Source organism: Bradysia coprophila, unplaced genomic scaffold, assembly GCF_014529535.1.
Source record: "Bradysia coprophila strain Holo2 unplaced genomic scaffold, BU_Bcop_v1 contig_70, whole genome shotgun sequence".
Classification (NCBI taxonomy): Eukaryota; Metazoa; Arthropoda; class Insecta; order Diptera; family Sciaridae; genus Bradysia; species Bradysia coprophila.
Genome location: NW_023503941.1, coordinates 4,368,093 through 4,436,725, shown reverse-complemented (window position 1 = coordinate 4,436,725; position 68,633 = coordinate 4,368,093). Strand labels below are relative to the sequence as shown.

At 37.2% G+C, this 68,633-nt stretch overlaps 1 protein-coding gene and 1 long non-coding RNA gene across 3 annotated transcripts; both read right to left on the bottom strand.

Annotated features, from left to right (window-relative positions):
- Positions 1-24,687: 24,687 nt before the first annotated feature.
- Positions 24,688-26,448, bottom strand: LOC119083926. The gene is made up of 3 exons (XM_037193740.1): positions 25,333-26,448; positions 25,086-25,110; positions 24,688-25,037 (listed from the first exon to the last, which is right to left on the bottom strand). The coding sequence occupies exons 1-3, from the start codon at positions 26,446-26,448 to the stop codon at positions 24,688-24,690; spliced, it is 1,491 nt and encodes a 496-aa protein (XP_037049635.1).
- A 5,926-nt stretch (positions 26,449-32,374) lies between these two features.
- Positions 32,375-68,380, bottom strand: LOC119083811. Of its 2 annotated transcripts, none has more exons than XR_005088946.1 (4): positions 68,009-68,380; positions 67,502-67,949; positions 67,356-67,423; positions 32,375-34,050 (listed from the first exon to the last, which is right to left on the bottom strand). It is a non-coding gene; the product is annotated as an uncharacterized LOC119083811 (long non-coding RNA). The 2 variants fall into 2 exon arrangements; XR_005088945.1 differs by having other exon boundaries at positions 67,502-67,946.
- Positions 68,381-68,633: the final 253 nt, after the last annotated feature.

Genomic DNA, 68,633 nt, shown 5'->3' with positions numbered 1-68,633 from the left:
CTCAAGATCCAACACCAACGAATGCAAAAGAGATAGAGGCTTGGGAGGAAGCTGATGGTCAAGCTCGTGGATCAATTGGCTTAACGGTTGATGACGATCAATTGGTCCACATACGGAATAAGACGTCGGCAAAGGAAGTTTGGAAGGTGCTGTAGGATTACCACGATAAGAACACTCTTACGAATAAAGTACACCTGATGCGAATGATCTGTATGTTGTTGAGCAACCTGCTTCGGTAACTGTTACTTTGTGAGGTTGCTCTTATCTCAAAATTGTTCCCTCATGTAATGAATCATTTTCGCAGCATGCACTATAACCAACCTACTATTGTTTATTTAAAAAAAAAAATGTTTATTAAATTTTATAGTCGCTGACGAAATTAACACTTTCGAAAATCCAATTTTTTGTAAATGAAGCATTTATAAAGTCAGGTCGCGTCGTCAATGTGTCCAGGCATGACCCGATCACACTTAACATGCTTTTCATATCGACCACATTTTCAAATATTGTGTCCTTCTCTGTTGCAGCAATTTTGACATTCGAACTGAAAACTGCTGGATTGTTGAACAATTTTTCCAAAGTAGCCACCGCTATGCATTGGGGAACGGCAATAAATCGAAATGCGCTCTTCTCTGTGACAAGTGACATGCACTCAATGGAATGTGGCAGATGTTGAAAGGCATCATTGATCAGGTGATTGAGGCAGGCAATTGCTTCTACGCGATAATTTTCATCAATTAGATCTCGAGCATTTTTCACATGATTCTTCCAAACTTCTGCCGGATAGAAAGTACGTCCTGACATCAAATCTTCGTAGATGTCACGCAAAATATTTACTTTTTGTAAAAACGATCCACCTGAAATGGCAAGGTCTTCTAGACGGGCCTGGCACATTTTTTCCATACGAAATTCACCATTCAATTGAAACAATTTCATCAGTCCAATACCCACGATTCCGGCACTGTAGTAAGAATATTCGTTGTAATCTTTCAAGGTCTCGATTGATTGAGCGGAGTACTTTATCATTCCACCGGCCATTTCGTTTACTACGTCCCGGATAATTTTTTTAGTGTCTCCCGTGCATCGACGGAACAAGACGTTTAAAACTTTATCGAAATTTTCCACTAACTCAACACAAGATTGATTGCACTCAGGTCTGAAGCGAAAATCACAAACATCTGGGCGACTAGGCCGATCGTTTAAGAATGTGGTAAAGGTTTCTAATGCTGTCGCTTTCATTGATTCCTCCATTAGCTCATCCTCAATGGTATCCAAAGCTCTTAAAATTAAATAGAAGATGGAAACTGTTGTGCGCAATGGTTCCTCCAGGACTTCTGTTACAAAGGCGAAACTACGAGAAACACGATGAAATATATTGAAGCAAAATGTTTCGTCATCTGAAGCGGTGATTGAATTTCCTTTGTTTTCCATGTCGTCGATACCGGCTTTAGCAGATTACAATTGATTTTTTTTAAGTAGAGAAAAGCACGAGATTCACTAGTGCGCTAGAGTGTCTCAATTTTAAATGATGACTGTGCTGTGGACGTATGTAGCCTCAAGTTGCGCAATATACTCATTAATTTTGTATTTTTTTTTTATCTGAAAACCAGGTGTGTTGACACGGTTTACACCTGTCATTAAAATTTGGCATCTATTTTTTATCGAAAGCCGTGCGGTATTTTTTTTAGCGAACGTACAATTTTTCTCTTATCTTGCCCCTTATCTCGCGTGGGCGAGAACCCACTTTACCTCCCTAAAAACAGATGTCGACATTACCTATCTGTTTTTGGCACATTTACTCATAAACTTGAGGTAAAGTTTCGCCGCCGTGAAGTAAAGCTCCAATTACCATACGTTTAAGTAAAAGTGTTTACGTGCTGCTGGTCGGTAAATACAATTTTTAGCCCCGTACGAAGTACTGGGGGCTTATAAGATTAATATGCCGTTTGTAACACGTCGAATTGGAAGCAGACAGTAAGGGCAAAGCATTTGGTCATGTTCATAGATGACGAATCCGCAATAAAAAAAATGTCCGTCCGTCCGTCCGTCCGTCCGTCCGTCCGTCCGTCCGTCCGTCCATCCGTCCGTCCGTCCGTCCGTCCGTCCATCCGTCCGTCCGTCCGTCCGTCCGTCCGTCCGTCCGTCCGTCCGTCCGTCCGTCCGTCCGTCCGTCCGTCCGTCCGTCCGTCCGTGACCCCTCTAGCTGGAGCAAATCACAACCCTTTTTCAAAATTCTTTTTTTCCCCGATTGGTATCGACAAAAGTAAGGTCAAGTTCGAAAATGGGCATGGTAGGGTCGGCCCTTCCAGAGCTAGGGCCCTATAGGTGTTTTTCAGTCTTTCGACGATATCTACCGAAATACGCACGCAATAGCTACTTGTAATATATCAAATGAAAGGTATTGACGAGTAGAACAAAGTTGCTGAACATTGTTTTTGGGTAGGATGCAACCCGGGCTTGTTGCGAGGGCTCAAAGGTCGTTACGCGGCCCTAAGTGTTTTTTGCACATAAATCGAGTAAATCTCATCCGATTTTGCTAGATTTAGTTTTTTATGGAAGGTAATTGAATACCGAAAAGAACGTTGCGAAAAAAATTTCAAATTTGGGCCCTTGGACTAAGGCCGCTACTTGGCCCTAAGTGTTTTTTGAACATAAATCGAGTAAATCTCATCCGATTTTGCTATATTTAGCTTTTTATGGAAGGTAATTGAATACTGAAAAGAACGTGGCGAAAAACGTTTCAAATTTGCTCTCTTGGACTAAGGCCGCTACTCGGCCCTAAGTGTTTTTTGCACATAAATCGAGTAAATCTCATCCGATTTTTCTAGCTTTTGTTTCATTTGAGAGATAATGGAATGCCGAATAGAATTATAGCAAAACAAGGCATCAGAACAGTCGGAGCGTTTGCTGCGACTTAGCCCCGTACAACCCGTAATTCTATTTCGTTCGCAACCATTATACGTCCGTAGCCCTAATAAGCCCGGAACCCTAATACGTCTACAACCCTCTAATGCGTCTGTTACCAAAATGCAAGTCAAGTTGCGCATTGTCAAATTTACTGAAACTGTTCATTTTTTAAATTGCGCATAGCACAATTACGAAAGCCCGTACGAAGTACCTTTCAAATAAAACCAACAATTTACGACATTATTTTAGAAACCCAAAATTTTTTGCCAACTTTCCATTGGGTATTCAATTCAGAGACCTGCATTTCGAGGAAAAACATTTTCATGTCAGGCTCATATTTAAAGAATATGATCATAGGCCGCACAAATTCACTCTTCATGCCTAAGCCCTTATAAGCAGTGAGTGGATTCATTGAGACAACGTTGAAGCAGAATGAACATGGTTTTTTGTCTTGATCGTCGGTCGAATTCGGAATAACATATTCGAGATCCATGAGTAGCGATTGGGCATGGTTTTTTTAAGTTCAAAATAAGTTGTCAAATCTTGGGTATAAGTGATAATTTGGTCATATACGAAGGAATTCGTCATATGCATATCCTTCGAGGTAACATAAATCCTAAAGTTGATGTAGACGAGTGACCCGTATTCTAATTTTCATTGAAATGTCTACTGTCATTTTCTAACTAAATCAACCATCTCATCACTTGGAAAATATAATTTAATCTTTCAAAAAGTAACAATTTTGAAGAAAGACAATGTTAGATCCGACAGATTTTCCCGCTACTATGAGTGACGCCGTTTTAAAGAAATTATTAACTGCGAAATTAGTTGAGTTTTGTGCGAGAGATATGAGGCCTTTTGAGATAGTGGCTGGAGGAGGCTTCAGAGTTCTGATCCAGCATATCTGGTCATTGGGTGCATTTTATGGCAATAAAGACGTGGCCTGTATCTTACCTCATCCAACAACGATTTCAAGAAATGTTGAATCAATTAAAGAAAAAAAATTACAGCAATTAATGCCAGTCATGAAAAACGCGATAGAGAATAACGAATGTTCTGCTTCAACTGATATGTGGACGGAGACACATAAAAACAACTCGTTCTTAACGGTGACAACACATTTCTTCGACGAGAATTTAAAGCTAAAGAGGAAAGTACTTTTCACTTCAAAATTCAAAGCAAAAAAGAAATCGGGAAAAAACATCCTTGATGAGCTTAAAAACAAATTTAAGAAAATGAAACTAAATCCACGACTTTTACAAAAAATGATATTTGTTACGGACCAAGGCAGTAATATTGTTAAAGCTTTGAAATCGCCTTACAAGAGAAATAACTGCCGTGCCCACCTTTTAAATACAATTCTGAGAAATACTTTTGAAAGTGACGATATACCCCTAATTGTCACGAAAACTATTATCTGCTGCAAAAACATTGTCCGTCATTTGAAACAAAGTGGGAAATCGAATGAAATGAGTAAATGCGTAGTTCAGGATTGTGGTACGAGATGGAACTACAAGTTCGACATGATAAAATCAGTCGTTGACCAATATTCAGAAATCATTCCATTGTTAACTCTTAGTCAATCCATGAGCTGGTGTATCGATTTGAAATTAGCAGAAGAAATAATGCTATTTTTGAAGCCATTTAAAGAGGCTTGTAAATCAATGGAAGGAGACACGTACCCTACAGCAAACAAAATTCTTCTTTGGCACTGTGAACTGTCAGACCATTTAAATGAAGATAAATTTGAATGCGCTGCAATGAAACAGGTTGTTGCTGTTGCGAAGACTTTCTTCTTACGGAAGTATACGATAAATATGAAAGACAAAATTAATTGCTTCTTGGACCCACGATACAGAACATTAAAAATGATCAACGATGATGAACGCAAAGAAGTTTACGAAAGAGTTAAGTGTTTATTGCAAGATGACGTAGTACAGTCCTGTGAAACAAGTACTTCGAGGAGCAGATTCTCTTATCTTGAAGGCGATCTGAATGAAAACCATTCGAATGAATTTGAACTCTACATAAGAACTGCGGACTACTCAGAATACGATAATGAAACAGACCGAAAACACTTGGTTGAACTTTTCTGGAGCAAAAACAAGATTCACTTTCCCAAACTTTATAAGCTAGTACGAGAAAGATTACACGTTCCCGCGAGTAGCGGTTCCAGTGAACGTGTATTTAGCGATGCGGGACGAATATTGGAGCCTCGGCGAACTAATTTGGAATTTAATGTTTTAGATGATCTCTTATTCATCAGAGATAATTTTGAGTAGCTCCACTTAAGCAAATAAAATTCAATTTGCTTAACAGTAAAAAAGCAGTTTTTAATTTTTGTATGATTGACACACAAACACAGCTCAAGAGCATAACGACCTTCTTGATACGTCACCTCGTTCAACTCAACTTTACCATTTTCCAGTATGACACTCTTCTTAATTTAAATTTCAACTGGATTAGTAAGAATTACTGCAATGCCATTTTCACATTCAATATGGAGTTTGTTTAAATGATTGAAATAATCTGAAATTAGAAAACCACATTCCCTTGTTAGTCGAAAGTTAAAAATGATTGTTCACATAGTGAACTTCACTACGAAATTATCAAGGAAGACGAAAACAGTTTTCATTTATAAAAATCATTTACTGAATGTTGAAGTGACAATGAATTTTACCACCCTGTGAGTTTTTTGTTGTCCGGCGACAAGCATTTACTCTATACGTTGAGTAAATGGGTTAAAGAGTCGATTTTAAGACGACAGCTGGATGCAGCACTATTGTTGTTCTGTTTTGGCTCTGTACGATATTTCTATCTAGCATATGAGACAACAATAGGTGGAAACGCATTAGACCTGTCAAAACAGAACACTCCGACATCACTCACTAATGGTGTGTGGTGTATCTGTTGTGTTCGTGTTGCAAATGTAAATATAATATCAAATTACGTGTTACTAGTTGTTAATAAAGTTTTGTCAACTATATGTTATCGGTAAACTTGCTGCCAGCGTCATAAAACCTCGTGTTACCAGCACAGTAAGTAAAATGAACAAATTGAAGTATTCATATAAGGCTGATTTTGCCTAGTTCCTTGTTTCATTTACGAAAAATGTTTTCACTGAAGGTGTCAATACAGCCTAACACACTAACAGCCAATTCAACATAAAGCAAAAACGGATCACGGTTTTCAATTATTGTTTATCGTCGTGTTGTTATTATTGCACGTTTTGTACAGCACGTCAAATTTTGCGTTCTTTTATTGTGTGCCTTGTTTTAGTTTACAAATTCTATATCTAGTATGGCAGAGTTTAAACTTGGAACCGTTTTTCGTAATCTTTGTAACAGGCAGATTCTATGAAATATTGACATCGTTACAAGACAACATTCTTACCTGTTTACAGAAAAGCAACGACCAACAGATCTCATACGACGAGCCAAACGAAAATGTTAGAAGAATTTCTAACCAGCCTTGAAATGGTATGTGGTTCGGACAGCGAAGAAGAATTTTTAACCAGCCTTGAAAATGGTCATTTTGTGGTGTAAATTCTACTTAAATTTACGATTAGTTTTAGTGTTTGTCAAATTGTTTTAAATAAACAACGTTACACACTCGCTGGCTCCTTAGTTTTTCTTGATCGCTGAAACAATGTAAACGGAGGTTTTAATGCTAGAAATTGGTAGTAACGGTACGGTTCCAGTCTAAAACTCTGATGAATAAATAGTAGAATTCTAATGTAATCTGTATCATAAAAACAACATTCTGAAGCTCTTCCACATAATCAAAATTTGAATTTTCTCATTAGTAACAGGGTTATCGAACTATGTATAATCGAAACTAAGTAGACCCTATTCTCTGACTTGCAATTTTCTTTAAGTTTTTCTCGCAGAGTACTGTATCGGATCGTCCTCTAGTTTTCTTAGCAGTTATGGAAAATAATCAGGGAAATAGACGGAAATACGAAGAAAAACGATTGAACAAGGAAGTGCAAGTAGGAGAAATTTTAACCAGCCTTGAAAATGGTGTGTTCGAGACTTACCAATTTGATGGACAGTCAGAAGCGTGGGATGACTTCCTGAAAATACGAAATAGCTCTTCGAAAGACCACATCGAATTTGTTCAATGTATTCAATGTAAAGGATTGCTATCGTTTAAAGGAGACAGTGGAACTTCGCACTTGTTACGACATAAGTGCCCCACGATAAGGAACGAAAGAAGCAGTGTAACTAAGTTTCGAAGCCTACCGTTTGACAAGATAGGGCCAACAAGAAAAATAGTTGCAACTAACCTTATCCAGTTTTGCACAAGTGAGATGGTTTTATGTGAGTCTATATGTGACTCTGAGAACTTTTTAAACATGGCTCAGTCGTTTGTGTCACTGGGACATAAGAACGGAAGCATTGACTTACGAACCGTATTTCCAAGTTCGAGTCAAGCCAATCGAATGATGAGCAAAATTAAAACAGGCAAAGAACAAGATCTCTGCAAAGTATTTCAAAACTCAATCCAACGTCAATGGTGCTCCTTAACTAATGAGATTCAGAACTTTGAAGTGTCAACTCACCCTCACCGTATCAGCAAGGTCGTTGTTATAAGCCTTCAACATTTCGAAGACGAAATGAAAGGATTAGAGAAGAAATTCTGCTTCTCGTTATTATTGAACTCGAATGAGACTCAAGAAAGTATTCGTGAGAAATTATTTAAACAATTTAACAACATTGGTGCTGATAAGAACGACTTGTTGAATTTGAAAATCGTTACACCGAATAATGAATTATTTGCGAATGTATTGGCTTCACCGTTCCAACGAAACAATTGCGTTGGTGAAGCTATAACGAAAATATTAAATGCGTGTCTTACCTCCTATACCTCCAGCACGGATGAACGTGATACATTAACGAATTGTCGGGGAATAGTCAAGCACGTAAATTCAATGGAAAATTGCAAACTAAAATTAATTGAAGAAGACAACACATGGAAGAGCACGATACTAATGCTTCGATCAATAATCGAACATTCCGAAAATATTTCAAAAATATTGGATGACGAAGAAGATGATTCCCAATTGATGTTCAATAAGCGAAAGGTGGACCAAATTCTAACGTTCTTGGAGCCTTTCGTGGAAGCATTCGATGACCTAACATCAACAACTCATACAACGGCAAATAAGATACTGTTATGGCACGCTGTTTTAATGGATCACCTAACAAATATCGAGCATTGCAGCCTTGAAATGGAACGGATCGTAAAAATTGCAAGAGAAAATTTTGGCACCAGATTTTGTCCCACTTTAGACAACAAAATCGACTGTTTTCTGGATCCTAGATATAAAGCGTTAAAAATGTTGGATGATGCAGACCGCAATCATATAATTACTGAAGTTCGTATGTTGTTGGATGGATTGAAGGTGTCAGACGATACCTTTGGGGATGAGCAATCTAGTTATGCTCCACCAACGAAGAAAAATAGAACTACCAATTTCGAAGGCGCTGTCAAGGAGAAAGAAATAAATAAAAAAACAAGCAGATTTTCAAGATTCGAAGCAAACAATGATGAATTTGAAAAAATGGACGAGGTTGCTATCTACTTAAAGCTGCCAGCAATGACCAGCTCCAATTTTGCAAAAGAGATTGAAGTAATGAGCAAATTTTGGAAGCAGCAAAAGAATAAATTGCCTAAACTATTTCAACTTGCATCCACTCGACTTCATGTTCCTGCTTGTAGTGGAAGCATTGCCGCGAAACCAACCCGATTAATGCAAAGCCTTAAGTCTGAGACGCTTACCGATTATCTTTTTGTTGGCCATAACTTTCACACAGGTTCGACACCACCGTTTTATTCTTAATTTTCTTTCACAATTGCGACACTTTAGTTGGTATACGGATGTCTTAATTTTGTAAGCGATCAACGCAGAACTAGATTTTTTCACATTTTTTTTTCAATACTTGACTCAATCAAAAATCTGTACATTATTCACACTGAACACAATAACCAAAAAGAGCTACAGAGCAATGTAAGAGTTCATCCAGTGATTGTTTTAAAATTGAAACAATTGCTGAACTTATCGTTCTCTCCTACTACACAGGGTGATTCTAATGTTGTGACTCGTAAGTCAACCCAATGTTTTTTTTTCGAATTTCTTTTAATTTTACTTCATACCAAATGCTTCACAAAATTAGCTTTTTTGCATTTCACACTTTTGAAACTTCAAATCTTTTTGTTTCAGATTCAATAACGGAATAAGAAAAATTGAAATCTTATGTGTCAATGGTCTCTAGAAGCTTATATTTGTTTGGAATAGAGAAACAATTTGTTTTGTTATAAATTATTGCGTTAAAATATGAATGAAAAATAAATATTTGATGTCTGTCAACGCCTGTCTAAAGAAATCATTTCCAATTAACAGCAAATCGTTAAGTAACATTGCAAGCTGATATTAAAAGCGCATTCCTTATTTCTTACGCGCGACCATGATTTTCTTACAAAATTTCTTAAATTTGTTGGGTAGGTCACAGATCGGTACCTCAAAAGGATCAGAACAAAGGCTATCACTTATACCCAAGTTTCGTAAAATTCAAATATCTTGGAACTTTAAAAAAACCATGCCCAATCGCTACTCATGGGTCTCGAATATGTTACACCGAATTCGATCGACAATCAAGACAAAAAACCATGTTCCTTTTGCTTCAACGATGTCTCAATGAATCCACTCACTGCATATAAGGGCTTAGACATGAAGAGTGAATTTTTGCGGCCTATGATCATATTCTTTAAATATGAGCCTGACATGAAAATGCTTTTCCTCGAAATGCAGGTCTCTGATTCAATTACCTCTCAAATGAAACAAAAACTATCAAAATCGGTTGAGATTTACTCGATTTATGTGCAAAAAGCACTTAGGGCCGAGTAGCGGCCTTAGTGCAAGGGCCCAAATTTGAAACTTTTTTGCCATCATTCTATTCGTCATTCAATTATCTATCAAATGAAACAAAAACTAGCAAAATCGGATGAGATTTACTCGATTTATGTGCAAAAAACACTTAGGGCCGAGTAGCGGCCTTAGTCCAAGGGCCCAAATTTGAAACTTTTTTTGCCACGTTCTTTTCGGTATTCAATTAGACTCCATAAAAAACTAAATCTAGCAAAATCGGATGAGACTTACTCGATTTATGTGCAAAAAACACGTAGGGCCGAGTAGCGGCCTTAGTCCAAGGGCCCAAATTTGAAACTTTTTTCGCCATCATTCTATTCGGCATTCAATTATCTCTCAAATGAAACAAAAACTAGCAAAATCGGATGAGATTTACTCGATTTATGTGCAAAAAACACTTAGGGCCGAGTAGCGGCCTTAGTCCAAGGGCCCTAATTTGAAACTTTTTTCGTCACGTTCTTTTCGGTATTCAATTACCTTCCATAAAAAACTAAAACTAGCAAAATCAGATGAGATTTACTCGATTTATGTGCAAAAAACACCTAGGGCCGAGTAACGACCTTTGAGCCCTCCCAACAAGCCCACGTTGCATCTTACCCAAAAACAATGTTCAGCAACTTTGTTCTACTCGTCAATACCTTTCATTTGATATATCACAAGCAGCTATTGCGTGCGCATTTCGGTAGATATCGTCGAAAGACTGAAAAACACCTATAGGGCCCTAGCTCTGGAAGGGCCGACCCTACCATGCCCATTTTCGAACTTGACCTTACTTTTGTCGATACCAATCGAGGAAAAAAAGAATTTTTAAAAAAGGTTGTGATTTACTCTAGCTAGAGGGGTCACGGACGGACGGACGGACGGACGGACGGACGGACGGACATTTTTTTTATTGCGGATTTGTCATCTATGAACATAACCAAATGCTTTGCCCTTACTGGCTGCTTCCAATTCGACATGTTACAAACGGCATATTAATCTTATAAGCCCCCAGTACTTCGTACGGGGCTAAAAAAGTTTTAAATTTGGGTCCTTGGACTAAGGCCGCTACTCGGCCCTAAGTGTTTTTTGCACATAAATTGAGAAAATCTTATCCGAATTTGCTAATTTTTGTTTTATTTGAGAGGTAATTGAATACCCAATGGAAAGTTGGCAAAAAATTTTGGGTTTCTAAAATAATGTCGTAAATTGTTGGTTTTATTTGAGAGGTACTTCGTACGGGCTTTCGTAATTGCGCTATGCGCAATTTTAAAAATGAACACTTTCAGTAAATTTGAGCATGCCCAACTTGACTTGCATTTTGGTAACAGACGCATTAGAGGGTTGTAGACGTATTAGGGGTCCGGGCGTATTACGGCTACGTTCGTATTATGGTTACGGACGAAATAGGATTACAGGTCGTACGGGGCTAAGTCGCAGCAAACGCTCCGACTGTTCTGATGCCTTGTTTGCTTATAAATCGAGTAAATCTCATCCGATTTTGCTAGATTTAGTTTTTTATGGAAGATAATTGAATACCGAAAAGAACGTGGCGAAAAAAGTTTCAAATTTGGGCCCTTGGACTAAGGCCGCTACTCGGCCCTAAGTGTTTTTTGCACATAAATCGAGTAAATATCATCTGATTTTGGTAGATTTAGCTTTTTATGGAAGGTAATTGAATACCGAAAAGAACGTGTCGAAAAAAGTTTCAAATTTGGGCCCTTGGACTAAGGCCGCTACTCGGCCCTAAGTGTTTTTTGCACATAAATCGAGTAAATCTCATCCGATTTTGCTAGTTTTTGTTTCATTTGAGAGATAATTGAATGCCGAATAGAATGGTGGCAAAAAAAGTTTTAAATTTAGGATTACGGGTCGTATGGGGCTAGGTCGCAGCAAACGCTCCGACTGTTCTGATGCCTTGTTTTAGTACATTTTTCACATTTACCGACCAGAAGCACGTAAAGCACTGTACATCCGAGGTCCCAAATTTTTATTTTGACGAATGGGGACGTTATGGACCGACCCGACTGGAAACCTCGGACGTAATGTACTAAAAACTTATGAGACTTAGGGGGGAAGAGATTTTAGTGCATAAATTTAACATGTAACACCACTGTATCATGCCCCATCCATATCACCTTACCAGACATTTTCATCGAATGATGTTATAGTTTTTCAATGGTATCGACAAAGTCAATTGAATGAATATTTAACAGTTTTTAAATGTCGAAATGCTGATAGCAACACGTTATCATTTACAGGCATTACTTTACACGTAAAACTAAAATTTGACTTTTAAATAACAAAAATTGAAAAATGATTATTCAAAAGTTCGAGGTGTATTTTGTAACATGATGATATATACACGAGGTACACGATCGTACATTCAAAAATTTAGCGTCTACCAAAGAATCAATTCAGTCCATTTCGATTGTCAATTATTAAACTTTTAATTAAAATTCAAAATTTCATAATTGCTCATCAATTTTAATTTTGCCACATATTTCGTCAACCATAATGGCAATTAGCTAGTCAGTTAAGGGACCTGACCCACCCAAATGGTGGGGCCTAGTTTCTTTATTTTTTGGTCGGAACTTGGATTATCATATCGTCTAAATGGATTGTTTCTCATTTTCAGCATTTTGTGCCTTATTTAATTTTAATTTAATCGAAATGCAACCATAAATTACTAAATTAAAATAAAAAAGCCATCTTCAGCAGCATCCAACTTATTTTTTTATCCGTAACGCAAATACCAAGTGTTCTCTTCCTATTTTGTGATATAAGTTAAAATCTCCGGCGCCGGCAAATGGCCAAAATATTATAATGAGACTATTTGCAGGTGCCGGCAAATAACCAAAACATCATGATGAGACTATTTGCAGGCGTCTTACCTTTTTATTTAATGTAAATCAACCGCAAACAGTCTATACGCATGGTATTCGCAGGTAATTCATGGTTTTAAAATATTGCCAAAGGTCTTACTTAAATTAACGAAAATGCTAATAGCACTTTGTGCGAATAGTCACTTTATAATACTTTGGCTATTCGCACATTGTACGAATAGCCAAGAAGAGACTATTCGCACATTGTGCGAATAGCCAAATTATTATATAGTGACTATTCGCACAATGTGCAAATTGCCTTTTCTTTGCTATTCGCACACTGTAAGGTAAAAACATGAATCCAAATATTATTTTAAGGGCAGTAATCGTTCAGAAACTGAAAATATATGGAGAGATGATGATATAAATGACCAGAAGATGATCGTGTCAAAAAAATTACGTAATGGTAGCTTTCGAAACCAAATATTATTAATGTATTTCTCCAGACTTTATATCAGAATATAAATTAGACCAAATAATCAGCCTCTATAAACCTTTTATAAATCGTATGGCTGAGGTGTTTGTTTTGTTCCTACTTCATCCCTTTACATATCCTGTGAGGGGGGAGTTTAGTCTGATACAACTAAATTCATCCTTCTACTAACTATTAAGGGAGGATTTTGGCTTATTCCCGCTGAACTCATCCTTCTACAAACTGTGTAAGGAAAGAGTTTGGTTTGTTCCAACTAAATTCATACGTCTACAACTGTAAGGAAAGAGTTTGGTTTGTTCTTACTGAATTCATCCTTCTACAAACTGTGTAAGGAAAGAGTTTGGTTTGTTCCTACTGAATTCATCCTTCTACAATTTGTGTGAGCAAGGAGTTTGGTTTGTTCCAACTAAATTCATACGTCTACAACTGTAAGGAAAGAGTTTGGTTCGCCACAAATTAATTCATCCTTCTGCAAACTGTATAAAGAAGGAGTTTGGTATGTATCTACTGAAATCGTACTTTTACAAATTGTGTGAGGAAGATTTCTGTCTGATCAACTGAGTTCATCCTTCTACAATTTCAATCATGAAGAAGGTGTTCGGTTTTTTAGCCCCGTACGAAGTACGAAGGGGCTTATAGGATTACGATGTCGTGTGTAATTGATGGAATTCGAAGCAGACGGTAAGGGCAAAGTGTTTGCCTATGTTCATAGATAACGAATCCGCAATAAAAATTTTGTCCGTCCGTCCGTCTGTCACGTCGATATCTTGAGTAAATCAAATCCCGGCAAAAACTCTTTCAGAGCAAAGTTGGACGCAGTCTACAGTCTATATGTGTGATAACTTCTAAAACAAGTGATATCGCTAGAGGTGACGCTGTCAGCGTCGTTACGCAAAATTAAATTTCACAGCCAATTAATTGAAATTAGCTGATCTAGTTTTCCAAACCATTCGCCAATTTTTTTTTTCAGAAAAAATTTTAACCAACAGAATTTTGACTGAAATATTTTCAACAAAAAATTCTGCGTCGCATGTGGCAGATTAAATGTTCTCGTAGGTTTGTCCGTGAGCATCTGCCACTTTGCGACGCAGAATTTTTTGTTGAAAATTTTTCAGTCAAAATTCTGTTGGTTAAAATTTTTTCTGAAAAAAAAAAATTGGCGAATGGTTTGGAAAACTAGATCAGCTAATTTCAATTAATTGGCTGTGAAATTTAATTTTGCGTAACGACGCTGACAGCGTCACCTCTAGCGATATCACTTGTTTTAGAAGTTATCACACATATAGACTGTAGACTGCGTCCAACTTTGCTCTGAAAGAGTTTTTGCCGGGATATCAGTCGTTTTAGAAGTTAAGTCGGAAGTTGACGAAAATTAGAGGTGTGTGCCGGTTTTAAAATAGTCGGCGGCGGTGCGCCGACTGGTAAGGGATCGGCGGCGGCTAAATTATTTCAGAACGGCACATTGACTTAGTGTCAAACTTCGAAAGAACTCAGCTGATAACATTGTGATGCTGAGTTGCATAAAGTTGTTTTAGTAACACGCTAATACGTACCAATGATGAAATGGTCCATAATTGTGAACAAAAATAGTGTTGATAATCAAGGCTCCACATTTTTATACACTTTAGGATATGCAAAAATTTCAAAAGTCTTTTTGTTACGCTAATTTTGCACATCTTTGATTTGAAATGTTTCAAGTATGTGCACGTTGTCAAAATTCGCAATAGTAAAGTCTACCTCTACACAGTAATCTTTGCATAAAATGCGTAATGTGCAGTGCCGCATCTAGTATACTCATACTCAGTGCTCCGGACCATTCTAACCTAGCGCACTTACGATCTATATCCATAGGATACCAATATTAGTTGTAAGACGCCGCTTTTAGATTTTACATTTTTAGCCAAACGTGGCCAACGTTTTGTCGTTAAGTTTGTATCATTGAGAAGGTGTCATTGATTCCGAATTGTAATGTAAGCTGTGTAGTGACCGCTATGTTGACTATTCCCTGAAAATTTGACGAAATTCGAAAATTTGACGAATTTTAAAATTTAACGAAAATCGAAAATTTGAAGAAAATCGAAAATTTGACGAAATTTGAATATTTGACGAAATTTGACGAAATTCGAAAATTTGACGAAATTTGACGAAGTTCAAAAATTTGACGAAATTTGACGAAATTCGAAAATTTGACGAAATTTGACGAAAATCGAAAATTTGACGAAATTCGAAAATTTGACGAAATTTGACGAAATTCGAAAATTTGACGAAATTCGAAAATTTGTCGAAATTTGACGAAATTCGAAAATTTGTCGAAATCTGACGAAATTCGAAAATTTGACGAAATTCGAAAATTTGACGAAATTTGAAAATTTGACGAAATTCGAAAATTTGACGAAATTTGACGAAGTTCAAAAATTTGACGAAATTTGACGAAATTTGACGAAGTTCAAAAATTTGACGAAATTCGAAAATTTGACGAAATTTGACGAAATTCGAAAATTTGACGAAATTTGGCGAAATTCGAAAATTTGACGAAATTTGGCGAAATTCGAAAATTTGGCGAAATTCGAAAATTTGACGAAATTCGAAAATTTGACGAAATTCGAAAATTTGACGAAATTTGAAAATTTGACGAAATTCGAAAATTTGACGAAATTTGAAAATTTGACGAAAATCGAAAATTTGACGAAAATCGAAAATTTGACGAAAATTAAAAAATTTGACGAAATTCGAAAATTTGACGAAATTTAACGAAAATCGAAAATTTGACGAAATTCGAAAATTTGACGAAGAAAGTAATTCTCTATCTGCCACCATTCAAGAAATATCTCCAAAACCCCAATTGACCCACCCATTTCCAACTTTCGACATTTTTCGCAAATGCCCTTCTTTTCTACTCGTAAAACTCTGAGACTTTGCCGAAGAAAGTAACTCTCTATCTGCCACCATTCAAGAAATATCTCCAAAACCCCAATTGACCCACCCATTTCCAACTTTCGACATTTTTCGCAAATGCCCTTCTTTTCTACTCGTAAAATTCTGAGACTTTGCCGAAGAAAGTAAATCTCTATCTCTCATAAGCCAAAAAATATTAGTCCTTTCATCCTACGCTCGAGTAGCTCAAAATTTGGTCACTCTGACCACTCTAGCTCAACCAAATCTGCACCAATTTTTCTAATTATTTTTTTGTTCGATTCGTGTGGCGAATACCTTTCATTTGATGGGTCACACGCCCCTGCAGGTTTCAATACAGCTGAGCTACAGCTGAAAACGCGTTCCCGACCCTCGAAAACCACACTCAGAAACCACTTCGAGGCCAATAAAACAAAATTCTGGTTTTTCCTGGGGTAGTGGCGTATCACATTTTCATTTTTATGCCCACCCTGAGGTTCCAGCAAAATTTCATGGAGATTGGCTGACTAGTTTCCGAGATCGACCGTCGATAGATAGATAGACAGATAGACAGATAGACAGATAGACAGATAGACAGATAGATAGATAGAAACATACAGAGTAAGTTGAAGGATTTTGATTGTTTGGAAAACGTTAATTTGGTGCATTTTCTATCAAAATGACCAACTTGAAAACGATGTATCTCCGGCAATTTTAAAGTTACATAGTCGAGTGATAGCTCGTTTTGCTCGTATTTAAAGCGCGAATAAGATAGAATAGGATTTGTGGTGATACAGGCCAAAGGAAAGAAACTTAAATTCTCGCCTATATATAGTTGCCGCGTCTCAAAAAATTTTCTTCGTTCTTTTTTTGGAAGTTAGACTGCGTCAAGTCCTCCGCTAACGCTCCGGACATGATCCGATTTCAAAAATTTTTTCCCTGAAAGATAGTCGAAATAGTGAGGCTAGGTTCGAAGATGGGCGATTTTGGGTCGACCCTTCCGGAGCTGGGGCCCAATAAGTGCCTAACTGTTTTTCGACGATATCTCCAGACATTTAAGCACTACACTTGTAAGTGATACGTCAAATGAAAGGTATTTACAATACCGATCGACAAAAAAAAAGTTTATGAAAATTGGATGACCGACTCCGTGAGTTAGATCCCTTGGTGTGAACTAGGTACAGGGCGGCAAGCCGTTTTTGCTTGTAGGTTGGCCAAATTTGAACGTATTTAGATGGATTTTGCTTTATTAGATAGGTATTGACCGTACCAATCAGGGAAAAAAAGTTTATGAAATTCGATTCACCGGAGCGTGAGCTAGGTCTCTTGGAGTGAGCTTATATGTGGCTACTCGGCCGTACAGTGAAGGTGGTGTTTTTTGGTAATATCTCGAGTAAACTTTGACCGAATTTCAAATTTTTTTTTGTTTGAAAGGTACTAACGAATGTAAAGCAGCCGTACTACTTTCCACCTCCTAACAAAATGGCCGTCGGCCGCCATTTTGGATTTTTGTAAAATCAATGTAAATCGGTGAAAATGATACTTACTTAATTTTAGGTCAATTCGAAATTTGTGTTACATTTGAAAGGAACGTCGTACGGGGCTTCGTAATTGCGCTATGCGCAATTTTTAAGACGTACACATTTCATAAGAATTTTACTTTACCGACGTTTACGGGCGCAGTAGGCTTACGGTAAGAGTAGGGCGACGGACGAACTAGGGTCACGTACGCAATAGATGTACGGGTTTGTACGGGGCTCAGTCGCAGCAAACGCTCCGACTGTTCTGACGGCTCGTTTTTACTGAATTTTACTTGCGAATAGCCAAAGTGCGAATAGCACATACCTTAAATTAAAAACCTAATCAACTAAAATTCCAACTTCTAAACGCGTGTATAAATACCGAAGTTCGAAAATTTAAATCTTTACAGATGGAATTTATTCCTTTTACAAAATGTCACGTGAGAAACAATTTACAATGACGGTATAGATAAGGTATGGCCAGGCCTCTCACTCTAAATTTGGACTCCTTATTAAGGAATTAAGGAGGTTTTAGCACAAAAATAAGGAGAAATAAGGAAATTGTTTATTGGAATTAAGGAAAAATGAGGAGAAATTTTTCGATAAAAATCGAAATTATTCTAAGATACAGCAATTAACATCGGAAGTCCGCCTCAACTTTATTTTGACGTATCGTTTTTGTAAAGTTGTATCGTAAAATTCACTTTTATCACGATGAAAATTTGAATATTTTGGACGAGCGTAAGGCTTGAATTAGATTCTTAGCAAAGCTTAGCTTAGCTTTACCAATTATCACTGTAAGTGCGCTTCAAAATTCAGAATAAAACGAATCACTATTTATTTTGACGTATGTACCTATCGTTTTTGTAGGGTGGCTGTTTTCAATCAGTTTTCGATGCGATTTTTTTTTTTAAATTTGAGACGTACTTACGGCGGAAATTCTAACTTGACTCCACCCTCAAGTTTAAAAACTTGCTGGATTAGATTTTGATCTCGTTAACTGCAAAAGCTGTTCTTTCCCGTTCGAATTTCTAAATAATAAATTGGTGAAAGTATAAACGTATAAATTTGAAAGAAGTAAGTGTAAATGAGGCTAAAACCTTGAATTGTTTGTAATAAGGACGCATGTCTGAGACAATGTTAAGGGTGATTTATATATTAAATCAAATAGTTCTACTCGAGACTCTCGGAGCCGGAAGGTGGTGTGGAACCACAAAAATATAATGTTAAACCAGTCGTGTTGATCATGAGCTACGACACCACCTTTTTATTAGAGTTCTTTTTGTTAAATAATAAAAATTGTCATTTTTGCCGCGCATCGAATTTTTCTTCTTAATTTTGATTGCCGTCGATGAAATTTGCGAAAAATAAGGAAAATAAGGATTTTTTAATAAAATAAGGAGGAATAAGGAGGTTTTTAAAAAAATAAGGAAATAAGGAGGTGTGACAGGCCTGGGTATGGCTGATCGGCTTATTTATCCCGAACGCACTCACTTTATGTCAAAATAATCACGGGTGTCCTCAACAAAGATAAAGTTTTATGAAAATGTACACACAAAATGACTTGGGATCAAAGCCACTTTACTTACACTTCACCCAGATCCTTCCCCATTGTCGACTGACATTATGCATCAGCTCGGAGAGGGAGTTTGGGTTTATCTTTGCATCGACACATAAAAAATGGTATGCACCTATGTCCAAATGTTTATTTTGACGAATTGGGTTATGATCCGCGCCTTCGGCTTAAAAACTGTTACGGAAACACAGTTTATTCCTTTTACAAACTGTTACGTGAGAGGCAGTTAACCAACATCGCAGTGATAACAAATAAAATTTTTGCTGGCGCGTATTATATAGCGTATTGAGTAGGCCTGTTCATTTTAGAGAAATAGTCTCAAATTCATCTGGCATAGTGTCTATCTGGTCCGGAAGGCTAAAATATTGGACCCGTATTTTTTTAGAATTTTAAAAAATAGTTTAGATCTGCGGAGCGAAGCATTTGTTCAAATGTACGAATGCGTTGGTTAGAAGAGTAAAAAAGATATACACCATCATTCTCCTCTCTTCTAACCAACGCTTTCGTACATTTGAATTTTGAATTTGAATTTTGGCGCGGCGCCAAACAAATATCATATTTTCGACATATCACATATTTCTGCCTGCAAATGGTGTAGCTATAATATTTCGACTATTCGCAGGCGCCTGCAAATAATATAATACGAATATCCTATTACAGATAAAAGTTACAATGTAACAACGTGTAGTGTAGCTAGAAGCTGAAAATATTAACAAACGAACAAGTTGTAAAACGGTAGAACAACCGTGTTACAACGAAAAAGTTAGACAATATTGAACTTTTAATTGTGACTTATAAGTTACACGATGGTTTTACAACCGTTTCACAACTTTAACCAACTCGTTGTACAACCGTCATACAACCAATTCGTTAATAGAATTCCACAACTTTTGCAACTGGACAAAAACCGTCCTACAACCGTTGCTACAACGTTGTGGTAACGTTGCGACAACTAATTGGTTAGTTTTGGTTAGCTCCGAATTATTTACAACCGCGGTGTAATAACGGTTGTACAATCGAATTTTAACCGTTGAATGCTACTTGGGTAAAGAGCTTGCCGATGTGAAATCCGAACACAAGGCAACCAAAGAACAGTTGGAATTTCATTTATTGGAATTGGCAAAGTTAAAAAATGAACTGCAGCAGCAAAAAGCAGACGCTGAGATTAATGATCGTAAGGAAACTGATGAAGCTGAAACGGAGAACAATACCGAAAATGTGTCACAATTGGCATACTACCCTATGACACCATCGAAGATTTGGAAACTTTTACAAATGAGCTGAAATTACTGAAGACTTACAATCCCTTGGTATGTCGCTATTTGTTGTACTTGAAGCAATACTTTATTCATAGTCATGAGCTTAGGCTTGAAAGATGCCGTTGTAGAGCTCCGGCTATCGAAATCATCTTTTCGTTTTACTTGAAATGAGATTCTACTGATTGAAGCCGATCCACTCAATTCAACTGTTGTGTCTGACTTTTTGTTGATATTTTTAGAAAGACCGTCTCACGTTTATTGGAGGTAGCGGAATACCGGAATCCGTTACTGCTGTATTAAATGCTATTATGACATCAAATCTTCAAGGATAGATTTCCCTGGCAAGGGAACTACGAAACCCTCATTAGAGGTAAGTTTTAAGCCTAATTCATGATGTCGTCTGATTCAACAACAAAGAATACACACAAGTCAATGGAAATTAAATCATCGGTAAAATTTTTCGCATTCGATCTTCCTCCGATAACGTTTAACCTAATTCAGTCGATCGATTGTTGAATTAGTTTTAAAACTTAAAAATTCACTGTAACAAGTTTAAATCTCAAAATCTCAATAAAAAATCAACCAAAAGATTGTTCGTGGACGGAATTTTAAATGTGTCGAAAGTACTCACAATCTCCGAAGAAGATATGGAAGATGATGTAACGAGCCAGTCGTTGTCCAACAAGTCGGAAGATATTGATGATGTAACGAGCCAGTCGTTGACCGTTGTCCAATCAGTCGGTGTCCAACCAGTCGGAAGATATGGAGGAGATTTCAGATGACACAAACGACGAAGATAGGGAGGAGACTTCAGACGACACAGACGACGAAGATAGGGATGAGATGACAATGACAAGGATTTTCCTCAACTTACCGATGAGCAAGAAAAGCTGATTAAGCAGGCTATGGATGGAAGTCCAGACACTTGAAGTTACAACTGAAACATAGCTAACGCCGACCCGTACGAAACACCTATTCGTATCAAAAGCCTTTAATGTGAAACTCTTCATTTCTCTTACTTCATTTTCTTCTCTGCTGAAAAACTATTCGCCCTTTAAAATCACTTACATTATCCACTCTTTGCCTTGTTATCATATACAATTAAATTGCCGGAGGCAATATAGACAGCCCCGTACGAAGTCAAATTTCATAAATTCCTATTTAAACAGCTATATACCGCTATATTTACCTATATTTTCCTATTATATAGCTCTATATGCCTGTATATAGCTCAATATAGCTGTATATAGGTATATATAGATGTCCATATATGGAATCCCTGAAACCCCTCACACTTAACACATTATTTCCATGTTAACAGAAACTCTCTTAGTACCATTTTCCCCAAGATATATCACTTTTAATAAAATCCAATATGGCCGCCGGCAGCCATTTTGTTAGGAGACCGGAAATAGTACCGACGCTTTACATTCGTTAATACCTTTCAAACAAAAAAAAATTCATGAAATTCGGTCAAAATTTACTCGAGATATGGTCAAAATACACCACGTTCACTGTACTTCCGAGTAGCCAGATAAGAGCTCACTCCAAGAGACCTAGCTCACGCTCCGGAGAACATAATTTCATAAAAAAAAATTCCCTGATTGGTACGGTCAATACCTGCCCTGTGCCTGTTCCACACCAAGGGGTCTAACTCACGAGTCGGTCATCCGATTTCCATAAACTTTTTTTTTGTCGATCGGTATTGTAAATACCTTTTATTTGACGTATCAGTTACAAGTGTAACGTTTAAATGTCCGGAGATATCTTCGAAAAACCGTAAAGCACTTATTGGGCCACAGCTCGGGAGGGGTCGATCCAAAATCACTCATCTTCGAACTTAGCCTGTCTTTTGACATTACCAAACGGGAAAAAAAAGAATTTTTTTAAAATCGGATGCGTTTTACTCAAGTTATCGTGCAGACAGACAGACGGACAGACAGACGGACATTTTTTTTTCGCGGATTTGGCATCTCTAGACAACCACAATAGGTTTCCCCTTACTCAGGGAGTCCAATTCGACGTGTTACAAACGTATGCGTAAACCTATAAGACCCCAGTACTTCGTACGGGTCTAACAATCGAAGCAACCCACAACATTAGTACATTTTCTACCTTGGTGTATATTTCGAGAATAACTTCGTATGTACAATTGTATATAACGAGCGCCAGCGAGTGTATATACAATTGTACATAAGAAGTGATTCGAGAAATATACACCAAGGTAGAACAATGTTTTATCTCCTGCAAGCTGATATTTCATACATTAGCGAAATAACCACAAAAATTTGGATTTAAAATTAATTAATTAAGCATGTTGTTTTAAAACGCATTCACAACAAAAAAAAACATCATACAGAGAATCCTTTATTTACTTACTCACACACATATACTATCCACCTCAACATTTCCTTCAAATTACATCATTCCGACTACTCTGATTATTTGATCGATGTAGAAGTTACGAACGAACCACTACCGACACCAATTGCATCGCGTTATGTGATTTGTTGGCGTAGTGGTCAGCATGTTTGGTTGATATACTGCTGGTCCCGTGTTCGCTTCCGCCGTTCGGCGATTTTTTTTTTTCAAATATGAAGATGGAAAGTAAATTTACCCTAGGTGGGTTATGTGTGAATTATCCAATCGTATAGGCTGTGGTTATGTATGTGTTTGTGTTTATATGCAGAAACGCGTAATGTATGAAATATCAGCTTGCAGGAGATAAAAACCATTACTGATGTGCTAACTTTTCTTGTGTTATAACAAGTATTTATTTTGAAGTTTTGTTATGGTTATGGTTTGTTTGGTCGTCTGACTCCAACATTTTTGATCATTTTTTCTTATCGCTTAGCATGAAATTGGAGAAAAACAACCAAAAAGTTAAAATTTATGTTTTGTTCCTTTCTCAAGAAGAACAACCAAATATTGTTCAATTTTTTTTTCTATGTCAAATAAAACAATAGAAAACTAAGAACAAACAAAAATATGGGATTTTTCCATTTGGAATGAATGGATGAATGGAATAGAAAGAACCAACAATTTCTTTTTTTTTTAATTTAGATTTTTATTGTTTTTTACAGGCTTTACCATTTCAAATGTCTCACTAACTCTCATTTTTTTCAAAGAATGTCATTGTGAAATCGCAATGACACAATGAAATTCTCAGAAACATTTGACAGTGAGACGTTTGCAATGTTAAGGACTGTAAGTTGTGCGAATAAAAGGAAAACATGAAATAAGAATCACATTTTTGAAAAAAAAAATACATTTTTAACGAATGCTATTCACCTTCTCCTCAAAAAACTCTGGGACTTTGTCAAAGGAACCAACATTTGCTACAGTTTGTTCATTTCATTTTTACACAGTTTCTAAAGATTGTCGATATGTCAGAGTTTTTAATGTACCCAGTCAATTAAGTTCTTCCCAAATTGCGCTAGGGTGGGTCGATTTTAACAACTTGAAAATCCACACCTAGTGGCATGTGTAGCTTGCCAAAACTAGTCAAACTGCATCATTACTTTCTCTTTTCCGAATACTTTTGAGTACCGCACAATAGATTGAATGGGTCTGTCAGGCTTCTTTGAAATTTTCATAGAAATTTTTTTTGAAAAAGCTTTGCAAAGCCTTGTAGAGGCTGAAATAGACTGAAACAAACAAAATCAACTTAATTTGAAAAAATCGGTGCAGTCGAAGTGAAAAAATGTACATTTTCTATATAATATTGGGGGTCTGTGAACTTTAAACCACCATATATACACAATAAACTTCCTCAAATTTGATTAAATCTTTCTGTTAGAGATAGAATAGGTATAAACGACAATGATGTATATTGTCGGAATGTCTCAGATTGATTATTACCGGAGTAATAGTTGCAGAGGTCTATTAGCAAAAAACTTTCATGTTAAAAACGTCATTTTTCGAAGTAGTAGATTATGATGTTAGAACGAAATATGTTCCTTCGAATCTACTGCTACTACAACGCTACATAAATGCATTTCAGATTAGTTCAGATTCTATTCACTGACAGTTATTCCCAATTCAGTTTCAGTTGTCGCAAGGAAATCTATAGAAATTTCCGTTGTTGGCTCAGGAAGTTCAGTTAAACGTAATTGTCGGTCACCACTATTTCTGACACATTTACAGCGAGCAATATCAAAAGGTTTTTCGCTATCGTCATATGTTTCTTTTCTTTTTCTTGTGTCTTTTTCCAAATTAGAAGAACCTCATGTACAACATCAGGAACAAAAAACTCCAATTTTTTTTTTTTTTTTTTTTTAATTTTATATTACAAGTTTAACATATTTATAAATAGAAAACTTCTTCCAATGGTTTATTCGGGGAAATTGTGCCCATAATACAAGCGGCGTTGTGTCTTTGTATTTCCATTGACATTCTCTGTATTAGAAAGAATTTTGATCTTTTGTCTCCAGTCAACTCTTGTAGTTTATGGCCGATTTTGTGTACGAAATTTAATGCTTCTTCACTCCACGGGCCCATAGTTTCAACAGCGAAGGCTAATAGAATATAATTGTTAGAAGACAAAAGTTCTGAATAATGTTTGTGCTTCTGAGACGCTGCATAATCTGCAAGTTGTCTAGCCTTTGTAGATGTTTTTGATAAATATGAGTCTGCGAAAGTATCGACACAGGTTGCATCCCAAACGAGTGGTTTTCCTTTCAACCATGGAGTCAGTGTAACACCATCCGGTCTTTTTCCGTCATTTCTTGACAAACCCCTTGGTTCTAAGTTAGCGGGAATATGCAATGATGATAATGATCTGTGGATGATATCATTCATTATGATATGCCGTTCATATTTTGCAATACATTTTGAGCAGCTCAATCCATGTAAACCATTAGGCAACACCAGAGAACCGCATATGCATGTGTGTGTTGAACAAATATTGCAGCCTAAACGTAAGCCAATGCAAATTCGGATTGTATTGTTGTCCATGACTGTTCCAATGTTTGATGATGGTATTGAATGTAACCAGGCATTTGATTCTTTACATTGCAAAGCTTTGAAACGTGCTATGTCCGTTTTCCATGTAAACTTGAAGTTCTCATTCATTATCCGTTGAACGTTAATTAAGTCCCAATTCTTTTGCAAATGCTTGATAGAAGGTGCTTGAAGATCATTTAAACTTTTCCATTTTTCCAAAGCTTCATCTAAATGAACAATAAAAGTCGTATCTTGAAAATTGAGAATATGAGAGACGTGACTTTTAACTCCAAATGAAGAGCTAAGGAAAGCTGGCAAAGAAATGTCTTGTAGTTTCCTTATACCAAGGCCCCCAAAATTTATAGGCAATGTGGCTTGAGTCCATTGTTGGTCATTCATATCAATATTTAGGATTGTTTCCAGAAGGTCCTTAATTTCGTCATCGAAAGATGATATGAAATCTTCGAATTTCCATGCTGGTGACGTTCTGAGCAAATATGTAAGTTTCGGAACGGCAAAACAGTTTTTTAAAAGAAATAAAGCCGTATGAGAATTAAGAAGTTTCAAACGCTCGAACATAACCTTCAACTTGCTCAAAACTTTTTCAGAAAACTTAATGAAGCCTTCTTCGAAAAGGGGTGCGCCAAGTAGATTCAGGTCCTCCTTTGTTGTTACGCAAATTTCTGGACAGATGGTATTAAATTTTGAAACAATTTCTTCATCGATTTTTTCTGAAAGGAAAAACAATTCACATTTGGATGGATTAATATGAAGACCGAGCTTTTCAGATTCGTTGATTATCGTTTTAAAATCGTTCAACACTATATCCGGATCGTCACAAACAGTTCCGTCGTCTAGATACCACACGTTCAATTCGCTTTTTAAATTTTGAATCAATTTGTGAAAAAACTCCAACAGTTCGCTTTTGTTTTCATCATCAAATTTATTGTTGTAACCGAGGTTGTAACCCAGACATACTCTCCTTATGATGTCAAGTTTTGTTGGCAGGCTTTCTTCACTTAAAACGCTTGACTTGATAAAGCCAAATCGGCCTTCAGATGATAACGCTCCCCGAGACGTTAATTGCTCGCTTTGTTCCCATTCTGTTTCGTGGTCGGACATGATTTTCGATGTTTGCTCAACTTGTGTAAGAGATCTTTGGAAATATCAAACTAATCTGAAATGCATTTATGTAGCGTTGTAGTAGCAGTAGATTCGAAGGAACATATTTCGTTCTAACATCATAATCTACTACTTCGAAAAATGACGTTTTTAACATGAAAGTTTTTTGCTAATAGACCTCTGGAACTATTACTCCGGTAATAATCAATCTGAGACATTCCGACAATATACATCATTGTCGTTTATACCTATTCTATCTCTAACAGAAAGATTTAATCAAATTTGAGGAAGTTTATTGTGTATATGGTGGTTTAAAGTTCACAGACCCCCAATATTATACAGAAAATGTACATTTTTTCACTTCGACTGCACCGATTTTTTCAAATTAAGTTGATTTTGTTTGTTTCAGTCTATTTCAGCCTCTACAAGGCTTTGCAAAGCTTTTTCAAAAAAAATTTCTATGAAAATTTCAAAGAAGCCTGACAGACCCATTCAATCTATTGTGCGGTACTCAAAAGTATTCGGAAAAGAGAAAGTAATGATGCAGTTTGACTAGTTTTGGCAAGCTACACATGCCACTAGGTGTGGATTTTCAAGTTGTTAAAATCGACCCACCCTATTGCGCAATTTGGGAAGAACTTAATTGACTGGGTACATTAAAAACTCTGACATATCTAAAACTGTGTAAAAATGACATGAACAAACTGTATATTTTATTTTCATTATGTAAAAGAACCTCACATGAATGTAAGTCCCATACATTTGCTGAATATGGGGTAACACAGCTATATTTTTTCTTCTAAAATATAAAGTCTTTACCTTTAATATAAATCAATCAGCTATATTATGAGTAATAGAGTACTCATGACTGTACTCATGTACTGATAATATGCGTTCCTAGTTCATATTATGGGCATATATGGCTTATATTATATGTACATTATCCTCATATTATAATTTAACAATTATGGACTTAGTTGCCATAATTTTATGGATCTCTTACCTTTATTATAAGGATTACAGTCATAATATCCGGCACACAGCAATTGTCGAAAAAAACTTTTTTTTTCAGTTTTCGATGGATTTGGGATGAGAGATGATTCCTCTGGCACTTCCTAACTTTAATCGGATTTTTTGTTGGATTTGAGCTGTTGTCGACATGAGCTGATATCCGCCGAAAACCCCTAAAAGCTGAAAGTGTGACGCAAGTCCTTGTTCCTACTTACAAAATAACTGATATCGCTGAGGGTGACGGATTCTGCAAAACTTTTATCAACAAAAAATGGACCCAAAAAATTTAAGAAAGAAAATTGTATAAAAATTGCGTGACAAGTGGCAGATGTTGAGGAAACTAACAGTAGTAACTAACAAGGAAAATAATTAAAATAGAGAAAAATACTTCCGTGTAATTGAACTATTGGGACCGTTTTTATTGTGCTACGAAATATTGAGGACGGTTCTCAAAAGTCATGTCATAATTGTCCTGAATGATCTGCCACTTTGTGACGCAATTTTTTTCCTAAAATTTTCTTTCTTAAATATTTTTTGTCAATTTTTCGTTGATAAAACTTCACGGTGAGCTTGAATTTTTTTTTATTCGACCTCTCGTGGACATGAAATGTTTTTAGTGGTTTTTGTAGAGGGCGGCACCACGAGTAAGAATAACATAACAAGAAAATATTTCGATGGGAAAATTTTTAATTAGATCGATTTTTCGTTTTTCTGTGCCCTGCAGGAAGCTTCGAAAACTGTTTGGACCCTACTGGTGACTTGTTTGATCACAAAAATATAGTTACTGTTTAGCCTGAGGTCTAGGCTTTACAGCGATACCAATCATGACATTCATGACTACCAAGAAACATCTTTTATGATGGAAAGTCATTCTACTATGTCGATGTGAATTTTAAAGGCTGTATCATACGTGGATTACTTTTATTTTCTCTTAAAAAGTATTTTTAGTTAATTAACATAATTTAAGGGGTTAATAAAAGGTCAAAGGATGAGCTTGGATTTCATTCTGACAAAATCTTTGTTGGTACACCTGAACGACCACCCAAATTTCTTCGTATAAAGTGTCTCATTTTTTAGTGGAAACAACTAAAATGTTGCAGAATTAGCTTAGAATGACTATTGGAGAAACTACGAACGAAACACAAGAAAGGTTTGTTAATTTTTGACTCGAGATAATGCAGTTTACTCATCGGTGCAATTTACAAAGAAACCTATTTCGAGTTAAAAATCTTCTTTCGACCTTTTATTAACGCCTTAAATTATGTAAAATAACTAAAAATAATTTATAAGAGAAAATAAAAGTAATCCACGTATGATACAGCCTTTAAAATTCACATCGACATAGCAGAATGACTTTCCTTCATAAAAGATGTTTGTTGGTAGTCATGAATGTCATGATTGGTATCGCTGTAAAGCTTAGACCTCAGGCTAAACAGCAACTATATTTTTGTGATCAAACAAGTCACCAGTAGGGTCCAAACAGTTTTCGAAGCTTCCTGCAGGGCACAGAAAAACGAAAAATCGATCTAATTAAAAATTTTCCCATCGAAATATTTTCTTGTTATGTTATTCTTACTCGTGGTGCCGCCCTCTACAAAAACCACTAAAAACATTTCATGTCCACGAGAGGTCGAATAAAATTTTTTTCAAGCTCACCGTGACTTTTGCGTTGGGGCGCAGAATACATCACCCTTTCGGCATCAGTTGTATTGTAAGTAGAAAAAATGACTTGCGTCACACTTTCACCCTTTAGGGTTTTTTGGCGGATATTGGTTCTTTTGGATTCGACATCTTGAATATAGATAAACACATTGGCCTTACCGTCTCCTTGGAATTCCATCAATTACGCACGGCATCGTAATCCTATGACCCTATTTGTACTTCGTATGGGACTAGAAACCACAGGACGAATCAAAGCATTTCACTTTTCCACGTGTCTTAACGATTTGTTTTCAAACAAGCTTTTTAATGGCTTTCGCAATTTTTAATTTTATTCATCACATGTTCTTAAATACTACTCTTAATCTTAATGAATTTATATTTATTTAACAATAAATCACTGCCATACAATTATTACTGCCACGTACATATTCATTTTCAAAAACAATAGAAGCAAACCATTTTGCTTCGTATGTTTGTCTATTTCTTATTTACTTTTGACATTTCACCCATTTATTAAATGTCAATAGTTTACGAACGAGGCAAACATCCGAACGTTACGAAGCATAATGGGTACACAAGCAAAATTTCAATGTCAAAATTTTCCATATTGATTTGATGTAAAGTCTGATTTTGCGAATAGATCATTGTCAATGTCGTTTGAGCTGTCAAATAAGTTGTCATTTTCACAAAGCTAACCTCAAATCAAACAAAAAAAGTATTGGATGGTGAGACGCCACACAAATTTTCATACATTTCAAGGGGCGGCTCTGTGAACGACACATCTTTTGAGGTTAGTTTTGTGAAATTGACAACTCATTTGACACTTTTTGAGAGAAGAAACCGCTATTTGACACTGATCTATTGTATGCTCGCCTTAATGTTACAAGCAATGTTATAACGCTTTCGTTTACTAAATCTAAAATAAACTATGATTCTTGGACACCCTACACCCTAGCTTAAACTACTATTGCTGCAACACGTTGAACTTATATTAGACTTGATTTTAATTCGATTTGATACTTTCTAAGGTTAAAATTACTTCCTTAATAATTAGTTCACGTGTGACAAATTATCTTTTCATTAATTTACAATCTAATTCAATTTTTATTGCAATGAGTAACCCCACTATCAGAAAAAGGAGAATTATTTAGTTACACTATGGGCACTTGGAGCTCGTTCAGGAACTCTTCGTTAAGTTTCACTGGTGACGATTTTGACACTTCTTTCATATAAAATTTGTCAAAATCTTCACTTTGGGTAACGAATTTTTAGTTCCTGAACGAGCTCTTGAGCTGTAATGTATAGAGAGCGTCAGTTTTCTATAAAGAAATAGACCATTAGCAAATATCACGAGGCTATATGTTTTTGACGTATAGTGATGTTTGCTAATGGTGTTGCCAGCTTACACCTGAAGTGCCAATAAAATATGGGATGGTTCACTTGGATATGCAAAGAACAATTTAAAAATTTCCTCAAGAAATTGGTTAAACTTATAAAGAAGAAGACAGGCGAGAACAGATCGATTGATTTCATCTTGCAGCGATCACAAGGTACGAAAGTAAAAAAAAAATCAACCGTGTGCGAAGTTTGCAGAGCGTAGCCCAAGGCCAGGGCGGCAATGGCACAGGTAGAATGGTTTTACGTCGTGCCATGTGATACACACAACTTTTCATTACAATAACTACGAAAATTGTAATTTGAGCTTCCTAAACACGTTCCAACTGATGAAATTTACCGAAATAAGCTGAAATATGTAGGGGCGGCAGCCCGCTGGTAAAAGAAAAATTAATTAGTCATTTGTGTACCTGTTTTGGACGATTGATTTTGGCATTTTTGCGGATTGTACAAGCGAAAGTGCCTGAAATCAACCGTCCCAAACAGGTACACATGTGAATTTTCTTGCAAAGGGCAGAAAATTTGAAAAATTGCCCTCCACGGTTGGTTTGAAACGAGATTAAATAGGGACTGCCGACCACCAATATTTTTTTTTTCATATTTATAATGAGTGATGGACAAGAACATCACACAGGAAAAAATTAGCCCGAACCCCTGAGCCGTTTCTGAGAACCAGTGGATGCGCTACCACAAGCAGACAGACACAGCCTGATCACAAATTTTAATGGGGATCGGTAGAGGGAAAAATTCTAAGATATACTGTGTAAAAAATATTTCCTTCGATCATCTGCTCTCGGAGCAATAACTGTTGAAAGTCAAAATTTCACCATTTTCGAAGAGTGATATATCTTTGACAAAGTTACCGCGCCAGCCAGTGCAAATTGATTCTAGACGCGGTTAATAAGCTCTTTCAAATGGCGAAAAAAAAAATTGAAAATGTTCTTTTAAGTTACATTTTCAGAGAAGTTAATTTTTCCGCTACCCTCGGTGAAATTTGGCCACTTCTGTACCTTTCTGGTAGCCTTATTACAAACTTATTTGCCCATAATATTGTAGCCTGAGGAATAAGCTTTTCAACGATACCAAACATGCCATACTTGATCCACAACAAGTACTGTTGATGATTCAGTTTTCAATCGAAGTCAGTCTACTCGAAAATCTGGAGCCCTCGAAAACGAAATTATTCAAGATTTTTTTGAAAAGTAGTGGACTTTAATGACTCTCTGAGTCTGTACCATACATATTATTGAGTAAAAGACATTCAATTGTAATAATATCTTGAAATTTAATAATTTCGTTTTCGAGGGCTCCGGATTTTCGAGTAGACTGACTTCGATTGAAAACTGAATCATCATCAGTACTTGTTGTGGATCAAGTATGGCATGTTTGGTATCGTTGAAAAGCTTATTCCTCAAGCTTCAATATATGGGGCAAATAAGTTTGAAATAAGGCTACCAGAAAGGTACAGAAGTGGCCAAATTTCACCGAGGGTAGCGGAAAAATTAACTTCTCTGAAAATGTAACTTAAAAGAACATTTTCAATTTTTTTTTTCGCCATTTGAAAGAGCTTATTAACCGCGTCTAGAATCAATTTGCACTGGCTGGCGCGGTAACTTTGTCAAAGATATATCACTCTTCGAAAATGGTGAAATTTTGACTTTCAACAGTTATTGCTCCGAGAGCAGATGATCGAAGGAAATATTTTTTACACAGTATATCTTAGAATTTTTCCCTCTACCGATCCCCATTAAAATTTGTGATCAGGCTGTGTCTGTCTGCTTGTGGTAGCGCATCCACTGGTTCTCAGAAACGGCTCAGGGGTTCGGGCTAATTTTTTCCTGTGTGATGTTCTTGTCCATCACTCATTATAAATATGAAAAAAAAAATATTGGTGGTCGGCAGTCCCTATTTAATCTCGTTTCAAACCAACCGTGCCTCACTTTCGATCCGTAGCATAAAATAGTTATTTGTGTATCTGTTTTGGACCTTTGTTTTTAGGCAATTTCGCGAAATGCACATGTTGTTGCTGTCATTTACTTTCGCATCTTCGTTTGAGGCCTTTCGCACCTCTTGTGATGTCGTGGCTTATTGAGAGTTTAATTTTTAAACTTTCGCATCTCATTTTCGTAGTTAGTGTTATGAAAACAAAGATATTCCGTTTCGGTCACTAAATATCTAGAAAATCAGTGTTTATGTAAAACCAATATGCTAAACAAACAGTGTCACGAAAACGAAAGGTTAATACGATTGAGCCAATACCAGTTCTAAAAAGAGTTTAAAAACATAATAAAACGATTCGACACAATGTCAATCGGTGGAGATATCTGCACTACAAATGGCTGCGGACGAAATTTTTGACACCAAAAAATTGTAGCCGATACCACAGACAGTTTAGTCTAGTTTAGAAAAATTGACGTAAAATTTGAAACCATCAGATTTTGTTGAAATTAATAAGATCTTATTTGAACAAGAAGACATACAGTGTCAAGAATTTTAACAAATTCTTCTTTGTTCGTCGGCCGCTGCATCGATGGTTCCACTGTTTCTACTTGTACTGGAGGCATATTCTCCCCAACACGCATGCGCCAGTACATCTACTATGAGAGAAACTCGTTACTTAGGGCATGTTGCCCGTTCAGTAGTTGTATTTATACTGATTTCAAGGCTTATGTGACCAATTTTAATTTAAAGGAATACTTTGATGACTTTTTCCTACTGTTTTGACTAGAGTGAAATCACTCTCCATAATATTTTTGACACTCCCACCAGTTTCCGTAGGTAACGAGGAAACTTCAACCAAAAATATGCAAACTCAACGTCCTTTCAATTCGACTGTTTTTAAATCGACTCGACCAACCAATTGACCAAATCTTTGTTTACTTCTTCTTCTTGTTGTTGCTAATGACGCTTGCCAATTGACCAATTTGTTTCGAACTTCTTCTCTTTGCTGTTGCCAATGTCGTTTGCCAATTGACCAATTGTTTGTTAACTTCTCCTTCTTCTTCTTCTTTTTGCTATTGTCAAATGACGCATGCTAATTCACTAATTCTTTTTTAAATTCTTCTTCTGACTCTCCCACCTGTGGTAACCGAATTGATGAGGAAACCACACCACGATTCACTACTCTTTACTGATGTTTCTGGATTGTTACGACGACCATCGATTCGACCACCGAATGATCAACCAGTCTCTGCTAACTTCTTCTTCCTCTTATTGCTGGCTTTTTTTTTGCTGGACATTACGACGACCATCAATTTGTGATTTGACTCGACCAACCAGTCTTGCTGATTTCTTTTCTTCTGTGACCTTTTCTTCTTGCTGCTGCCAATTGACGTCCTTTGCTGGGTATTACGACGACCATCAATATCCAAGTTGACTCGACCAACCAGCCTTGTAACACCACGACCAATGTTACCATACTGCTAATTCTTCTTTGTGCTGCTGCCAATTGACGTTCTTTGCTGGGTATTACGACGACCATCAATATCCAAGTTGTTGTTAGAAAAGGTAATTTCGCTTATGAATTTGTAGATTCTTTTGAAAAGAGAAGCTTTTTTCAGTAAAATTAGATGTTGAAGCGGTTTCACATGCAAAGAAAATGTGGGATGACTTCGAAATTGAAAATTTAGTAGAATATTAAGATTTATATTTAATTCAATGATAGATGTTCTACTGTTAGCTGATATATTTTATAAGGAATCGTGTCCACTCCCTTTATAATATAGCGATATTGCCAGCCCTAAACCGGTTTATAATGAGGAACATAGCGACTATTTAAAAAAAATCCAATGTCATTCTTAGTTTAAGATTTGCCAATTAGTTTTAAGTCCGCTCTTTAGTCCTAAGGACAATATTTATAACGCAGTGGCATCATAAGTAATGTGATGAAAATGAAATAGTATGTTACAGTGCACCCTGCGAAAATGATTCATTACATGGGGGAACAATTTTGAAACTCGCAAACTCACGCGTGTGTGTTTAAGCGCCTCGGTTTGAAAACTGTTATTTTGACACGGGTAGTTACATACCTCGCCTTCGGCTCGGATATGCAAACTCTACCCTAGTCAAAATAACAGTTTTCAAACCTTGGCGCTTAAACACACGCTTGTGAGTTGCTCGTATCTCAAAATTGTTCCCCCATGTAATGAATCATTGCAGCAGGGTGCACTGTATTCTATTTTATTGCTTGCCCATGCGAAAATTGATTCTTACATATCAATTTCTATAAATAGCAACAAAAGCTGATTTAAAAACAACTAGATCTGTAGACAAAATCAACAAAACAAATAGAATTTTTTTCGGCACTATAAAACCAGTACACAGCCGAAATCGGCTCATACTTCTTCATAAAATATCCCGAAAATATTGGTATTGGTACAGCAGTACCAACCGTACCGAAAGTGATCGAAGTGATCACAAAAATGACATCACAACACAGCAGGTGCCATGTTGTCGTTGAATTGTTTTTCCGTTCCATGATAATACATTTTAAGCAATGATTTTGTTGTTTTTGTTATTTAGACGAAAAATTTTGCAGTGAAGTGAAATGAATTGTGTCTAAAATTAATCAATGTGTGAAGTGTTTTCGAATTCAAGTGAAAAATACGCAACTAAAAGTGCTCGCCATGTGTGTTCATAAAAAACAATAAAATTATTGCTAGAACAAATATGGCTGACGCTTTCAGTTTTGTGATTTTTCTTTGTAAGAATTGAAATTCTTTTGCCACACTGAACTCTCGCCACTGCAAAAACACAAAACATCAATAATTATTCTCGTTTTCATGTTAAAAAACATAAAATATTTCAGATGACGTATTCACCTTCATATGGCTGCACCCCACGAAAACTGATTTTACATGAATGACTCGAGCACCCCGCGAAAATAGAGATTCCCTGACGAAAGTGTCAAGCAAATATCCCTCAGAGAATCGACCATTTTCGTGGGGCGCAAATTGATATGTATGATTGATTCGCATGTGGCAAGCAATAACTTTATTTTTATACGTCTTATAATGTTCAGGGGCAAGAGCGGCAAGAAGAAGAATAAGAAAAAAGATGACTAGACAAACGCACTTATATCAAATGTTAAAAGAAAGAAAGTTAAATTGCTAATATTCTCGATAGTGCTACTAAAGACAAACATAAAAGAAATTTACTTAATCGTACAAAGAAAAAAAAAACAAATAAATATAAATTGTCAACATAAAACGAGTAAATACCTTTAAAAATAAAGAAAAAGATGACATGTTTAAATAAAAAAAATAAATAGTAAATCTGAAAATTCAAAATGCAAAAGAAAGCTATGACAATAAAGGATTAAAACCCATTAATGTGAATTTATAAATAAATAAAATCACCTTATGTATAAAAGGCATTGTTAACATCAAACGCAATTTTGAATTATATAAATTATACTCTTGTTATGAAACATGATAATTGAATAACGTATGGATTTACGTCCGCAAGTAAAGGTCATTTAAGAAAATTCATCAAAATTATGTAAAATGAAAAAAATTGTATAAAATTAATCATGATCCAAAGTAATAAAGTAACGAAATTAAGCTAAATGTTTGATTGATCATATAAAGTCAAAGGAAAACAAATGAGAAGAAAAAAAAAACAATGAAAGACCTAAATGATGTTGAATTTAGCTCACACAAATTAACGATACTTATAAATAATTATATTGAATTGCATAAACACTTGAATACAAATCTCCATTATATTCCCTCATTATAAAATAATAAGTTCAAAGAACATAGAGAGAAGGGATAATCGCTGAGTGAAACAAAGTGAAAAAAAAAATTCTACAAGATTCGATTCAAGAATTGTGACAAACCAACGAGAAATATCAGACTTATGACAAGTGCACGGAAAAAAAAAGAAATATTCAATACCAATTTAATGTAAAAAATTGGTATCGAATATATAAATATTTGTGGCGAATATATTAGATAAACATTTGTAGCAAATAATTAGCTATATTCGTTACAAATATATAAATATTTGTCCGAAATATATTTAATTATTTGCCACAAATATTTTTTTAATAATTCGTCATAAATAATTAAATATATTTGTAACAAATATTTATATATTTGTAACGAATATATTTTGAAATAATTTGTCACAAATAATTAAATATATTTGTCACAACTATAAATATATTTCTAGCAAACAATTCTTTCCAAATCTTTTTTTTCCGTGTGTCAAAAAGAAAAGAAAGAAAAAGGGTCAATGAAATTAATTTATGAAAAGATAATAATAAAGAAATAAGGGAAAAGAATCTGTTAAAGATCTAACTGATGTGGAAGGTAGTAAACATAAAGTTATATAAATAACAAATTTGAATTGTATAAGAAATTTCACACCGATGTATAATTTTGAACGAGAGAACTAATACGAAGAAAAAAGTAAAATTACAAACAGAAATGCATCTTCGTAACGAACATTACATGAAACCGAACTGCAAGTAAAAAAAGGAGAACATTGAAATTTACTTATGAAAAGAGAATACAAAACGAAACATAACAAAGGCCTCTTAAGTTACAGAATTTCTAAGTAATTAGTAAAGTTTAAAATATATATATAAATTATCAAACAAGATTAAGTTAGTTGACCACACTTCCCAAGTTAATATAACACATTCAATTCAGGGGCGCAATTTCGGCCACTTTTTATCAATTTTTTAGCAATAAATTAAGATTGGCTCACCCAGTTCATCACAACGAACCAACTAAGCATTTTTACCTATCAACAACAGTTAAACTGATAATTAACAGATACTCCGGCAATTCCTTTAAGGAGCGCATTTGGAGGGTGGAAATTCCCGATGAGACAGAGGCTGGAAGAGATAAAGTGAAAGCCTTACTCTTTGCTGAAAGAGATAAAGCGGTAAAACGTTTTTCTCTATTGAAGTTGAAAATTTAGGTAGCTATAGATTTTGGTGTAATAGATAAATCAGTTATTGACGAACAAATTGACTCTGAAACTGAAGAAATGCCTATGTCACAGGAAGAATTTTACGCTTTAGCGACAAAAGCGATTAGAAATTACTCTGGTGACACCTGTGGTACCCCTCATGCCGAATGGCAGTGAAAATATTCCACAATTTGGTGAATCGCTGAATTTCCAAATATTCGGAATCAAATATCATGGAAATATATCGTCCACGAAATCGCTATCGAGGTTGGACGGATGTGAAGTGCAAATGCACTCACATCAATTTGCTGATAATGCAAAATAGACGAATTGTGGAATATCAATCGTACCGAACGGTCGATTGCAATGAACATAAAAAAATCAGAATTATTTTGTACGTCGACTTGAAAGGTTTGGAGAATTAAGAGAAGTGTTTTTATCCATCGGCTGGAAAGGTCTAAGTAATTGAGAGAATTGTTATGAACAATAGTGTTCGAAAGGTGATTTCGCGTCGAGTGAAAGTATTGTGAATTGCATAGTGATATTGATCAATAAAAAATATATTTTGCCTAGTGCAATCAACCGTCTTCTCATTTTCATGAAATGAAGGATACGACAATGGCGCCCAACGTGTCAGTGGCAAAACTAGCCCAGGTAAGAGTCTAAAATGTTAAACGAAATTGAATGAAAGCAAATCGGGTGAGAGAATAAAGGTGTGTAATGTATGGTTCAACGCCGTTTCAAACGGAAGGGAGGTCAATAACCTCCGTTGAACAGAGTGATAAGTATGAGGTAAAATTGTGAGAAAATATACAAGAAATCTGAGTGTTGTATGACGAAATCAGCGCCGTTACAAACGGAAGGGAGGTCAATAACCTTCGCTGAAGAGTCTTGTACGAAATGTATGCGTTTATAGATTTTATGAGTGAAAGGTTGATGAATGAAATGGTGTCGAGTGAATGATGGAAAACGGCGTGAACGATGAACAAGCTTCAACAGAGTCTCAAGAAAACGGAGGAACAGATCGTAAATCTGAAGGAGCAATTAGAGCGACAGACGAAAGCCAACAGTGAAAGTACTAGGAAGCAGCGAGATTTAGCGGAAAATATAAAGGCGCAGTACTTGCACATAGCAGGACCAGTGATAACCAAAGCGAGAGAGCCAGTCTGGGACGAGTGGGCGATAGGGAATTCCATCGAAGAATTTGTGGACCAGATCTTGAGTGACTTGGTAAGTATATACGAAAAAAGACACACAAAAGCTAAAGAAGACCTAGCCCAGGCGGAGCTGAATCAAAAAAGGACAGAAAAACTGTATGAGGACATAACAAAAAGAACAGGTGAGGCGGATTTTGACATTCATAGATTATCAAGTGAACTCGACAGGGTACAGATCGATCAGAAGTCGCTATCGGAACAGTTGCACGAAAAAAGGGTCGAGAACTCGAATTTGGCGCATGAACTGTTGGATTGCGAGGAGAAAGCCGCTGAATATATTGGGCAAATCGAACGACAAAACGGTGTGGTAGCAAGGTTAGAGGCAGAAAAGAAGAGGCTGGAACAAGAAGTGACAGAATTGAGAGAAACCACAAAACAGCTGGCCCTCTCTGAGAAACAAGAAAGGGAACGAGCACAGCGGGGTCTGGCGCTTCTAAGAGAACAGGTTGGAGACGCTGATCAAACCATAAAAGAAGAGAGACAGGAAATCACAAGATTGAGGGTAAGAATTAACAAACTAGAGCAAGAATTGGCTGAGGAACAGAACGAGCTTAGAGTGTGCAATCGGAAGTTGGAAGGGCTGAGAGAAGACAGGGCAAACCAAAACCAAAACCGAGAATCATCTAGAACTCACCACGAAGCAATAAATAGAACGTTCTTTTTTGGAGATAGCAATACTTCTGGGAACTTCAGAACTGAAGAGAGCTCGGACGACGAACAAGACGAGGAGAGGCACGAAGCAACGGTTTCAGAATATAGTCGAGCGATGCACAAAGCAGGAATTTCGTCAAACAAGATGTCGAGACGAAACAGTGCAGCTTCCAGCGACAGCAGCGACCTGGAATTTCTCAATCAAAGATCATTAGAGGACATCATGCTCAAGGTAAATAGAATTGTTCCAATGTTTGAAGGAGATACGAATGAGTCAAAGAGCGTCAATTTGGTAAAATTGGATAAGTATTTAAAAGGGTGTGAGGTTATGAATAAAGGCGAGAGACCGGGTGAGGCTGAGGACTTATTGGAATGTTTGAAAATGCGTCTAAGTGGTGATGCGTATTACAATGTAAGTTTGTCAGGGTGCAAGTCTTTCGAGGAAATGAAAGAAGTGCTTATCGAGGAATACCGAAAGGACACGCCGTACGAGGACTATATACGAGATATCAGCGACTGCCAACAACAGCCAGGCGAGGATACGTTAACGTTCATTAAAAGAGCTGAGAAATTGTTCAAACTGGCTTCTTGCAAAATTAACACATCAGTAGCAGAGCCGTCCAGACGTAAATACGCATTGGAAACAGCACAAACGACGACAGTTAGAGCAATGAGTGATGGTCTGTTGAACATTCGATTGCGGGAATACCTTATGCCGATCGTACGAGGTAAGCCGAAGGTAAATGATCTGCTGAAGGAAATAATATTATATGAGAAAGGTATGGCCAGTATACACAGAACCAAAAGACCTACGGTGGATACCATCAATGTAATAACCGAGGCATCGGAAGATTTCAAAAACATGGTGGACGAAATGAGGAAAATGGTGCAAGACGTTAGGTTGGAACAACGGAAGCTATACACGACGATAGATCAACACGAAGACAAATTGAAAGCAAATCCATTCAGAGGTGAACAGGACAAACGTGAACAATCAGGAAATGGAAGCGAGGGTGGAAATGGACACAACAGGAAATCACAAGTGTCCTGTTACAGATGCAAACAAAAAGGTCACTTCAAATCAGAATGTCCAAATCCATTCCAACCATGGAGGCGAAACTCTGAAAGTGATAATAGCAGCGCGACTCCCATGTGCTTCACATGCAAGAAGTCGGAATATCACGACTATGATCTATGTGCCAAAAACCACCTGGAACAGAAATTGAAAGAGGTTACTGAAAGAATAAATAAGAAAGAGCAAAAGGAAAACTAATAGCCACGCTGCTTGGGCACTCGGTGGGTGGCAGATTGGAGAGATGCCTCGAAAATGACGACAAGGAATTGAAAATGGAAAACGAAATCAAAACCGGTAAGAACAAACAATATGATAACATGGTCATAATCCCCATGACTAAGTCTGGAACAGTGCAAATGAAATCAAATGCTAGCAAATCTGGTAAGTTAAAAATGCTGGGCGATTCTGGAGCAGGCAGGTCGGTCGTACGAATGGACGCCGTAAAGCAAAACGGAATAGAATCGAACAGAAAAACACTTTATGGACTTTCCGGTGAAGGCATATGCGTCCAAGGGAAAAAGAACGTCGATATGGTAATGAAAGATGCGGAATTTAATCATGAATTTCAGGTACTGGATAATTTGGGACGTCTTAACGAGGATGGCATAATTGGCAGAGACTTTTTATGGGGACGAGCCGTGATAGATATGATAGATGGCAACATAGCAATAAAAAAAGATACGAATGGCAGAGCAATGCAAAATGAGGTGATTGGTACGAATGGATCGAACAAGAATGCACATTCATCGATGATTGATAACGACGAGGAAGGTAACTATTCTTATACACAGGAAAATAACGGTCGGGGGGAAATTGATTGTGGTACACATAATACTGGAATGACAGCCGATGTGGCCGGAAAATCAACTACCGCTGACTGCTGCATCCAAAAAAAGGAATCTGATGAGGCCGGCTACAGTACTGAAGGTAAAATAAGCTTTAAAGCTGGAGAAACCTTGGGAGCAACAACCTATGCAGATAACCTTGAGGAGGATGACGACATGAAAGCTACAAAACATAGTGTTTATATGAGCCAAAATGAGGGGTTTCGGGGAACACGGGGCGGCAATGTACACGCTGCGATGGTGGTAGCTTCAGTTGTCCAGAAGGCAGAGGGAAATGTGTTAGAGGATGAAAATGAATCGTTGGTAAGAATGATTGAAGAAAAGTGCGGTGTAGAACCAAGAGCATCAATGGGAAAGAAAATAAAGAAACAGGATTGGAAACAGGTAAAGAAACAGTGCTATGTGGGCTGGGAACCAAAATTGGAAAATATTCAGGAAGAAAATGATGATTTAAATTCGAATTGTACAGATGAAATTTACAGGATAGAAGAAAATGAAATGGAAACGAAAGTGGTGGAACAAGCCAGAGGAAACGAGGAGCGATGGTTGCTATGGGAAAACAGACCAGATGTCATACCAAAACATCCTATAATGAATCTGGGCACAACTTGTTACATAAACACAATGTTGCATGCACTGTTACCCTTAACAGCCATAAGAAACTTGATACAAAACACCAGAGGACCGGGCATTATACACGAAATGTATAAATTGTTCGACGCCATAACAACGGGCGATACTGGAATACATGCCATGGACTTCATGTTAGAGTTTCGGAAGCACACGAGATGGAAATGGAAAAATCCTGAAGACGCTCATCACTTCCTTTTGGAGCTAAAAATGGTAATTGACAAATTCTTTAATTATGATTCATTGTTTCCATCAGAAGATGGCATTTCCTCTATGTAAACGATTCTATTACTTGTTCAACCGAATGGTTTACTGCTGTCTCGTGTAACGGACCAGTGGAAGCGACTGATGATGGTTAGACCACGCTAACCACTGACCGCCACTGGATCCGGAGGTCGAAACAGATTTGTTCTTCTTTGATTCGCTTCACGCGAACCATGGGAAAGGGAAGAGCGAAGCTCTGTTCGTTGATTACAGTTACTTCCTTAATTTTTAGATTGCTTTGTAGGTGTTACAGGTCTTAGTTGTCCTCGTCCGAGCTTCATGTGTGTATTTGCAGCCCGTTACCAAATCGTAACGTAAAAGAAGCCTGAATTCATATTGTTCCTTATGGCATTGTGTTGTGTTGATCGAATGTTTTTCTTAACTTAACTTAATTTGATTGTTTTCCTTATGGCATTATATTGTGTCATATTGTATTGGACGAATGGTTTGCTTTAAATTGATCTGAGATCTGAGCTTTGAGATTGTAGGTATTTCAGCAATCAGAGTTTTATTTTGAGCATTTAAGATCTAGACTTTGATTTCTTAGGCATTTCAGCTCTTAGATTAGATTTCATAGGCAGGCATTATAGTATTTGTGATCGTCCTGAGCTTTGTGTATGTATCCTCAGCCCGTTGCCAAATCGTAACGTAAAAAAAGCCAGGATTCAATTATGTTGAATTATCTTCTGCTAATGATGATTATCTGTGTTTCGGCTGTTCATACATATCCGAAGTCTCTGTAGTTAATTAAGTGATTCCAAACGTCCTGTATAAGGACGCAACGTTTGATCTGCACAGGAATTTCAATTCTATGAAATCAAGGAAATATTTTCGCTACGGCTCGGCTCGATATATGCGAGTTTTTGGTTCAATGTGAGTGAAAGGGATTTCTTGCTCGGTTTGGTGGTGTGAACTATCTCTGGAGAAGGAAATTTAATTTTTGGATCTGAGTTGCCTTTGAATGTGGAAATTCAAGTCATTAAATGTTTTGTTCGCTGTTTTTGTTTTCCTGTCGATCGCTGGTTTTGAGTTTTAACGTTTAAGTGATGCTGAGTGTTTCCCCGTGACAAAGATTTCATGTTTGAGTTTGAGTGTTCAGACGAAGCGACGTTTTGAGGCGCAGAGTTTGCTGACTGGTTGAGTGTGAGTCTGCTTGAAATTTCAATTTCATTGAGTTTGTTGTATACGTTCGTATGTGATTTTTCTTGATTTTCTTGTGTTTCTGCTGCGTTAGGGTTTTCAGAGCAGCATCCCATTATGATTCATTGTTTCCATCAGAAGATGGCATTTCCTCTATGTAAACGATTCTATTACTTGTTCAACCGAATGGTTTACTGCTGTCTCGTGTAACGGACCAGTGGAAGCGACTGATGATGGTTAGACCACGCTAACCACTGACCGCCACTGGATCCGGAGGTCGAAACAGATTTGTTCTTCTTTGATTCGCTTCACGCGAACCATGGGAAAGGGAAGAGCGAAGCTCTGTTCGTTGATTACAGTTACTTCCTTAATTTTTAGATTGCTTTGTAGGTGTTACAGGTCTTAGTTGTCCTCGTCCGAGCTTCATGTGTGTATTTGCAGCCCGTTACCAAATCGTAACGTAAAAGAAGCCTGAATTCATATTGTTCCTTATGGCATTGTGTTGTGTTGATCGAATGTTTTTCTTAACTTAACTTAATTTGATTGTTTTCCTTATGGCATTATATTGTGTCATATTGTATTGGACGAATGGTTTGCTTTAAATTGATCTGAGATCTGAGCTTTGAGATTGTAGGTATTTCAGCAATCAGAGTTTTATTTTGAGCATTTAAGATCTAGACTTTGATTTCTTAGGCATTTCAGCTCTTAGATTAGATTTCATAGGCAGGCATTATAGTATTTGTGATCGTCCTGAGCTTTGTGTATGTATCCTCAGCCCGTTGCCAAATCGTAACGTAAAAAAAGCCAGGATTCAATTATGTTGAATTATCTTCTGCTAATATGGTGAATCTGTTCATGATGTGTCTGAAATATTCTTTTCTTCATCAGATTTGTGTGGCGTGATTCTTCAAAGATTTGATTTACGAGTAATTGATGAACAGATTGTACAATTAATTAATGAAATTCCTCAAGAATTCGTTCCAGAAAACGATACTCTTAAAAAGGAACAAAAGAATTGGGACATCCCGAAGATCAAAAATCAATTTAATGAATTGTTTGAAAATGGTGACCTGAAAACTCGTGCCAGACTACTTGCATCATCGACTAAAGAATCTTCAAAGTGGTTGCAAGTGATCCCATCGAGTCAATTAGGATTACTACTGGATAACAATTCTGCTAGAATTGCTGTTGGTCTTCGATTAGGCACTCAAATATGTGAGGAACATAAATGTCTTTGCGGTAAAACAGTCGAAAAAGATGGATTGCATGGTTTATCTTGTGTGAAATGCGCAGAAGGAAAATACGTTAGACATGATATTATGAATAACATATTCGCTTATGCTTTCTCTAGTGCAGGTGTTCCAAATATAGTACAGCCTCCAGGTATTTCAAGAGATGATGGTAAAAGACCTGACGGTATGACTTTGATACCATGGAGTCATGGAAGATCACTCTTGTGGGATGTTACCGTCCGGGATACCATGGCTGCATCATATATTAATGATTCATCAAAGAAAGCACGGTCCATTGCTGAAAAAGCAGAGAGACATAAGCATAACCATTACGTTTCTTTGAAACAAAACTATTTGCTAATCCCACTTGCTTTCGAGACTTTAGGTTGCATGGGCCCGGAAACGAAGAAATTTATTGATAAATTGGGCTCTTTAATGAAAAAGGCAACGGGTGAGGTAAAATCAAAAGAATACCTTCTGCAAAGAATTTCCATCGCAATTCAACGTGGTAACGCTGCTTGTATTTTGGGAACATTAGGGAAGAAGAAGATCGATGATATTTATTTACTGTAGTTTTTAATTTTTGAGAAAAGATCGATGTTTTACCGGCTGCGCCATAATTGTGAGCAGTCTTTTTTGTCGCATTTAAAATAAATATTGCATCCCACACGACTTTAATGCAAGATCGGCAGAGAATGCTTTCAGAAAGTTCCTGAAATCAACGAAGCAATTTTACGAGACAGCCGAAGATTTGGGTCACATAGACGAAAAATGGGCAAATAGAACGAGGAAAACCCATTTTCACAAAATGCTGAGAGATCTGTCAAAAAGCTGCCGCGCGTCTGAACGATATAACAAAATGATGGAAAAACAGCAAATGCCAGACGAAGCAGTGTGGAGGAAACAGGTCTTCGAGAGTATGGTAAGGGAAGAATTTAAATGTACGAAATGTGGATGGACAAAAGTGAAAAATGAAAAATGGGAGGAATGGTTGGTGTCTATGAAAGGCGCCGATACAGTGGCAGAATCCATGAATAGAGAGTTAGAAAAACAATGTTTAGAGTCGCTAGAATGTGAAAAGTGCAATGAACAAAAATGTGTTGAAATTATCGCGGAAATTGTGAACTTACCAGACGTGTTAACGGTAGTAATCAAAAAGTCGAAAAGAATGGAAATGAAAGAGGACCAAATTTCGAAGCATTTGACAATTAAAGTCGGTAACTCGGGTACAAAAATTCATTACGGACTAGTCTCAACAGTGAACTATGATATGAACAATAATGGTGGCCATTACTATAATCTAATGTTCGCTAAAAACAATTTGTGGAAAATAGACGACAGTGTACATAAACTGAAAGACAATGAAATGAAAAGCAAGTTAATCAAAGACATATATGTGTTATTTTACGATAAAATATCGCGAAGTGGACCCAAAGTGAAGTCACTAGATGACGAGGACTATAATAGCGAAAATTGCATAAACTTTATTGACGGTGAAAATGAATCAGAAATTGATAGTGGAGATATACGAGAAAAAGTGAAAAAATGGGACAAAAATGGTGCAAAAGTGAATGGAGTGACGGTAGAGGAAATAGATATAGAGACATTGAATGAATTTTTGAACTCTGGGAAAGACGAGACTGATAAGGTCGAGTTGCCTGACTGTCTCAGGGGGGGCATAGAGATACCGAAGGTGCTGGAAATGGATCCAAACAAAAATCGATTGGAGGATTTGTTACAATTTGGCGACTTGGCAACGGATGAATCAAAGAAAGAAATGCTGAAACTATGCGAGGAATACAAGGATGTCTTCCTACTACCAGGTGAGAAATTAACATCAACCAACGCTGGTATTTTCCACATAGAAACGAAACCGGATGCAAAAAAGGTCCATATACGACAATATCGGATGGATCGACAAAGTCTGGACAGGCTGAAGGAATTCGTACAGGTACTTAAAGATCACGACATAGTCGAAAGAAGTTTCAGCACATACAACAGCCCAGTCTTCTTGAGGGACAAACCAGGTCTGGACGAAAAGGGCAGGAAACGGAAGCGAATGGTGATGAATTTTGTGGAATTGAACAAGACGTTAATACCTTATTTCTACCCGTTACCAAGAATCGATGATCTACACGAAAGAATGGGCGAATATGACAGCTTTAACATATTCGATTTATCACAATCGTATCATCAATTTGAAGTGGCAGAAGAAGACAGGGCAAAATTGGCATTCACGGTAGATGGTGAACATCTTCAATTCAAAAGGGGTCCTATGGGCATATCAACCATTAGTGGACTTTTTCAGTCTATGATAAATTCAGTAATGTCAGGACTAATTGGAAAAGAATGTGAGTGTTACCAAGATGACATTCTTACGAAGGGTAAAGGTACGAGAAATTTGATCGACAACACCAGATTAATTTTCGAACGTCTGAGACAAAATCGATTGAAGGTCAACCCACTCAAGACAATGTTGTTGACCAGCAAGGTTAAATTTTTGGGAATGATATGTTCGCGTGAAGGCATACACCCGGATGAGAAAGATCTGAAGAAGGTCCAAGAATTCCCAGCACCCAAAAACAAGAAGCAGCTAATGTCATGGCATGGTCTAGCAACATACTACTCGAAATACGTTAGAGATTTTGGTGACATCATGGAACCAATCAGGAAACTAATGAGGAAGGATGAGGACTTTGAATGGACGGAAGATTGCCAGAAATCGTTTGACAAAATAAAGGAAGCGCTGACGACTCCACCAATATTGGCATACCCAAATGGGAGCGAGAATTTGGAGCTATACACCGATGCATCCGAGTTTTCTTTGGGGGCGGTGTTGGAACAAAATCAACGACCACTGGGATACGCACATAGATCACTGTTGCCAGCAGAGCGGCGCTATTCTGTGACTGAACGTGAATTGTTGAGTTTGGTATGGGCTTGTGACCACTGGCGCCACCTATTATCCAATGTTCCTTTCAAAGCATATGTAGACCATAAACCGTTGACTGGAGAGATTAAGAAGAAAAACAGTGCCACTAGGCTCATGAGGTTCAAGGTAGCGTTATCTGATTTCAATTTCGAAGTAATTTATAAAAAAGGTAAAGAACATGGCAATGCTGACGCAATGTCAAGAATTCCGGACGAAGTAGAAAACCAGGAAACAACGAAGTTCAAGTTCTGTCTCAAATTCTTTCTTTTCTTCCCAACTCATTCAGTCATCAGCAACTAGTACTCAAAAATGGCGGACCGTAATCCAAAGTTAACCGGCGTGCAGGCAGGGGCTCTAACCATCCTGCTCCTGCAGGTCCTTCGGGGCCAAGTACCCTCCCCTGTGTTGGAGGGTTTAATCTCCAGTGTCACCGCCACCCTGGAGCCAACCATTCCCGAGGTGCATATTCCCTCTGAGCCAGCCGGTATTGCAGAGCCTGCTATGTCTGCCGGCCTTGAACCAGCCACGACGTCTACCGCCTCCACTGCAACCGTGCCCATCGCCGCAACATCTGGAGTGGGTCCGTCAGCCAGCAATGCAATTTCAACCGTTCCTTCAGGTGGTGCTCAAAGTGACAGTGATTGGGACGACGATGACGACGTGAGTGTACCCATACCTCTTCTGATGTTCCAGCCCCGTACTCCCACTCGTGCATTCCGATTCGCCCTACCATCCTGTAACCGTGGTTTGGCCCACTTTGCTAGTTTACACGCATTGCAATGCAACCAATTTGTTTTTTTCATTACAAAAACAACCGTAAATAACGACAAATTTCTTCAAGTACATATAGAACGTTATCAGTGAAATGCGACACCTGGTGCAGAAGAGCTGTATGGACAAATTTATTATTGAATGACTTATGTATGAGTGAAATGAACATGAACAATCTGGCGCTCTCTTTCACTCTTTATGACAGACATGAAAATTGAAAATGGTCGAACGAAGGGGAAGAGAGAAGCCATATTGACTGGATGACAGGAATGCCAAGATCAGGGGAAATTATATATGACAGATCGAATGAGATACGTTGACTGGGACAAATGAATGGTGACAGATGATGAATGTTAAAGAATATGTGTGGTGGGAAGTGATCAGATGAACTGTCAGTGTGTTGTTGGCAAATTTTTGAATGTTGTGAATAGTAAATGAAATTTTGAATAGAATTAGTTAAATACATCTTGTTTACATAGATCGCAATCATAATTGTCGCGCTGAGTTCACAAGTGGTGAGATTGGAAACGGAACTGACTGGAAACGTGACAAAATGGTACAGCTGGGAGAAGATCGAAGGAAGGAGTGTGGTGAGCGAAAATCTGGGACCGGCAGCGATGTACTACGACCATTGGACGTATATATCCATGTTCACTCGCAGCGATCAAAGGGCAACAGATGAATTCCTATTGAACGCCACGCAACTGGCATCGGACATGTGCATGGCACATATACGGAATACGTCAACGTTTGTGAACGAGACAAAGAAGTGGGAATCTACGTACAATGCGGCAAATGGTCACCTGTTCTACAACCGTTGGACAAAATTGGGGGTGTCTGATCGCAAATCGATAGACGAACTTCAATTTGGACAAAACTGCGAGTCGGCTGTGGCCACAATCCACTCACTGGCCTACAGGATAATTGAATGGGGTAAGAAGTTGGGGAGTATAATAAAATCTCATAGAAGGGCACGAGCAATTGATCCTGCTGGAGCATTGTTGAAATGGGCCATCGGATCGTTAGACAGAACAGACGACACCAGATACATGTCAATGTTCGCCGATATTAGAAGAAACGAGAACGTGACGTTCGAGCTACTCCATAAGCAGATGACGATCATGTCATCGACTATGCAGAAAATGCTCCAACCCATACGAGACCTGGAAGAGACGCATTCGAATATGTCGAGAAAATTGAATGAGGTAATTGCGGATATTAATAATCTTACTGACTCTTTGGCAGATGAAACAGCATTGCTATCGGCCCGAACAGCGACGAACACGTTCCTAGAGGCGGTCACACTGAAACTGGAGGAAATCGCGATGATAAGAACGGAAGAAATCCAAACAATGGACGCCATAATCAACAAGAAATTCCACCACAACATGCTGGACGTGACGGCTTTCCGCGATTCATATCGCAGGCTGGTTGCATCCAAACAAAACAACTATCTCGAGCTGGATGAGCCACCATACGCTCTCCTGACGGTCGACACAATGTCAATGGGAACGGACATTTACATCAAGCTTACGCTACCGATGGCTACGCATGAAATATTCGACGTCAAGAAGCTATATCCGATACCGCAACCAGTCAAGAAAGGATGGAGTGAAATACCAGTACTACCAACCCACTGGATGGCAGTAAACCGAAAGGACAACAGCTACATGACATGGGATCTCGAAGCGGACAGATGCACGGAAGTAAACTGGAAAGCGCAAAATTCTCTGAAAATATGTCGAGCGGAACCGGTCCTGATATTAAACAAGCCACCAAAATGTTTAATAGAAACTGAGGACAACGAAACGGAGGACAAATGCCAGACCAAAGTGATCAAAACACCTGAAGTTTGGATCATTGCAATGACAGACCCAAACACATGGTTAGTCATAACTCATGGGCGCACAACGCTTCGTCCAATCTGCAAAAATTCAAGGAACATACAGTCGGTGACGATCAAAGGAAATGGAATTCTGAAAATAAACGAAGCTTGCGATGTGGTCGTGGGCGAGTCAAAGCTGATGTTCCGGCGAAAAATCGATACTCAAGAGAAGCAGATAGAGACAACACGAGTGGGATGAACAATGGTTGGCAGCCAGGGAAATACCAAAGCAAAGGATCGACAAACTCCGGGTAAGCACGCATGCAGAATTATCCAGTTCTGTCGTTTCAGCCATTCATGAAACAGAACAGCTCGAGAACGATTGGCGAGACGAAAAAATAATCCGTGAGCACCAGGGACAAGTCGACAAAATAGAAAACTATGGTTGGTCCATTTGGTCGCTGATGGCCATAGTTTCAGTCCTGTTCATTATGGGGGCGGGTATCGTATGGTACATACGATGCCGAAGTGAGGTCTTCCGAAGAGCAGCAGAGGGAATACAGCGGGTACATGATCTGGCGCAATCGACAAACAACTTGGAAATGAGATAAGTGAACTTTGGCGACAAGGGGGTTTGGGATTTTGAAAACTTTAGGTTAGGGTTACAGTAAACTGCGTTTATGTTACAGTGTTTTGAATTTTATTAACTTTACAATTTTTGGGATTTTATTCATTTTGGGGTCGTAGTTAGGACCATTTGGTCATTTCAAGGTTATTTTTTGATTGTATAGCTTAAGAACTGATGTGAAAGCGCGAAATCACTTCTCAAAAACTTGGTCATATGAGCGAATGGCTCAAGAAATTATTGCGAAAAGGTTGATGAAGATGAGGAAAAGGATTGCGATGAGAAACTTTTGTCCAGTTTGGACGACAGTCATATTTTTCTGAGGAGGGAGTATTGTGGTACCCCTCATGCCGAATGGCAGTGAAAATATTCCACAATTTGGTGAATCGCTGAATTTCCAAATATTCGGAATCAAATATCATGGAAATATATCGTCCACGAAATCGCTATCGAGGTTGGACGGATGTGAAGTGCAAATGCACTCACATCAATTTGCTGATAATGCAAAATAGACGAATTGTGGAATATCAATCGTACCGAACGGTCGATTGCAATGAACATAAAAAAATCAGAATTATTTTGTACGTCGACTTGAAAGGTTTGGAGAATTAAGAGAAGTGTTTTTATCCATCGGCTGGAAAGGTCTAAGTAATTGAGAGAATTGTTATGAACAATAGTGTTCGAAAGGTGATTTCGCGTCGAGTGAAAGTATTGTGAATTGCATAGTGATATTGATCAATAAAAAATATATTTTGCCTAGTGCAATCAACCGTCTTCTCATTTTCATGAAATGAAGGATACGACAAAGAAACTCACCTCTTATGCTTTCCATTGTTTTCGTGCACCGTCTCTTTATGTCCCCAAGGCATATTTAAACACTAAAACACTTTTTACTCGATGCAAAAACAAAATTTTGTTTTTTGTTTTGTCGCGATAAAACACAGAAAATATTTCGACACAACTGTGACACTCCGCTATTATAAGGACTAGAATGAATGTTTGCTGTGTTCACTTCGGCGGTAAAATATTTTCATTCAAAAAAGTGTCCGACACTTCAACGATGGTAGACATTTATTAAAATTGTAACCTCTCCCACTTCTTTAGTAAGCTAACAAGACTTCGCTGAGTCTAATTATGCCAACTCTTTGAATAAAATTATCGGCTGAGGTCGAATAATTCTCCGCTGAGCTTTAACAAACCTCTGCTGAGCTCTAATAATTCTCCGCTAGGCTTCAGTAAGAGTCCGTCAGACCTTAGCACGTTGTAGTAAGGCAATGAAGCTAAGCGAACACTCAATAAGGCTCAGTGGATACCTAATAATTGTTGCTATGATTTAATAAGACTCCACTTAGCTTTGACAAATCTCCGCTGAGTGTCCGATTCGCTCCATTGAGCCTTCCTGCAACTTGCTTAGGCCTAACGGACACTTCCTGAAGCCTATCGGAGAATTATTAGAACTCAGCCGATATTTTTATTCAAAGAGGTGGCATAATTAGTCTTCGCGAAGTCTTCTTAGCTTACTAAAGAGGAACGAACATTTATTTACGCTCAGCGCAGTCTTACGAGAGGCTAAATTTTTAATAAATGCTCTCCCATCGTTGAAAGAATGTCCGCTGAGCTCTCGTAAAGCTTTAAAAAATGGTCGATGAGCATTATAAACTGTATACGCTACCCTTTGTCAACCGTTTGATGATTGTTTTTAAATGTCCGACACTTTTTTGAATGAAAATTTTTTACCGCCGACGTGAACACAGCAAACATTGATTCTAGTACTTGTAGTAGCGGAGTGTCACAGTTGTGTCGAAATATTTTCTGTGCTTTTGTCGCGACAAAACCAAAAAAAATTTTTTGTTTTTGCATCGAGTAAAAAGTGTTTTAGTGTTCAAATATGCCTTGGCGACCTAAAGAGACTATGTCCGAATACAATGGAAAGTATCAGAGGTGAGCTTCTTTGAATATTTTCGGTGAATTTTTGTGATAAATTTTTGCATACATTTTCGGGAAACTGTCCTGTCATTTTCCAATGACGGGCCTTAAGTCAAGATTTTACACTTGCTCTGTTCATGAACGGTACTTTTTTATGTAGCGGCAGCATAATAAGCAAATCTGAGATTGGTCATATTAGACCTCTGACTAAAGTCGATGGAATCATTTTTTTCAGCAGTTTATATTGTAAAAGTAAACGTCTGAATGTGTACGATTACTTGGAAATAAAAGCCGGAATTTCACGGCTGCTCAGCTTTTCACCAAATGAACAAGCCATTCGCGTTGATAATGGGATAATACACGCTAAGTACAACCGAAAAAGTGAGCTGATCAATTATTTGTTTTACGATGAAAATTGCCAATTGTACTCTATTTACAGCCCTATTTACAGTGAGAATGAAATTGCTCTTCTCGAGCTCGAACATACGTTCGTATTCATTATCAATAAATGGGTGCAACCAATCTGTTTGCCAACAGAAAAATTCCGTTGTTTCTTCTGCGTTTCAATTTTAATGTTTTGTATTGTAGGCCGGTTGGGAGGGACACACATGGCACGGCCCTTTTCCAGTTGATCGTCAAAAGGAAGAAAATGTGCCAATAGTATCCGCTACCTATTGCAATCGGAACGATGAAAAAGTTATCTGCGCTGGACACGAACAGGGAGGCGTTGATTCATGCGTCGGTATGAGACAAAATTTTTATTTTCGTGATATATATCAAGTAACTATAGGAGATTCAGGTGGACCTTTCGCTTGTCAAAGTGAAGAAAATAACGAGAAACACTATTTGGCAGTAGTTGTGAGCGCTGTTTATAGGACAACGAATCCGGAGGACGTTCGTTGCGGAGAAAAAGACACATATGGAATATATACTGGTGTAATGTAATTGTCTATATTTAGGCAATTACATTATACAGTGCACAGTTATTAGATAGATAGATAGATTAAGTGGGTGGAATTTATATTCATAGACTCCTGCACCTTGGCCGCCAAAGGGCCTGTTGTGCGTGCCCACGTATTTTTTGAATATCTATCAATTCGAAATTATAGGTGGAAATAATAGATGGAGCTGCTGAACAGCATTCTTTGACGTTTTAAGTCATGATGGTGTTTACACCTCAGAAATCATTTTTTTGCGATTCCGATAATTTTTGTTAGACTATTTTACAGTCGATAAAGCCAATTAGTTGAAACTAATAGCAGACACTAATCATCCATGATTAGGAAAAACCATATGAGCATGTTCACACCGGGAGTCGAACCCGGGACCCATAGGCCATGAGTCCATCGCTCCACCGATGCATGTAGAAAGAGTGGGGAGACTGTACTGTTAATTTATTATTAATTGTCTTGAATAAAATTAGTCTTTGGCAAACCACTAAATAGTTTGGTTGTTTTACTGAATACTGGTGTTACTTGGTTCATTCAATGGGTAGATGTCACATGATGTATTTCATTGATGTAATTGGATATTTTATGTAGATGACGCAATACTTTGTAATGTTGCATCACCTAAATATGACACAATTTAAAACAGTTGAGACTACGTAAATAGAGGCTCGATGAAAGATGCGAGTCAGTCAGAACATCGGACTTAATCAAGTTCTTACATTGTTGACGCCACTCATAACAATAATTAATTAGAAGAACTTAGAAGAATATTGTGAAAATTAACAAATAAAGTGATTGAAAAAAAACGAACCCAGTTTTCACATATTCAACAAAACACTTAGACGAATCCGAATTTATTATACCAGAAGAGATTACCTAACATACTACTACATGCTACAAGTGATCAACATCGTATATTATAAGAGTAATTAAAAACCAAATTTTAGTCATTTTTGAGAGTGCAAGGAAGCCTTAAATAGATAAGCTTGGAGAAACGATACAGACGAATCAATCGAGAGAAACGGTGCTACAACTGAAAAGAAAATAAAAATGAGTGATCATGAAAATGTTTCGGTAGTCAGTGACGACGAAGTTGAAAACATTTCCGAAGATTCGATAGACGAACTTCCGATCACCTTTCTTATCAAATTCATTAAGAAATTTGATGGTGATCGAGAAGAACCAAATGCTTTCCTCACCGATTGCAATAGAGTTTTCGATCTTGCCGTAGGCAAACTAAAACAGATGTTATCACTCAGATATCCGGCAAAGCTAAAGCAGCTTGCGTCAATCGATCTTCCACAGATTGGAATGATACCTATACGAAACAAAAATCTCAACTTATTCACCTCCTAAAACAGTTTCGCGAAGAAAGAATTCTGTGATCAAGGTGTCTTCCCAGACATTGAACGCATTGATTACGCCGTTCTTAAAAATCATTTTCCATGTGTGTGTAAGAAATGTCATCTGCCTGATTGACTTGAATCTAAATCGTGTAGTCATCGCGTTGTGATTGTGTAAAGCAGTAAGGCGATCAAAACAAACCAAATCTGACTATAGTTGCGCTACTTCCCGCAACTCCCAGACACAACCGAAAACAAAGTCCACACTTTATGAAATCTCAAAAAACTCAGACTCAAACAACAAATGTGCTTGTAGAAAAAAATTGGTCAAAGCGTATTCAATGCATCTTAACTGGAATTGAAGATTCTGGGAATTGGAAGAAATAGCTCCAGAAAGGGATTTTACTACCGACGAATTACAGTGTGAAGAACACTTTAAGAACACGCATTCGAGAAACGAAAGTGGGTGTTCCACAGTTCAGATACCATTTAAGGAAGGAAATCTAAGTCCGAAGAGATTGGGTGATTCCGAGAAACAAGCGTTTGCGCGGTTTCATCAACTTGAAACAAAACTAAAGGGAAATCCTGAGTTGAAACAAGAATATGTTCGAGTAATGCGAGAATATATCGAACTGGGTCATATGGTGGAGATAGAAAAAGCAACTGAAACGGCATACTATATTCCACACCACGCTGTTCTCAAACCAGACAGCCTGAACACAAAAACCAGAGTAGTTTTTGATGCATCAGCAAAAACATCAACAGGTGTTTCATTGAACGAATGTATGCACAAGGGTGCGAAACAACAAGTCGATTTGTTTGTAGTACTACTAAATTGGCGTATGATGAAGGTTGTGTGCAAGGCCGATATAGAAAAAATGTATCGACAGATTGTGGTACCCTGACTATTATAGATGCAAGCGACTATGAGTATATACACAAGAGAGAGAGAGAGAGTATTGTTCTCTCTTGTGCTTGATGATCATAGTAATTAGTTTAATAAAGATTATTCAATAAAGTATAATGAAATGGAACGGTTGTGTCTTTATTACGCTTCTAAATAGAATATATAAAGAACCTTAAAGATCCCCTAACAAGGATCTAACATGGCGATCCTGCCTTTAAACAAAGGATTTAACATCCTTTGCCATTTAAATAATAAAATAAAATAATTAACGACGACTTACGTTCGAGTTTACGTGCGAGTTTACGTTAATCAGTGCATTAAAATGAGAAAAAACCCACTAGAATGATGTGGGATATCTTAGCACAACTCAATGTTTTCAATTGAGTTGTGATGGATTGAGTTGAGTTGCGATATCTTTTGTTATCTCAACTCAACTCAAGTCACCTCAGTAAAATTCTTTTGTTACCACAACTCAACTCAACAAATGAATTGAGTTGAGTTGCGTTGAATTGTGATGAGTTGCTATGGATTGAGTTGAGCTGTGATGGATTGAGTTGAGTTGATATCGAATTGAGTTGAGTTAAGATGGAGTTGAGTTAAGCGCTAGCGATGGTTCTAGAGTTTTGGGCATCTAGAGTATCGGAAGGTGTTTAATTCGGCCCAACAGAATTCATCTTTTTACTAAATGAACACAAATTTTCATTGTACATAAAAAGCGTTTTAACACGCGAGCCGGGCGCCGGAACGGTGTCGGTAACTTAGGAGTTATTTTTTTCTCTCTCGCATCGTCTAATAATTAGTCTGTGTAACTTTTTTGCCGTCTATAATTTGGTTCTGTAAATTTAAATTTTATATAAAACAAATTGCACAAACTAATTATGAGCCGGTGCGAGAGAAAAAAAAATAACTCTTAAGTTACCGACACCGTTCCGGCGCCCGGCTCGCATTGCGGCCCTCCGCTTCGCTCCGGGGCAATGGGCCGGATCGCTCGGCGTGTTAAAACGCTTTTTATGTACAATGAAAATTTGTGTTCATTTAGTAAAAAGATGAATTCTGTGAGGACGAACTAAACTCCTTTACGTTACATTTCGTAACAGGATGAATGATTCGTAGAAGGATGAAATCTGTAAACGGGGTAGGGTAATCTCGCACACCACACAAATTCATGGTGTGCGAGATTCACCTCTAAGTGGTGAATCTCGCACAGTCATGACTTTTCGTTACACGTCGTAAAAGGACGCATACTATGATCGCGTGTGCGAGATTCCCCGACACCAATTAAACACCTTCGTTGAAGAATGAATTCAGTAGGATCAAAGCTAACACTGAAGACCTAAAAAATTACACTGGAAAAATATGCAAAGGCGAATCAGAACGATATGCGAAAATTAGGAAAATTCCAGGTTCTATTTCGCTGGTTCCTTCAGACAGTCGCCGTTTTGTCTCACTGTATTCTTCATGAAGTCAACGTTTCTTACAGACCGTCGACTTCCTGAAGAAACGATGAGAAGAAAAGGTGGCATGCGGAAGAAACGATGAGAAGAAAAGGTGACATGCGGGAGAAACGATTAGAAATTACAATCATGGTTTCTTCAGAAAGTCGAGAATTCTTAAAAATTCACCGTTTCATGTTGCCGTTTCTTCAGGAAGTCACCGCTTTCAAAAGAAACGGTGACTTCCTGAAGAGATTACGACCTCCTGAAGAAACGGCGAGAAGGATCAACAACTTCCTGAAGAGACCACGAGTTCATGAAGAAACCCGATTAGTCGTTGTTTCTTCAGGAAGTCGTCGATACTCATGTCGTCGAAATTTCAGGACAATACAACCTAACTCAATCCATCGCAACTCAACTCAATCCATCACAGCTCAACTCAATCCATCGCAACTCAACTCAATCCATCGCAACTCAACTCAATCCATCACAACTCAATTGAAAACATTGAGTTGTGCTAAGATATCCCACATATTTTGACATGGAAGACTTCACAGGAAATTTTGGTATGGAAATTTTTGCAAAAGCGTACTGTCAAGAACACTAAAGTTCTACAAGCTTTCAGTTGTAGCCTGATAATTCAGACGATACTTTCATTTCTGAGATACGACGAATTGCTCGTTTTACAAAATTCAGTACGAAAATGGTATGGAAAGCACAAGCAATTGAAGCAGTTGGATGTCTTCCTATACGAAATTGAAAGACGCATTCAGCGTGATTTCTTTATAGCAATTTCATTGAGAAATTCTGGGGCAATTGATCCCGACTATTTGTGTGAGAATTTGAGGAATAATATGATCGGTGTACGGAACAGGAGAGAAGCTGTTGTTAAACTTGATTTAGACCTAGATGAATCAGAAAGACCGCACTATTGTGGGCTTTTCGGTTTTGTTTTCGATTTCACCCCATTTACAAACCTGCGTCACTTATCCTTGAGCGGAGTTTGTCTAAATTATTTACGTATCCCATTGAGAGATTTAGTATCACTTGAATTATATGAGCGACATGACACTCTTGTCGATTCGATGACAGAGTCATTTTTGAGGGAATGTGTAAATTTGAAAAGGTTGACCCTGAGTCACGTCCCACATTTAGTGACTGACGTCCCAAAACCTATTAGTCTTGTGTTGGAATACATTTATCTGAATATATATAGTGTTCCTTTCGACACCCATTCTTTACTCGACTTTTTGGCAATACATTCCGAGTCATTGAAAATGATTCGATTTGATATGTTTTCGACAGAATTTCGTGATTTGATGGAAATGATGTCCATGAGGGATATACGTTTTCCAAAAGTGCACATGCACAACATACAATTAGCACGTTTTGATTTCCCTCATATATTGAACAGTGGTTTCTCGACACTGGGCTTGAGGAAAGCAGTCTTGCCGGCCTTAAATTTTTGACGATTGGTTTATCGAGATACGATAAAGACATTCAAAGCTTTCATACTTTGTTTGAAGTGAAGGGATTGCCGAGAATACTGTTACGACCAATGGATAATTGTCCATATGGTGCTTTTGTGGTGACAGACGAATTCCTTGATACAATTGATAGACTTAGTGGTGATGACTACAAATACTATTACCTCAACGTACCTATGACGGTTCAATTCGATGAACATGCTTGGTTGTATGATGACAACACGCAAAGAGTACGTCGATATTGGTAATGCGATTTATGAGAAATTGCAGTTTCGATCGGTATCGCTATTGATGATATTTTATCACTTTTGAATTTGATTTTGATTGGAAATGATATGATATGATTTTGATATGACTGACCAAATAATATTCCAAAGTATTGAATGTATGCAGTTTAAGTTGAATAAGTTTAAGTTCAATAAAGTATAATGTAATGGAACGGTTGTGTTTTTATTACGCTTCTAAATAGAATATATAAAGAATCTTAAAGATCCCCTAACAAGGATCTAACAGAACCGCGATTTCGTTACTGACAACCAATAATAAAAAAGAGGAAGTAATTTTTACAGTTAAACATCATCAAAGAATTCAATGAAGTTTGGAGGACAACTACCAAATTCCCACCCAGAATATTGGCGATTGATCTAAAAACTACATGTGCGCATTTGATGGTTCCACACCCGACCACGCCCCGCAACAGATCCACCACGCGCCGCAACAGATCCACCACGCCCCGCAACAGATCCACCACGCCCCGCAACAGATCCACCACGCCCCGCAACAAATCCACCACGCCCCGCCCCGTAAAAAATATTCAAAAACATCGTTCATCGTAATGTCAGTAATAATTACAATGACGGTAATTTAATGACGTAAATAAGTGACGTAATTAAGTGACGTAATTTAATGACGTAATTAAATGACAGACGTAATTAAATGACAGACGTAATTTAATGACGTAATTAAGTGACGTAAATAATATTCCAAAGTATTGAATGTATGCAGTTTAAGTTGAATAAGTTTAAGTTCAATAAAGTATAATGTAATGGAACAGTTGTGTTTTTATTACGCTTCTAAATAAAATATATATAGAACCTTAAAGATCCCCTAACAAGGATCTAACAGTGTGTCGCTCAAGCGACTGAAAATGCTGAAAATGCAATTCTGCATTACAAGCGTATTCAGTTGCTCGATAAGCATGACATTTGGGTTCGTCACCAACTTGATGTCAAACAAAAAGCTTCTTCATACCGGAAAGGTATGCACAAAACATTCGTGATCACTTCGAAGACCCAGCGGAGATAAATTGTTATGGATTATACATGAAGTTCGAGGAATTTACTGACGGGAAACAGCAGATCAACCCGTTCGTCGAAATGATTTATAATGGTGAAAACCAAAATTATTGAACTGTGAAAATCCTTTCTTATTAAAAGAAGAAATGTTTCCCTCTCATTGCATTTAGACATGTTATTTTACTCTCAAATCAGATATAAACGATATAAGTGAATGCAAGTGAATGTAGTAAAGTGATTTTTGGAAAGAGTTTTGCCCGTGTTTCGAAAGTTTCGATGCGTAATGGTTTCGATAATGAAAGTAAGTTTTTAGTAAATTTTGTTGTCGCCAAATGTGTAATGACAATGTTCCTGTCACAGCATTACAACGTGGCATTTCTTACAGCTAAAAGAACCGTTACGGTACAATCGTTGGGTTCGCACAATTTGCCTACCGTGACAATAGTCTAGAAAGTGATGTCCGGTGATAGCGGAATAAAACAGTCGGAAACGCGATGAGAAGAAATCATTAAGTTGTGAAGTAAAGTGGTTCTTGAGTCGTATTGCCTTAAAGATGTGAGATTTATTTGATTGCATGGTAGTGATTACTAAAATTGGCGCCCAACAGTAAAAACTGACAGAGCGACAAAGAAAGATTGCAAATTCATACTCGTCAAATGAAATTGATATTCGAATGTTTTGTTAATGTGCACGAAAAGAAGCGTATGAAATCTAGCGCCTATTAGGGGTTGACCTATTATGTATAATTTGGGGTTTTTAGGAGAATACCATGGGTCCATTCATACAAGTTTAAAACGGTAAATGGTACGGTACATGGTAAATCTTAGCATAGACCAATGAGAGTTGGCAATCGTTGCAAAACTCTCAAAATTTTCGTGCCGTGACAGGAAGGGAAGTCAATAACCTCTACACGTACGATCGTGTAGAAACGGTGTGAGAAGCAATCAATTGACTGAGCTCAGATTCGTTGATATAACGCTCTGCTTGACCATTCTTGGAGGAAAAAGCGAGAATCGTCCCAGAATTAACATTGGTCCTTCAAGCTGGATCATTCAAAGGTGCTTATGTGCATTAGGATATAAGGATTAACATTGTAAAGAAGAAACAACATTGTGATTTCATCAGTTAGAATTTTATGCTAATTGCAAAATTAGTTTGACAATAAACGAGTTATCATCGAAAAAATGCTTAACGAATTTCTGAATCATGTGGTACCCCTCATGCCGAATGGCTGAAAAAACGTTCCATAAATTGCGAGATCAGCAGCATTCCGAAATATTGAAATGTTCAAATATTCGGAATGCAAGCGTCCACGAAATCGATATCGAGGTTGGACGGATGTGAAGTGCTAAAGGATCTGCCCGAATAAGTGATTTCGCGTCGAAAACCTTGTAAATTATTTGAAAACGTTGTAAATTAGTTAAGTAATAAAAGTTGAATAACAAACTATATTTTGCCGAGTGCGACACCGTGTCATTATAATTGAAGGATACGACAATCAACCGAATTGCACAGGTGACTCCAAATCGGTAAAAAGGATATTGGACGCAACAGATCAGATGCTGTTGGGACTCAACGGGATCTGTTGGGATCTAGAGCGACCGATGTCCCGATCGAACATTGGGAAAATATGGAAAATACAGTAATCGCAATCCTAATCATCTTAAAAGTAGTGCTTATCGTGGTACGAAGTGTGTGTTCGTCTGTTCTAACAGACACACATTTTGGCTGCGTCAAAACGGAGCCACGATCCAGTTGACCCATATTCATTTGAGCAACTGTATTGAGAATTTGTGGGAAAAGAACCGCGATTTCGTTACTGACAACCAATAATAAAAAAGAGGAAGTAATTTTTACAGTTAAACATCATCAAAGAATTCAATGAAGTTTCGAGGACGACTACCAAATTCCCACCCAGAATATTGGCGATTGATCTAAAAACTACATGTGCGCATTTGATGGTTCCACACCCCACCACGCCCTGCAACAGATCCACCACGCCCCGCAACAGATCCACCACGCCCCGCAACAGATCCACCACGCCCCGCAACAGATCGGTGTGTGTCATTATGATAATAGTCGATATGATAATTTTTTCTGATGTCAAAATAATAAAATTTATTGCCATAGAGTAAAAAATATTCAAAAACATCGTTCATCGTAATGTCAGTAATAATTACAATGACGGTAATTTAATGACGTAATTAAATGACAGACGTAATTAAATGACGTAATTTAATGACGTAATTTAATGACGTAATTTAATGACGTAATTTAATGACGTAATTTAATGACGTAATTTAATGACGTAATTTAATGACGTAATTTAATGACGTAATTTAATGACGTAATTTAATGGCGTAATTTAATGACGTAATTTAATGACGTAATTAAATCACTTAATTCAGATTTTCCGACAGTGCACGGTAACATTATTTGCTATTTGTTTTACTCTACGCAAGAAACCTCTCGTTTGTCCCTGTCAACAAGCATTTTTCAGTTCTTCACACATCTAATTTTCGACTAATTCATGTTTGATTGTGTTAGGAGACATGAATCTGAATATGCTGGTGGTCGATTTTGTGGGATCGGAAATGAACTCCGACAGAAAAAATTCTAACGACCCAGAGGTACCAAAATGTATTAATTAAAAGGATTTTTCATCCCTAGGACCCGAAAAGTGCGACGTCGTCGCACTTTTTCTCCGTCGGATATGAAAAATACTATTCGTACCACGGACTAAAAGTCCTCTCACACGCTAAAAAAGACTTTTAGCCCTAGGTACGAAATATACTATTTTGACAGAAATTCATAAGTTAGAAGCGAAAAATAATAACCAAAAGAGTGTAAAAATAAGCAAATTAGAGAATGTCTGTTTTTTGGACATTAATTTAGTTTTAGTCTTAAAATGTTTGAATTAAATTCATTCTTTGAATGTCTACTGGGAAAACGAGAAAATAAATCAAATTGTTTCGAATTCTGAAAAGACTAATAAATAATGGGAAACAATTTTGAGGAAATATAAATTGTGTGCGTTTGAGACAGCATTTTTAAACACTCAAAAAGATAACAAAAAATAAATAATCGAGTTTTTGTCTTTTTTGAGCACTATGGAACTCCCAAATAACATTGGGTAGTTTTATCGGTTTGTGTGGAACATTAAGGCGGAAACCTTTCCTTAAAATGTTTCTTATCTAGACATTAACTGAGGAGAGCTATGCACAAACCGTCACCAAAAAAACATTTTTCAAATAATTTTTTTTTGGTTTCTCAACTAAAAGTAATAAAATAAGGGAATTCACGAAGCTAGAAAAATATACACCCTATATGTCGTATATCCTGTATATCTACTATATTCGTGTGTATTTCGCTTATTTCGAAAACTGTCAACAGAAATATAATTCAATTTCCGATCGAAGGATCTCAGACAAATGATAAGCGTGGCCCCTCACAGCTGGGATAGAACACGCCTGACTGCTTTGTTCATAGAACTGTTGAACTGTCAAACTTTTTTACATTTGTATGTAAAATTTTGACAGTTTGGTTTTAATAACGATACATCTCGTTTTCGTTAACATTTATAGCTTGACTATATGATTGACGTTCTGGTCGCATCGTCTTCAAATTTTTCCGACAAAAATCCGTAAGGCGTGTTCTATTTGAAATTGATTTTTTTCTGTATACAGTTGTCGAAATAAGCGAGATATACGGGATATATGACATATACCGAGTATGTTTCTGTATAATTCCAGCTTCGTGAATTCACTTACTAAGGGAAAATATCAGAACAAATATTATGCAATTGGAATGTTATGCATATCAGCAATATGGTGTGGTTGTATAATATACATGCGATTTAGTGCAATGAATGGTGTCTGTATATGCACTTGAAAATTCATGCATTATGCATAAGTCCCATGATTTTCCAAGTGCTGATTTTGACAAAGAAAATAACTTATGGGTTCAGGTCATAAAATATTGGCAACATCTGGTAAAGAAATTACTCTCCCTCAACAAAATAAGGATTGTTTTTTCATCCGAATTCGAATGCATTGTCTTTATTTTCATAACAAAACAATATCAGTAACCTTGTTGAAGCAAAGCGAAAATTTTTCAATGCAAAGTTACAAAATTTACCGAAAAGACATGTGTTGTCTGGATCCAAATACGAGGAATTGCTGGAACATTCTTTTTGTTATTTTTTTCCTCGTATCTCCTGGACACTACCTATCCAATGAACTCGCACACATGTAGTTTCTTAGTCCGTAGCGGCAGTAAATCACGGACAAAAACACCCTTTTTTGAGTTTTGATCCTCCACCACTAGTCAATAAACGAATATTAAAGTTTAACGACTGTGGTTTGAGACTATTGGAGTCAAGGGCTATCTGGACATATAAACAAAACGTCACTAGCTCCGACCGAGGCTCCGACGGAGCCTGGTCCATTAAAAATACTAGGATTGATATTTTGAAAATGATCGAAACAAAATCATGTTAACAGCAACTATTCAGAAGATCTTCCCAAGGGAACAGGACATTTGAAGAGCGATGTATCTCAGCCATAGCGTTCCGATATATTTTTAATAAAAGTTTTCATTTTCGCAGGTTGCATTGCAAGTAAATATATTTAGTTCTGCATTCAACGTCAGCGTTTACATATCGTCTACAATTCTAAAGGTTATGGGCCGCTAACGTAGCTCTCTTTGTTTCTTCAGAAAATTGAATTAAATTTGAGTTTTCTAAACTGCCAGTGAAAATGAAAGAGATGCACAATTAATGATGTAGCAAATAGACCACTCTTGCATCGGTTTTACATCAGACTACAATTTTGTGATCTTAAAAACTCCAGCTCATTTAAAAATGGTAAGACAACTGGGACTGCAATTATTGAAAAACTTAGTCAGTCAAGGCACCTGACCCACCCAAGAGGTGGGGCCTAGTAATGTATGCTGGTGATGACTGTTTAACTAATGTAGAGACAATACCAATTACAGAATCCATTGGTCAAGACCAAAACATCCTCGTGACAAAAAATACGAATGGAGTAAAATGTTGAACATTCCAACAAGTAACAAATTTAGTACATTATAAAAAAGTCATGCTACGGTCACTAATACCACAAAGCATGTTAATAATGCTGACGCTAGTAAAAAAGTTATTGAAAAAGTATATTGTGCATGTGCACCAACAGTGACATTTCAGAGGAAATTGGCATCGTCTGCAAAATTGCTGAAGACAATTATTTGATAAAATACGTGTCGACTGTTGTTAAAATTCAAATCTTAAACAATATAGAATTTTATAGCCAGTCCCGTTCAATAAGTGCAGTAAAGGTGCTGATGAAATTTTATTCATGCAGATCCGTTTCGGAATATTTTCTGTTTCGAAATTCTTCTTCGAAATCAATTTCATTTTTCTTATAATTCGCTAACGTATGTTCTGTTTCCACATTTCAACATTCAAATGAAAGAAAATTAAATGTACAAATTGACAGGACAGCAGGATTCGTACGAAGATGTCATTTGCAGTGTTCCTTAGACATTTTCAAGTAAGACTGCGACTTGTGAAAAGACGTCTATGAAGCAGGAGCATCAATTGAAAGCGAATAAGCGCAGATTTTCACGTTTTTCTGAGCTCATTTCGGCTTCAGTTGATGCTCCTTCCTCAATATTTTAGGAATCCGAGAATTTGGCACACGTGAAGGGGGTGCCAAATTCCGTACATGAAGGGGAATCTAGCACATGTGCCAGATTACCTTTTTTCCTAGGTTTTTGAGAATTTGGCACACGCAACGAAGCTTGTGTGCCAGTTTTGTGCTAACTCATTTTAATCTGGAAGTTATGATTGAGTCTGTGAGTCAATAAATTTGTCATTTTACGAGTTTTCGCAGTCAAAACTAATAAATTTGTCTTTTTACACAATGACGCAAAAAAGCTATGGCTTTGAAGGCATCGAGATAAATTCAATAATTTGTCTCCAAACTAGAAAATTCGTCCTTTTACGAAATCTTGCATAAAAGTTGCGATGTCTTGGAGGAATTGAGTTACAAACATTTTTTTTTATTATTTTTTATCGATGGAGAACCTAATTATAAGACACTTTGTCTCGTATCATATGCCAAAAAAAGTTAAAACTTTTTTTATAAATCATTTTGAAAGTCACTAAAAACACGAAAATTCGAATCGAAATACAAAAATTTTTGATGACATACTGTATTTCTATTCGAATTTTCGTGTTTTTAGTGACTTTCAAAATGATTTATAAAAAAAAGTTTTAACTTTTTTTGGCATATGATACGAGACAAAGTGTCTTATAATTAGGTTCTTCATCGATAAAAAATAAAAAAAAATTTGTTTGTAACTCAATTGTCGTTTTCCGACCCTATTGAGCAATCTTCGTCGAGCAGCTAAACGTTGTTCCTCGAATCGAGACATCACAATTCCCTAATTTTTGCCAAGCCTTCCCTTTATAGGTAAATAATGTTGACTAATAGTGACAGACGGCTAACTATGATTAGCACACCATTCACTTTTATTTATTTTTCTATTATGGCTACCGTGTGCCAATTTCCAAAGTTGCATGGTGCCAAATTACTCTTCAGATGGTGAATCTGGCACTGTTACATTACACATTACACATTACAGTGGAAACTGGCACGCATCAAACTTGCATGGTGCCAATTTACCCTACCCCATATTTTATCGAGTCGATGTCTTAGAAATTTGGTCTGCATTTAAGGAAATACTTACTAGCGCACTGGTTGCGGACTTAAACTTAATTAGCATAAATTGTAAGTTGACTTTACTCATTGCAATGTGTGCACTTTTCGTGTTACAGTAGGTGGTAAGAAATGACGTCACATTTTGTGTGGAGAAGTTCACTTCTTTATGACAAATGCTAATTTTCCCTCATAACACAGCACTGCTTCTAGTAAGAACAGTTAATTGACAAGTGTTAAATTTGTAGTTTTAACTCAAACAACGAAAACATGTAGTCTATCTGTACAAAAGCGATTTCATTAGCCTCCGAATATTTTCTATGATCATGCTGGAAGCAGTGCTGTCCTGCTGAGTGAAATTTTTCCAATCCAAATTATTTATCACGAACATCAAAGCTTAAAACTGGTGTGTCTATGAAGTTCACCGTGCATAAAACCAATTTTAAAATGTCACTTGTACTGGCTGAACCCCACTAGAAATGTGAAAAAATCATTTTTTCTCTAATTTCATCCTACAAAAATTTCCTTGCTGGTAAATGAAATTATTTCTTGCAATATTCAGTGTGACATCATTTCTCATAGCAGCCTCCGTTCTTTTTTCTCTTATGAACTAGTAAGCCGCGCACTTTCAATAAACTTATAAAATTTAACCTTATAGTGTCCCAGCTTCCTTGTGATGGCTCTGCATAATGTGGACCGCATAATGATTCGGTTGACAACTAGCGACGTATAACAAAACGAATTTCGTTATTTTCGACTTCGTCGAATTCGGTTTTTATATTTGTCCTTGAACTTACACGGAATGGATGAATAGTAAACCCATCTAAGGCGACTGTCATGGAAAGGAGCGGCGAGTGCAACTCTTCATACGCGAACGATCGTTTCAGTATTGTAATGAATCAGCAACGACATTTTCATCTTTTATGCCCGACCGACTTAACTCCGTCCTCGGCTCTTATCACTGAACTGGCACATAGTTCAACGAATTCATTCAAATGCACAGACACTTCACCGTCAGTTTGTCAACCAAACAAAATCTTATGCAAGTTACCGCTGCTAGTTAAGTGCATCGTAGAGCTATTGCGTCAGTTGTTTCCAATGACAAAACGACGTCTGGTGATTACTTATTTTTAGCATTTTTAGACTGCAACATTGTAATGAATGCACCAGTAGTAATGGACACAATAAGTACGAGGGGCCACGAAATGTCGAACGTTATAGTACAAAGTATTAATCCTGCTACTGCTGAAACAACCGAATATGAATTGCAGTGAATAATCACGAATGATTCGTTTATATTTTACCTAGAGCTTGAACAGATGCAATCGTACATAGATTCAATAAGTGAAGACATCTTGCGTACATTTCGTTTATCTGATGTTGGGCAAAAGGCGCGTCAACAATTTCACAATCGACGAAATAAGACACCAGCTTTACATGCACAGCACTGTCGTTAAGCAATAGATGCAACAGGTCTGACATTTTGTGGAATTTGTTCTACACGGTATTGCATCACTTTATCGTTCTTATTTATTGCTGAATGTACAATGTTCTCACCACAAATCATTTCACAGATTCACTAATTTACTTGAATTCTATGCGTTCTCTCACGACATGAATTAACTAAAATTAGATTATATTATAACCAACCATCGTCAATCGTCTACACGGTACAATGCAACAGAACGAAATGAAAAATTCAAATGAAAAGTCGGTTCTAGTGATGTGGGTGTTTGTGTGTGTGCGATTTTTTGTGTAGACTGTGTAGACAGTAAAGAAAACTGAATAATGTCAAATTCAAATTCCCTTATAGGCGCGAGGTTTTGAAAGTTGCAACAGATATTGGAAGTTTGTTTTAATAAAATCATTTAAAATGGATATGATTCACGTTCAGAATTGGTGCATTGAAGAAATGGGATTAGTGTTTTC

What these genes read in the sequence shown, in the direction of transcription:
- LOC119083926 (XM_037193740.1), bottom strand. Translation starts at nt 26,448, where the DNA reads ATGTCCGACCACGAAACAGAATGGGAACAAAGCGAGCAATTAACGTCT. An exon ending in ACATTGGAACAGTCATGGAC is followed by an intron (nt 25,111 to 25,332) that starts AACAATACAATC and finishes AGGGGTTTGTCA; the next exon opens with AGAAATGACGGAAAAAGACC. An exon ending in TGACGGAAAAAGACCGGATG is followed by an intron (nt 25,038 to 25,085) that starts GTGTTACACTGA and finishes TCGTTTGGGATG; the next exon opens with CAACCTGTGTCGATACTTTC.